The sequence below is a fragment of the Panthera uncia genome, chromosome B4 (genome assembly GCF_023721935.1).
Source record: "Panthera uncia isolate 11264 chromosome B4, Puncia_PCG_1.0, whole genome shotgun sequence".
Taxonomy (NCBI): Eukaryota; Metazoa; Chordata; class Mammalia; order Carnivora; family Felidae; genus Panthera; species Panthera uncia.
In genome coordinates, this window is record NC_064809.1 from 77,265,628 (window position 1) to 77,333,301 (window position 67,674).

At 51.4% G+C, this 67,674-nt stretch overlaps 5 protein-coding genes across 7 annotated transcripts; 3 read left to right on the plus strand and 2 right to left on the minus strand.

Moving 5' to 3' along the window:
- The first annotated feature begins 1,853 nt into the window (after positions 1-1,853).
- ESPL1 (extra spindle pole bodies like 1, separase) lies at positions 1,854-23,419 on the plus strand. Its single transcript, XM_049625578.1, has 31 exons — positions 1,854-2,472; positions 3,105-3,197; positions 3,364-4,422; positions 4,714-4,818; positions 4,979-5,099; positions 8,037-8,173; positions 9,172-9,365; positions 9,679-9,918; positions 10,143-10,287; positions 10,402-10,540; positions 10,737-10,876; positions 12,567-12,701; positions 13,760-13,879; positions 14,335-14,506; positions 14,900-15,028; positions 15,158-15,314; positions 15,830-15,939; positions 17,014-18,002; positions 18,398-18,740; positions 18,941-19,102; positions 19,529-19,742; positions 19,837-20,027; positions 20,566-20,693; positions 20,830-20,952; positions 21,419-21,574; positions 21,685-21,855; positions 21,982-22,086; positions 22,254-22,369; positions 22,529-22,612; positions 22,769-22,933; positions 23,055-23,419. Exons 2-31 carry the CDS (start codon positions 3,117-3,119, stop codon positions 23,254-23,256), a joined length of 6,333 nt encoding a protein of 2,110 aa, XP_049481535.1. The 5' UTR covers positions 1,854-2,472; positions 3,105-3,116; the 3' UTR covers positions 23,257-23,419.
- A 1,209-nt stretch (positions 23,420-24,628) lies between these two features.
- PFDN5 (prefoldin subunit 5) lies at positions 24,629-27,757 on the plus strand. Its single transcript, XM_049625584.1, has 6 exons — positions 24,629-24,734; positions 24,937-25,039; positions 25,333-25,364; positions 26,497-26,571; positions 26,688-26,793; positions 27,553-27,757. Exons 1-6 carry the CDS (start codon positions 24,663-24,665, stop codon positions 27,627-27,629), a joined length of 465 nt encoding a protein of 154 aa, XP_049481541.1. The 5' UTR covers positions 24,629-24,662; the 3' UTR covers positions 27,630-27,757.
- A 222-nt stretch (positions 27,758-27,979) lies between these two features.
- MYG1 (MYG1 exonuclease) lies at positions 27,980-34,113 on the plus strand. Its single transcript, XM_049625583.1, has 7 exons — positions 27,980-28,249; positions 28,348-28,460; positions 31,142-31,301; positions 33,032-33,184; positions 33,323-33,445; positions 33,560-33,741; positions 33,897-34,113. Exons 1-7 carry the CDS (start codon positions 28,031-28,033, stop codon positions 34,090-34,092), a joined length of 1,146 nt encoding a protein of 381 aa, XP_049481540.1. The 5' UTR covers positions 27,980-28,030; the 3' UTR covers positions 34,093-34,113.
- Positions 34,114-34,384: 271 nt separating this feature from the next.
- Positions 34,385-47,185, minus strand: AAAS (aladin WD repeat nucleoporin). Of its 3 annotated transcripts, none has more exons than XM_049625579.1 (16): positions 46,952-47,183; positions 46,180-46,307; positions 43,222-43,277; positions 42,838-42,929; positions 42,602-42,648; positions 42,245-42,343; positions 41,789-41,932; positions 36,571-36,691; positions 36,103-36,227; positions 35,852-35,912; positions 35,642-35,732; positions 35,345-35,438; positions 35,195-35,262; positions 34,972-35,053; positions 34,776-34,860; positions 34,385-34,656 (listed from the first exon to the last, which is right to left on the minus strand). In XM_049625579.1, the coding sequence occupies exons 1-16, from the start codon at positions 47,072-47,074 to the stop codon at positions 34,432-34,434; spliced, it is 1,641 nt and encodes a 546-aa protein (XP_049481536.1). In that variant the 5' UTR covers positions 47,075-47,183; the 3' UTR covers positions 34,385-34,431. The 3 variants fall into 3 exon arrangements, with proteins under 3 accessions (XP_049481536.1, XP_049481537.1, XP_049481538.1); XM_049625580.1 differs by lacking the exon at positions 46,952-47,183 and adding an exon at positions 46,829-46,926; XM_049625581.1 differs by lacking the exon at positions 34,385-34,656 and having other exon boundaries at positions 34,777-34,885; positions 46,952-47,185.
- Positions 47,186-52,420: 5,235 nt separating this feature from the next.
- SP7 (Sp7 transcription factor) lies at positions 52,421-53,822 on the minus strand. Its single transcript, XM_049625582.1, has one exon. It carries the CDS (start codon positions 53,772-53,774, stop codon positions 52,533-52,535), a length of 1,242 nt encoding a protein of 413 aa, XP_049481539.1. The 5' UTR covers positions 53,775-53,822; the 3' UTR covers positions 52,421-52,532.
- Positions 53,823-67,674: the final 13,852 nt, after the last annotated feature.

Here is a 67,674-nt window from a genome sequence, read left to right on the forward strand (position 1 = left end):
CACCAGTTGAGCATCTGACTCCTGATTTTGGCTTAGGTCATGATCCCAAGGTCATAGGATTGAGTTTTGCATCGGGCTCTGAGTTGAATGTGGAGCCTGCTTCAGATTCTCTTTCTCCCTCTGCTCCTCCCTGGCTTGTGCAGGGGTGTGAGCTTGCTCTCTCTCTCTCTCTCTCTCTCTCTCTCAAAAAAAATTTTTTTTGAAAAAAATTTTTTGAATGTTTTTATTTATTTTTGAGACAGAGAGAGACAGAACATGAGCAGGGTAGGGGAAGAGAGAGAGGGAGACACAGAATCTGAAGCAGGCTCCAGGCTCTGAGCTGTCAGCACAGAGCCCAGACGTGGGGCTTGAACTCACGGAGTGTGAGATCATGACCTGAGGTAAAGTCAGACGCTTAACTGACTGAGCCACCCCGGCGCCCCCCCCAAAAAATTTTTTTTAAAAAGAAGAGGAGGCGGCCTGGATGGCTCAGTGGGTTAAGCATCCAACTTTGGCTCAGGTAATGATCTCATGGTTTGTGAGTTCGAGCCCCACACTGGGCTTTGCACTGACAGTGCATGGAGCCTGCCTGGGATTCTCTCTCCCTCTCTCTATGCCCCTCTCTCGTGCTCTCTCTCTCAAAATAAACTTTAAAAAAGATATATAGATAGATAGATAGATAGATAGATAGATATAGATATATATATATAATTATAGATATATATAATTATATATATATATATATATATATATATAAGAATAAAAAGGACAAATTCTCTCCCCTTGAGTTTAGAATCAAGTAGATGTAACAAAACACAGGAAAATAGTTCTACAACACTTGCTACACAACATGTAAATAAATGAGTAGTGATTGCTAAGATGTAAGCAAGAGGAAATGAGCAGTATGAGAGTTGATACGTTCACTGATCATTTACAAACACCTCTGTTGGGTCCTCTACCCTACAAGAGATATGTATGTAATGTCTACAACATATACTTAGCACCTACATTAATATTATCATTCCAACACTGAGATTCTTTGGAGATGTTCTCGTTCTTGTCTTTGTTTTTAAAAATAGTCTCTGCTAGAATCTCAGCTCCTAAAAGAGGTGGATGATGATGAAGAAAGACGATGATGATAAGGGCACCTCGCTGGCTCAGTCAGAAGAAGATGCCACTCTTGATCTCAGTGTCCTGAGTTTGAACCCTGCACTGGGTGTAGAGATTACTTACATAAATAACACCTAGAAAAAGAAAGAAAGAAAGAAAGAAAGAAAGAAAGAAAGAAAGAAAGAAAGAAAGAAAGAAAGAGAAATTAAGAAAGAAAAAGAAGAAGAAAGAGAAAGGAGATAGATAAGGATGAGTTATCCAATAGAATTCATCAGGGAAAAGCTAACTGGAAGACCAGAATTTTGAACTGAATTCTTTGGTGGAGGAAGGAAAGAGAAACAGAACCAATTGAATCTGCACGTTTGGGGATGTAGTTAGTACTTAGCAAACGTTAAGCCATTAATGACTGTGAAATATCCCAGTGAAGTGAGTTTTCCTGGTTCTTCCCTTAACCCTCCCCTCTACCCTCTACACCCCATCAAGGAGCATTAGATCCTCTGTCTTCCTCATACAATCCAGTTGATGCCGTTTATGTAAAGAGCAAGGTTGGGGGCGCCTGGGTGGCTCAGTCGGTTAAGCATCCGACTTCATCTCAGGTCACGATCTCGCGGTCCGGCTCTGGGCTGATGGCTCAGAGTCTGGAGCCTGCTTCCGATTCTGTGTCTCCCTCTCTCTCTGCCCCTCCCCCGTTCATGCTCTGTCTCTCTCTGTCTCAAAAATAAATAAAACGTTTAAAAAAAAAAAAGAGCAAGGTTGGAAGGCCGAGGGAGGGAGAGAGAGAGAGAGAGAGAAAGAAAGAGAGAGAGAGGGAGGGCTGGAAGTCATGGTACTCCTGTCAGTGCCCTCAGAAAATTACATTTTTAAAGAACTCCAGGAAAGGCTACGCCCTATTTTCCCAGTAACCCAAACCGCGTGAGTTTCCAAGTAAGTTCTTTTTGTTGTCTACCCTGTTTCTCTTCTCTTGAAATTTAAACTCTGAGCGCTGAAGATAAAGGGGAGAAGGAGGCAGAGGCCTGGCTCTCCCGATAGCGACTAAGCAACGGGTAGCTAAGGATCTCCGTCTTGCCGTAAATGGGGAAACCCGCGCCCCCAAGAGGCCTTAACGCCCACAGCAGCTCGACCCCGCCGCTGGTATCACGTGATGGTGCGGCGCGGCGGGTAGACTACAACTCCCACTGTGCCGCGCGGCACGCCGGCGTTACAAAGCTCTCGCTCATTGGTCGCTGGAGATATTTGAAAGGGGGGGCTGGCGCGGAAAACGAAGGTTGAGTCTTGGGTTTTTGCAGAGCTCTTCTTCTGGCAAGTAAGTCCTGGACCTGGTGGGGAGGCGACCTCTGGGGCGATAAAGCCCAGAGGAACTCGTGAACGTGTGTACGTGCCAAGGTGAGGTGGGGTCCCGGCGCTGACTTGAGGGGAGGGGCGGCTCTGCGAAGGAAGGTTGGGAGACCTCCGGATGTCCTGGTGAGCTCCGAACTCAGTGGAGGCCTCCCGGTATGGAGCGTTGGGGTGGTGGAATGGGTAGTGAGGCTCCGGATCCCCCGAGAGGAAGGAGAAGCAGAAGCGTCCGTTTATAACGGGAGCCTGCTGTCCTGACATGGGCGTTTTTCCCGAATAGGGTTTCTTTCTTTCTGTCTGTCTGTTTTTCTTTCTTTCTCCTTCCCTTCCCTTCCCTTCCCTTCCCTTCCCTTCCCTTCCCTTCCCTTCCTTTACCTTTCCTTTACCTTTCCTTTACCTTCCCTTTACCTTCCCTTTACCTTCCCTTTACCTTCCCTTCCCTTTTCTTGTAATCTCGTAATCTACAAAGTGGAACAGGAAGTGACGACCCGGAGATCAAGAATCCCACAGCTCCAATGACTGAGCCAGCCAGGCGCCCCTCCCGATAGGATTTCTCATGGGATTCTTTGCAAACACCACCCCCCCCCCCACCGCCCCTCACTTCTGCAGCCTTCAAGCCCTTCTCCTGCCCTCCATTATGAATCTTCTCCGCCTACTCTAATCCTTCTCCTTTTCCCTAGCCCTCCAACGCCATGAGGAGCTTCAAAGGAATCAACTTTGGGACCTTGCTAAGCAGCGTGAAGGAAGCTGAAGAGTTGCTGCCTGACTTGAAGGTAGGATTGTGTCTGGCTCTGGATACACCTGGCTTTCCAAGATGAGCTGGGGGTTTTTGTCTTATATGAAGAGATAGGCTAATAGGGGATCCTCTCCTGAGAAGCCCCCTTTCTAGTTATCTTTCCCTACTTTGGTGGTCCCAATCACATCTTCCTCTCCTCTTAGGAGTTCCTGTCCAAGCTTCCAGCTGGTTCATCCAGCTGCCGATCTGATGCCGAGAGGAGACAAGCTTGTGATGCCATCTTGAGGGCTTGCAACCAGCAGCTGACTGCCAAGCTGGCTTGCCCTAGGCACCTGGAGAGCCTGCTGGAACTGGCGGAGCTGGCTTACAATGGCTACTTGATGTCTACCCCCCAGCGCCCACCCCTGTACCTGGAACGAATTCTCTTCATCTTTTTGCGGAACATTGCCACACAGGGAATCCCAGAGGCCACACTCCGATTCACAAAACCCCTTCATGCCTGTTTGGTGCATTGCTCTCGCCAAACTGCTCCCCAGGACTATGATGCTGTGGTGCGAGGCAGCTTTTCTCTGCTTTGGAAGGCAGCAGAAACCCTGGAGGAGCGGCGAGCTGCATTATCAACTCGGCTGAAGGCCTTGAGCTTTCTTGTACTCTTGGAGGATGAAAGTACCCCTTGTGAGGTTCCCCACTTTGCTTCTCCAACAGCCTGTCGAGTGGTAGCTGCCCATCAGCTATTTGATGCCACTGGGCACAGTCTGAATGAAGCCGATGCTGATTTCCTAGATGACCTGCTCTCCAGGCATGTGATCAAAGTTTTGGTGGGTGAGGGAGGGGGTTCTCCTGGTCCTCTTTCTCCCCACAGGGCCCTCTGTCTCTTGGAACTCACCCTGGAACGTTGCCGTCGCCTCTGCTGGAGTGGCCACCATGCCAAGGCCACGAGAGTAGTGGAGAAGACCCATGATTACCTAAGGAACACCAGTCTGGCCCCCAGCCTCCAGTTATGCCAACTTGGAGTTGAACTGCTACAGGCTGGGGAGGGAGGATCCCAGGCACTGGCCGAGCTTCTGATCAAGGCATCAGCTGTCCTGAACAGCAGTGTGGAGGCACCATCACCCCCATTGCGGGCATTATGTGACAGCTGCCAGTTCTTCCTCTCAGGACTGGAGCGAGGCATCAAGAGACGCTATGGACTGGATGCTGTTCTGGGCCTCTTTGCTTTTCTTGGCGGGTACTGCTCTCTCATCTGGCAGCTGCAGGATGGTGTGAGTTAAGAACCTAGAGGTAGGGTGGGAATGTGGTTCTGCAGACTATCAGGCTAAGGTCTTTGGTAAGATCTGGAAGCCCTGGCTCCCTCCTCAGTCAGCTGCTCTCTGGATTATGCCTAGTGCAGCCACCAGCAGCCTAGTCTACTCTGGGAGGGCCATGGCCCCTCCTAATGCCCTTCTTCCTACTCCCTGGGCTGAGTCAGCTCTCCAGGACTCTGGACCAGTCTTCAGTTTGGAGCTCATCCTGTATCTCTGCCTCTCAACCCAACCTTCCCCTTCCTTCCTCAGGTCTGTGGGGATTCCTCCAAGCAGCAGCAGTCTCTAGTTCAGATGCACTTTCAGGGACTTCACCTCTACACTGTGGTGGTTTATGACTTTGCGCAAAGCTGTCAGGTACAGTCTGGGAATCAAAAGACCTGGACAGGTCCTGGGGTCTGGGGTTGCTGGACTGCCCTGGTAGAGCTTTGGAGTTGCTTTGGGTTTGGGGTGGGGTAGATGTCACCTTGGACCTATTATGTCTCTTCTCACTCTCAAGACCTTCTTGTCCCTTTAGGTAGCTGATTTGGCTGACCTGGCCCAGCTGGTGGAAAGTTGCAAATCTACTGTGGTCTGGATGCTGGAGGCCTTACAGAGCCTGTCAGGCCAAGAGCTGACTGACTACCTGGGCATGACTGGTTAGTGCCCTGGGGCCCAGATGCAGGGGGGAAGGTCATCACTCACTAGGCAGACAAATAGCACTTGCTGGATGGTTCTGACCACCTTGGGGGCTCCTTATGGTTTAAGGAGGCAGTGAAAAAAATGTTCTTAAGTGACCCTCATCACTTGTACTTATAAACATTTACAGGGGTGCCTGGGTGCTCAGTTGGTTAAGCGTCCAACTTTGGCTCAGGTCATGATCTCGTGTTCATGGGTTCGAGCCCCATGTTGGGCTCTGTGCTGACAGCTCAGAACCTGGAGTCTGCTTCGTGGATTCTGTCTCCCTCTCTCTCTGCCTGCTGCCCCCCGCCCCCGCCGCTTGTACTCTGTCTCTCTGTCTCTCACAAAAATAAATAAAACATTAAAAAACATTTTTTTAAACATTTATAGGGGCGCCTGGGTGGCTCAGTTGGTTAAGCGGCCGACTTCGGCTCAGGTCATGATCTCACGGTCCGTGAGTTCGAGCTCAGAGCCTGGAGCCTGTTTCAGATTCTGTGTCTCCCTCTCTCTGACCCTCCCCCGTTCATGCTCTGTCTCTCTCTGTCTCAAAAATAAATAAAACGTTAAAAAATTAAAAAAAAAAAACATTTATAGTAGTAGAGAAGTGATAAGGCTAACTTATGATAGCAGACACAAGTTTTTTGTCATTGACTTTGAAACATGATTTGGTGTTTCTTTCATGAAAATGTTTGTACCTGATATGCAACTTTATGACCTTTTTTTTTTTAAATGTTTTTTTATTATTTATTTTTGAGAGAGAGACAGAGTGCAAGCAGGGGAGGGGCAGAGAGAGAGGGAGACACAGAATCCGAAGCAGGCTCCAGGCTCTGAGCTGTCAGCACAGAGACCAATGTGGGGCTTGAACTCACAAACCACGAGATCATGACCTGAGCCAAAGTCGGATGCTTAACCAACTGAGCCACCCAGGCGCCCCTATGACCTTTCTATAAGTTTTATTTTTTTTTAATGTTTACTTTTAATGCTTATTTTTACTTTTGAGAGAGAGAATCAGAGAAAGAGGGAGACACACAGAATCCGAAGCAGGCTCCAGGCTCTGAGCTGTCAGCACAGAGCCCGACATGGGGCTCGAACCCACGAACCATGAGATCATGACCTAAGCCGAAGTCAGACACTTAACCCACTGAGCCACCCAGGCACCCCAAGTCTTAAAGAATATTTATAACTTAAAATTTTTTTTTAGAAACCAGGTAAAAATGCTTCAACAATCAAATTGCGCATAAAGGCATGTAGTCTAAAGTCTCTCTCTCCTAATCCTGGTCACAAAGTTCCCCTCTACTGAGACAACTAATACGATCAATTTCTTACGTATCATTCTGGAGATGTACTATGTATAAATAAATTTGCATATATAGTTCTCCACACCCTTTCAGTTGAAACGTGCATACAGAAAAGTACAAAGTACAAAGTGAACATACTTTTTAACCAACGTCTAGGTCAAGTAAGAGCATGATTTAGACCTTGGGGAAACCCCTCCTTCTGCCCCCCTCCTAGTAACCCCCCTCCTCAAAGCAACCATTATCCTAACGGCATACTTTAGTTTTGTCTATTTTTGTATTTTATAATACGTTTTCCCTTCAGTTTATAAAAAAGATGGCCCCATTAAATTATACAAACCCAATGAGTTCAGTCACTGAAAAGTTTTGGAGAACTTTTTTTTTCTTTTTCTTTTTTTTATGTTTTTCTTTTATTTTTGAGACACACACACACACAGTGAGAGCAGGGGATGGGGGAGAGAGAGAGAGAGACAGAATCTGAAGCAGGCTCCAGGCTCTGAGCTGTCAGCGCAGAGCCCGACATGGGGCTTGAACTCACAGACTGCAAGATCATGACCTGAGCCGAAGTCAGATGCCCAACCAACTGAGCCACCCAGGTGCCCCAGAACTTTTCATATTTATATATTCAGTAGTTGAACCTACCCACTGAGATGAAAATATCATCAGCAGTCACAAAAATTACTAGTTTGAAAATTCTTCCCGGAATATTGAAGCCTGACTTAATTTTTTCCAGCCATCTGTGTGGATAGCCAAAAAGCTGCATAAACTAGAGTTTAGGGCAAATTTTGTTCATTCAACAAATATCTATTGAGCACCTACCATGTGCCAAGCACTATTGTGAGGACTTGGGTATATCAGTAAACGAAACAAAGATCCCTGCCCTCACGGAGCCACAGTCTGGTTAGGGGAGAATGATAATAAGCAACAGAATAATTGAATTATCAATATGTTAGAAAGTGATAAGAAATGTGGGGGTGGGGGGGAAGGAATATAGAGCAGGATAAGAAAGGGAAGTAGGAGTTCAGGGTGGGTGAGGGGGCAAGTTACCACTTAAAATAGAGTCAGGATAGGCCTGCTTGGGAGGGTGACATGAGCAAAACTTGGAGGATGTGATGAAGTTGGCCATGTAGACACCTGCGAAAGGACATCCTTGGCAGAAGAAACAGTCAAGGCCAAAGCCCTAAGGCAGGAACTATCCTGGCGTGTTCAAGAAACAGCAAGGAGGCTCCTAGTGTGGCTTTCGTGGAATGAGAGAAGGAGGAGATAAGGGATAGGCCAGAGCGTTAACCCCAAAATGCTGCCCTTCGGAGGAAGATGAAGGCAAAAATTGGCATGTGAGGAAATGGGCCCTGTGTAGGAGTGAAGACTCAGCTTGCGCTTGTAAAACAAGTGCAAAGGAGCCGCTGGTGTGGGTGTGCCTTGTAGGAATGGACGTCATGGGCTGAGTTGGAGCAGGTAGGGGAGAGCTGTCCCTATCTCATTCCCTAGCAGTAAGGCTTCCTGTCTGATCTGGAAGCTACTGAGCCGGCCACAGGTTGAGCTTCTCTCTACTGCCTCTCCAACAGGAGAGCGGCAGTGGGAACTATTTCCGCTATCAACTATTCTCTCTCTCACTTGCAGCCTCTTACACCAGTAACTTGGCCTACAGCTTCTATAGTCACAAGCTGTATGCCGAGGCCTGTGCCATCTCTGAGCCCCTCTGTCAGCACCTGGGGTTGGTGAAGCCGGACACCTATCCTGAGGTGCCTCCTGAGAAGGTATGAGGGCAGGAAGGGAGGTTATGTTGGAGGCCTGAGTAGCATGAAAGGGCCTGGCCAGGACCCTGCCCTGCAGTAGCGTGTTAAGAGCCACGTACCTGGGACGGTGTCTTCCACACCTCACTTGTACTATTACTATTTTTTTTTTTTTTTAATGGTCTCACTTTTTATATTTAGCCACGTTCAAGCTGGTGGTTCTCAACCTGGTTGCACGTTAGAATCCCCTGAATGTACTTAAAAAAATTCATTCTGATGCCTGGCCCAAGCTGATTGCATCAGAATCCCTGGTACTAGAGCCCACGTATCTGGTTATTTTAAAAGTTCCCCGAAGAGGCCCTTTAAGTAACCAGAGTGAGAACCATCGCAAGGAGACCCATGAAATGATGGGTTGGCTGGAGTGGCAGGTGAGACGGGTTGTAGAGGGCTTTGGTTTTCATCTTGAGTGAGGCAGATGAGCCTCTCAAAGGAAGGCATGACATCATCTTGGCATTTTGAGTTTCTCTGGCATCACTATGGTGAATGAACAAGATACCAGGACAACAGTGGGCACCCCCACTGCTCTTGTAGCCTGGGCCAGAAAGGGTGGGTATCTGAACTGAAGTAGCGTCTTGCGGGATGGGAAGAAGGGAATGGGTGCAAGAAGCCCAGGATTAATTTGTTAAGTGACTGGCTGTGATGGGGTGGGGGGGTGGGGTGCGGAGGGAAGGTCAAGGATGGCCTGGCATTTCGGACTGAGAAGACGCCGACTTGTGAGAGAGGGGTTACAGGAGGAGAAACGGGTTTCTAGGGCTGTGGACATAAATATGTGGGTGGGGTGGATTGAAGCCTCAGATTGAGAACCCCTGGGGTGTTTAGTGCTTTGGTGTCTTCTGCCTTGGGGCAGGCTTGGGGGCTGGCGGACCACCTGGTGGTGTATGTACCTGTGTGGCATGTACTCCCCCACTATTACGGACTCGGTGGTTCCTCTCTGCAGTTTGGTCTCTGCTTTCTATGGTCAGTTGCACAGGTGCTTCCGGCTGCATGGAGAGAGTTTGAAGAAACTGGGTAAACAGGCCCAGGGTTGTGAGATGGTGACTTTGTGGCTGACAGCCCTGCAGCCCTGTGGCCCCCAACACATGGCTGAGCCTGTCACCTTCTGGGTTCGGATCAAGATGGATGCAGCCAGAGCAGGAGACAAGGAGCTACAGCTGAGGTGAGTTGGCGGGGAGGGAGACAACCATGTTTGCTCCCTGGCTAGGGCTAGCTTTTGGTACTGGTGGTCTCATGTATCCTTCTGTCTGAAAAAAGGCACTGATTCCTCTGTTCGTTGTTATTTATCAAATGCCTACTATATGACAGTCACTGTGCTAGGTATAGGGGAGCAGTGGGGACAGGCAATGCCCTTGCTTTAACGACGGGGAAGTCAGTGACCTCTCAGCAAGCCAAGGCTGGGACTCCTTGGCACGGGGCAGAAGCTCCATGCTTCACGGACTCCCTGACATGGCGTTGGGCCTGCCTTCTCTTAGGACTCTGCGAGACAGCCTGAGTGGCTGGGACCCAGAGACCCTGGTCTTCCTGCTGAGGGAGGAGCTGCAGGCCTATAAGGCTGTGCGAGCGGACACAGGGCAGGAACGGTTCAACGTCATCTGTGACCTGCTGGAGCTGAGCCCTGAGGAGACACCGGCTGGGGCCTGGGCTCGAGCCACCCACCTGGTGGAACTGGCTCAGGTGCTCTGCTACCATGACTTTGCCCAGCAGACCAACTGGTGAGGAAGAATAGCTGGGGAGGCCACTCTTGCTTCTCACCCTAGGTCGTCTTACCCTTTTCAGAGGCCGTTTCCCTCTCCCAAGTCCCTGAGCACCCACTTCAGTTTGTGGCCATGGGCTCTCATTCAAAGGGTGGGGCCGGCTATCCTGCAGAAGGTCCTTCCCAGGGCACTATGGCAGGTACTCGTCATGGGCCCAGCTTAAGTCCATCCTCTCCCTTCAGCTCTGCCCTGGATGCTATCCAGGAAGCCCTACAGCTTCTGGAGTCTGTGAGGCCTGAGACCCAGGCCAAGGATCGGCTTCTGGATGATAAAGCACAGGCCCTCCTATGGTTCTACATTTGTACCCTGGAGACCAAAATGCAGGAAGTAAGTGTGGCTTCTGTGGGGCTCAGCAGAACTGGATTATTTCCCCCAGGCCCACAGTAAGCTGGTGCCAGCCCTGTTTTTTATCCTGATCCCCACCCCCCCACCCCCATCTAGGGTATCGAGCGGGATCGGAGAGCCCAGGCCCCTAATAACCTGGAGGAATTTGAAGTCAATGACCTGAACTATGAAGATAAACTCCAAGAAGATCGTTTCCTATACAGTAACATTGCCTTCAACCTGGCTGCAGATGCTGGTGAGGGTTGTGAATGTAGTGTGCTAGATGGGGTCTCCTCTGTGTCTTCCTAAGAGCAGAATGGGGACCCCAGGTAGGAGAAAGGAAGTAGGGTGGGAGGTGGGCACAGAGGGCAGAGGGCGTTACGAAGAAGGCTGCATTGTCCCCAGATGGCCCACACTGAGAGAATGGCCGGTCCCTTTCTTCTGACTTCTAGCTCAGTCCAAATGCCTGGACCAAGCACTGGCCCTTTGGAAGGAGGTGCTTACAAAGGCACAAGCCCCCGCTGTACGGTGTCTCCAGCAGACAGCAGCCTCACTGCAGACCCTAGCAGCCCTCTATCAGCTGGCAGCAAAGGTAATGGGGCAGGGCGTTAACACACACCAGAAGCCCACTCTTTCCTCTTCTTTGGCGGGTGTATCTGCTAAGAAGCCATGTAGCCTGTTGTGGCCTCTATCACCAGGCTTCCTAAGTTGAAATACAAGCTTCGTCCTTTATTTTAACTCACCTTGGCAAGTGACGTAACTTCCTAAGCCCAGGTTTCCTTGTGTCTAAAATGAGGACAGTAATAGCACTACCTCATGGCGTCCTTAAGTGGCATATTCAAATGTCAGATATAGTTATTATTAATTCTTAGGTAATTTGAGCTGTGTATATTCTGAAACATACATAGATGCCTATAGGTTTAATTTTACATTTTTACATGCAACATCAGGACATTTCACAGACTCCCTGAAGCTCTTCCCTGGACCCCACATTAGGAACCTCCGAAAAAGAACATGGTACATAAAAAAGATCTTTGTTGCTGTGGCCATTAGGCCATATTTCTAGCATGAGAATTGAGGGAAGCTGCCTCAGCGCTAGGTCTGAGTCTTGGCTCTCCCCCGTACTTGTGATGTGAATTTGGGCAAGCAACTTAACTTGCGTGAGTCTTAAGCCTCTTAGTCTATAGTCATCTGTAAAATTGGGGTTAGAGTCACTATGAAAGATTAAAAGAGCTGATGCACATGAACACCCTCTTTTTGACAATTTGATATTTTTATTATGACTTTTGAAGTTTCACTTCAAATTTTATTTTTCAGTAATCTCTACACACAATGTGGAGCTCAAACTCACAACTTTGTATGCCCCCCTCACTGAGCCAGCCAGGTGTTCCTTCAATTTTTTTTTTTTTTTTAGATCTATGAATTCTTTTTTTTTTTAAGTGTATTTTTATTTATTTTGAGAGAGAGAGAGAGAGCAAGCAGGGTAGGGGCAGAGAGAGAGGGAGACAGAATCCCAAGCGGGCCCCGTGCTATCAGCGCAGAACCCCATGTGGGGCTTGAACCAACTGGGTGGCTCAGTCGGTTGAGCGTCCCAACTTCCGCTCAGGTCATGATCTCACAGTTCAGGGCTTTGAGCCCCGCATCAGGCTCGTTGCTGTCAGCACAGGGCCCGCTTCAGATCCTCTGTCTCCTCTCTCTTTCTGTCCCTCTCCTGCTCAGGCTTTCTCTCTCTCAAAAGTAAGTAAACATTAAAAGGAATTGAAGTATGGTTGACACACAATATTATATTAGTTTTAGGCGTGCAACATAGTGATTTGGCAATAGCGTGCGTTACTCAGTGCTCACCATGGTGAGGGAAGTCACCATACATTATTATCACAATGTTATTGACTGTACCCTCTGTGCTGTACTTTTTCAGCCCCGCGACTTACTTATTTTATAACTGGAAGTTTGTACCTCTTGATCCTCTTGCCTGTCTCGCCCATCCCCCTGCCCTGATGTAAACCTCTCAGCACAGTGCCTGGCCCATAGTAAGCTTTTGGTAACTCCCAGCTGTCGATGCTGACTGGTACCTAAGCTTTCACGCGGGAGGCTGGATGGTGGTAGGCTCCCTCTCTGCTCTTATCTCAGGCTTCTTGAGGATGGCAGGTGGTGGCCTTGTCTGTAGCCACACCTCATCCAGGCTCTGAAGTCAGACCAAGGTCTCAAAGGGCTGAGGAGCAGAGGGTAGAAAGGGAGGTTCGAGCAGGAGCTGGGTAAACTTCCTGCTCCTGGCTGACCAGCCCCTGCAGGCTCTGGAGGTCCTCCTGCTCGTACGGATCGTCTCCCAGAGACTGGAGGACCACGCGAAGGCAGCCGGCTCCTCCTGCCACGCCAGCCAGCTGCTTCTGATGCTCGGCTGTCCCAGCTACGCCCAGGTGAGTGCCCAGCCAGCCAAGCCCGGAGCTGCGGGGGGACCTGGCTTTAGTGACCCATCTTTTCTCTGAGAAGACAAGATACTGAAGGGGCATCTTCCCTGCCTTCTACTGCCACATCCTGCTGGAGGGTCGTAAAGTGTGGAGTGGTTGGGAGGCAGCTGTGGGAAGAGGAAGCGTCTTTCCTTCTCACTGCAAAACCATTGTTTCCTAAGTCTTATAGATCCTGCACCAGAAATACACCACTAATCCTGTATTTCCCCACCATTTGCCCTAGTCGCCCTTTCTCCACTCACTTAGGACTGCTCCAACACTACCTAGCTGGTCTCCCTGCCTCCAGCAGGGAGGCCCCTTTTGTCTTCTAACATGATCTTTTAAGGCACAGATCTGATCTCATCTTTTTTCCTGCTTAAAGGATTTCATTGGTTTCTTCATTACCTGTAGGATGATACTGTCTAAACACTTTACTTGGTATTGCACACCTTCTATATCCTGGCTCATGCTTTTTCTTGCCACTCCCCACCATGGAACTTCTGTCCATCCACGCCAGTTACTTTAGAGCCTTGTATGTGCCTCCCTCCCTTTGGTTCTGTTAGCCCCTCCACCCTAAATACACCTCCTCCACCCACCTTTTTTCTACTTTCTTTTCAAGGCCTAGCTCAATTGTCCTCTCCCTCATGAAGTATTTTATACATCTTCTTCTTCAAGGGCAGAATCACCTACTTTCCCTGGGTCCCCATACCACTAATGGCATTGTGTCACGATTACACAGGTGTGTCTGCACCCCCCACTGCATTGCAAGCTATTGGATGGAAAGTCTTGCTTATTCCTTATTCAGCTATGTCTTTCTAACATAGCGGTTAACTGAAAGATATTAAATGAACATTTTAGCAAGTGATTGAATAACTCTCATGTTGTAGATTATAATATATGAAATAATTGAATACTTAGTTGGAGGTGTTCTGCATTTTACTTGCAAGTGTTTTAATCCACTTTAATTTGAAAAGTCTGGCTGCCTTTCCTCACCAGCATGTTCAGGAATCCCATGATTGTTTTCTTAGCTATACCTGGAAGAGGCAGACTCAAGCCTGAAGCTTCTGGATCACAATACTGACACGTACCTGCTCCTTTCGCTGACCTGTAACCTACTTCGAAGTCAACTCTACTGTGTTCACCAGAAGGTATTTCTCACTTTCTTAACCCCTGAAGTTCCCAGGTATTGGAAGGATTTTTAGGATTTTCGGGATATTTTTCAGGCTTCTGAGATTTCCCTGGAGCTAGGAAGAGTATTCCCGACCGTGAGAAGCAGTGCTGTTTCCCAGCCTTGTCCTTTCTATTCTTTCCCAGTTGCCTCAGTCACACTGTCCTGTGACTAGAGACTGAGATGACACTGATCCCAGGAAGGCAATGGAGCCCAAATTGGAAATCAAGTGAGATGCAGAAAACCTGAGTTTTCTCACAGCCTAACTGTGTGACTTGTCTGCGTCTTGTGCCCTCTCAGGCTGCCGTTTTCTCCACAGCTTTTATCATTCTCAAAAGCAGGGGCTGGGCCAGATGATCTTTAGGGGCATCCTAAGCTCTGAATCGCTGCTCTGACCTCACTCACCGCTCTTCTCTGGCCCTCCCTGTCTCCCAGGTGACTGAGGGTGCCTCTCTGTTGCTGTCTGTGCTTCGGGACCCTGCCCTCCAGAGATCATCCAAGGCCTGGTACTTGCTGCGTGTCCAGGCCTTGCAGGTGGTGGCATCGTACCTCAGCCTCTCATCAGACAGCCTCTCAGCCTCCCTGCGGGAGCAGCTCTGTGCCCAAGGTGAAAGAATAGGGTGGATGATGGCCCTTTGTGGTCAAATGGTGTGGATCGTCCACTCTCAGCTCTTCTCAAGCCCTTGTCCCCTCTGCTGTCCCAACTGTGTGGACTAGCCCACTGAGAGGCTGCACAGAGTAGGCCTGGGATAGCATATGAGTCTCTGTTTGTCTGCCGCCTGATTGATTGCTTAGTACCTGGCTGGAATGCTATACTAACAAGGGTTCTGAGGCCCCACGTGGTCTGAGGGAAAGAGTTCTGTGATTGATTCGCTCTGTCTGCCTTAGGCACAGAAGAACAGCGGCAGCACGTTTTGCATTTGCTATCTTAGTAGGTGAAGGTGGTGGCAGTTCTGGCGGCATCATCTCCCTTCTTGTCCCCCCGCCACTCCCTGCACAGGCTGGCAGACGCCTGAGATTGCACTCGTCGACTCCCATAAGCTCCTCCGAAGCATTATCCTCCTGCTCCTGGGCAGTGACGTGCTCTCGATTCAGAAGGCGGCTGTGGAGACCCCATTTCTGGACTATGGTGAGTCTGAGGAAGAGAGCGAGGCCCAGTGGGAATGAACAGGCCAGATGGTGGGGCTGCCAGCTTTGCCTCCAGAGGATCCAGGCTGTGACTGAGTGACGGTGGTCTCGTCTCTCTCCTTTGTACCAGGTGAAAATCTGGTACAAAAATGGCAGGTTCTGACAGAGGTGCTGAGCTGCTCAGAGAAGCTGGTCTCCCGCCTGGGCCATCTGGGTTGTGTGAGCGAAGCCAAGGCCTTTTGCTTGGATGCCCTGAAACTTACGACGAAACTGCAGCTACCACACCAGTGAGTACAGGCCAGAGGAGGCCATTCCAGAACCTGAGTGCCCACATCCTGGACTCTGGGGTCCCAAACTCTTCCACAGATTTACGTGTTATGTTTGGAGGGGTTGGGAGAACGTATCCCATGGCTCAGTAAGTAGGAAATGCCGACTTAACCAAGCTTAGACATTTTTATTTCCTGTAGGACTTCTCACATCCTTCAGTACACCAATCCACATTGTAACTCTCCAAAAGGGAGAGCTGGTGTACCATGTTTCCCTAAGTCCCTTTGCCCACAGGATCTTTTTTTTTTGGGTGGGAATGTGGTTTGGGAAATCCTGTCCTCATGCACAAAGATGACTGGGGATGAGGGAGAAGTGTAGAGAGTTTTTCCAGGGTAGACTTGAAGTCAGCTCGAGAGAGTAGAGGTCCTCCAGAGGCTAGGAGCCTGCCCCAGTGCTGCCAGTGAAAGGGACAGGAAGATGGACTCAGGAACACAAAGACTTGCACGAGTTGCTTGTCATCTCCTCTCCCAACAAGGTGTGCCCTGTTCCTGGTGCTGAAGGCGGAGCTGGAGCTGGCACGCACTGACATTGACCTCTGTGAGTCGGACCTGCAGCAGGTTCTGTTCTTACTGGAGTCTTGCACAGGTGAGCAGCCATGCCCCCACACCCACGGGCAGTGGCGGGAGTGGCACACAAACACTACGACACATCTTTGTATGTGAAAGTATGGGTTCCTTCTAAATCAGGGACCTTTTTTTTTTTTTAATTTTTTTTAATGTTTTAGAGAGAGAGAGACAGACAGAGACAGAGTGCGAGCAGGGGAGGGGCAGACAGAGAGGGAGACACAGAATCTAAAGCAGGTTCCAGGCTCTGAGCTGTCAGCACAGAGCCCAATGCAGGGCTCGAACTCACAGACCGCGAGATCATGACCTGAGCCGAAGTCGAACACTTAACCGACTGAGCCACCCAGGCGCCCCTAAATCAGGGACTTCTAACTCTTCTGCTTCAATCAGACCACTGGTGTCCCTCCTTCAGATGGCTTGACCATCTGACTAACCCAATGTGGCTCTACTTTTCAGCACTGCCTAATACATTTTGGCTATTTAAATCTAAATAAAATTTACAATTCATTCCTCAGTCACTTGCCACATTTCATGTGCTCAATAGCCACATTATGGCTTAGTGGCCACTCTATTGGACAGCACAAATGTCGTGTCCTCAGGAGGGCTTAAATTAATAATAAAATAGTGTATTTATGGTACATTTTTTCTTAACCACTTTTCCCTCTCGTATTTCATTTGACCCACACAAAACCCTGGAAAGTCAGGTGGACACGTGGATTTTTTTTCTCACTTGTAAAATGAGGAAGTTGAGAAATTCAGTGTTTTGGACCAGGATCATGGGCCTAGTTGGGGCCCAGAGCCAGGATAAAGACGTGGGCCTCCTGGTGCCCACCTGCTTTCCTGAGCTATGCAGCCGTCTCAGGTGCAGGTATGGGGGTTTTGCGGGTTGGGTTTATCTATTATGGGATGGGAAGAAACATTAGGGATTTTACTGAAAACAAAAATAAGCCATATTAATATTTAGTCCGATCAGACAGTAATCCGTACAAGCAGTAAGTAAATAACACCTATATTAAGGAGTTGGGCCCTGGGGTAGCTCAGGAAGCACTTGGTATCACTTCTCCCAGTTTTGTAATTCTGGCTCCACTCTCCCCAGAGTTTGGCGGGCTAGCCCAGCACCTGGACTCCGTGAAGAAAGTCCACCTGCAGAAGGGCAAGCAGCAGACCCGGGTCCATCGTCCTCCAGAGCTCCCTGAAGAGGAGCCCTTCCTAAGAGGGCCTGCCCTGGAGCTGGTAGCCACTGTGGCCAAGGAGCCAGGTCCTGTGGCACCTTCTACTAACTCCTCCCCTGTCCTGAAAGTGAAGCCCCAGCCCAGCCCCGGCTTCCTAACCCACCTGCCCACGTGTGACTGCTTGCTCTGTGCCAGCCCCGTGCTCTCGGCAGTCTGTCTGCGCTGGGCATTGGTCACAGCGGGGGTGAGGCTGGCTTTGGGCCATCAGGCCCAGGGTCTGGATCTGCTGCAGGTCGTGCTAAAGGGTTGCCCTGCAGCCACTGAGCGCCTCACCCAAGCTCTACAAACTACCCTGAATCACAAAGCACCTCCCTCCCCTGTCCCGAGCCTCTTGGATGAGATCTTGGCTCAGGCCTACACACAGCTGGCACTGGAGGGGCTGAGCCGGCCATCACACAAGAGTCTGGGGAAGGTCCTGGAGTCGGGGCTGAAGTTTGTGGCAGCACGAGTACCCCACCTGGAGCCCTGGCGAGCCAGCCTGCTCTTGATTCGGGCCCTTGCAAAGCTGGCCGGCCTCAACTGCTGCACTACCCAACTTTTTGCAAGCTCCTGGGGCTGGCAGCCACCATCAGTAAAACCCTCCCCAGGCTCAGAGCCCTCTAAGCCGCGAAGCCAAAAACTTTCTGGAAGGGGGCGTCAGCGGGCAGCCTCATCTACCCAGCCCCTCCATAATACCTCTCTGAAAAGTCTGGAAGGTGGAGGACTGCCCTGTACACCGAAGCCTCCAGGCCAGGTCAGGCCAGCAGGCACTCGAGTCCCTTTTACTGTGTTTGAGGAAGTTCTCCCTACAAAGAGCAAGCCTGAGGTTCCCAAGGCCCCTAGAGTACAACAGAGGGTCCAGACGCGCCTCAAGGTGAGGTGGGACTGCGGCTGGGTGGTGTTGGTGTCAGGTGGGGTGGTTCTGGAGAATTCTGCAGAATAGGTGCCTTTCCCAGGGCCTGGTGGGGCCTTCAGCTCTACTGTTAACCTGCACAGAAAGACAATTCTATCTTTGTTTCAAACAGAAGGTGCTTTCCTTAACTCTGTGGTTCCTCTTCCTTTTCATCCTTTGTCCTTTTGTTCCTCCCTTCTCTCCCTCCTTCCACACCCAAGAGTCCTGGCCCTTGATTGAGCTGCCTCAATTGGAGAGGTTAATTTTTAAATCTTCCCCCAAAGGCCTCTGAGAGTGTGCCTCTGCAGCACCACCTGCTGGCAGATGTCTTATCACTGAAGGCCCCTTGGCCCTTCTCCCTTTCCCACCCATCCCAGGTGAACTTCAGTGATGACAGTGATTTGGAAGACCCTGTCTCAATTGAGGCACAGCCTGCAGAGGGGCCCAAGAGACGGGGCACTGCTTCCCGGGGCCGGGGCCGGGGCCAGGCCAGGAAGAACCCGAGCCTGAAGACAGTTGCAGTGGCAGCCTCAAGTAGTGCCCCTGGGCTCCCAGGCCTGGGTGGTAGGAGCCGGAGGGCCAAGAAGGTGACATCAGGACACTGTGAGGAGCTGGGCTCTGAGATCATGAGGACCATCCCTGAGGAGGAAATGACTGAAAACCAGATGGAAATGAGCTTTGAGATCCTCAGGGGCTCTGACGGGGAAGACTCAGCCTCAGGTAAGATGGTAACGGTGGGAGGTAGAAGGTGCATACATCTTTGGGGGTTGGGGTTGCCCTGGGACCAAAGCACAAGAAATAACTGATGCCAAAGACAGTACAGAAATACAACTTTGTTCCTGGCTCCGGGACCGGATCCTAGAAAGAACAAAGGAGACGACAGGAGGAAGAAACTACAGAAAGTCACGTTCTCTCCCTAGGTGGGAAGGCACCAGCTCCAGGACCTGATACAGCCATAGGAGAATGTGAAGTGTTGAGACGTGATTCCAGTAAAGAGGAGCTGCCGGTCCCATGCCCAGACAAGGAGAGAGACAAGGGTCTTGGTCCTCGGCTCCGACTCTCCTCTGCCCCTGTAGCCATTGGTGAGGCTAACCACTGAGGTCTGGTCACTAGGAGAGGTTGCTTGATCTGATGACCTTGTGGCCTGCCCATGGTTCTGTCTTCGGATCCTCATCTAGATCTGGTCGCCTTTGAACCTGGGTTTGAATCCCATCACTCTCTTTACTAGATGTGTGCAAGTTACTCAGCCTCTCTGAGCCTTTATTTACTTACCTATAAAATGGGGTTAGGGGGGATGGGGTGAGTTGAGGTAAGTTGCATAGCATCCCACCTGGCACATTGCCCTGCATTAATGGTAGCTTTTTTTATCCAAGTGGGAGATGAGATAGAACCTTGGAAACTTGGAACTTTCCATAAAAGTTTTATGAAAAGTTGGGACTTTTATGGAAAGTTCCATCAGCTAAACAGTATGGGACTCATCTACAGCAAGTATCTTCACCTTCCTCTAGGTCTCTCTACCCTGGATTCCATCTGTGACTTATTGACCATTGCTTTCCGTGGGGTTAGTCATTGCCCTCCTAGTGGACTTTATGCTTACCTCTGCCGCCTCCTGGCTTTGTGCTTGGGCCACCGGGATCCCTATGCCACAGCCTGCCTTGTCACTGAGTCTGTGTCCATCACCTGTCGCCACCAGCTGCTCACCCACCTCCACAGGCAGCTCAGGTGAGTTTCCCCAAGGCCCATGCAGGGGACAGACTGGAAGGAAGGTCTAGATTTTGAAGGAGGGAGAACTCACCCCTACTTATGTTATCTGCAGCAAGGCCCAGAAGCACCGGGGATCACTCGAAATGGCAGACCAGGTGCAGAGGCTGAGCCTGCAGGACAGGCCTGGAGATGTCCCCCTGGCCCGCATCCAGCACCTCTTTTCCTTCAGGGCTTCAGGATCTGGTCAATTCCCTGAGCCTGAGAAGGAGAGTTTCCAGGAGCGCCTGGCTCTGATCCCCAGCGGTATGGCAGCAGACTTCAGCTGGCTCTCCTGTCCTTTTTTGTATCTTCTTACTAAGGAGTTAGGGGAAGGAGTTTAAGGCATTAGTTAACGTAGATTTATGACCCTATGGAAGAACATATCCTCCCTTTTCACTGATTGTCATTTTGTTACTCTCACCAAAGAGAAATACCCTAAATTTGGAAGTCTTGTGCTTTTTTTTTTAACCTCCACTCTGCATTACTAGCAGATTCAGTGTCTTTTTTCAGGGGTAGGTTCAGATGTCCAGAGTCTCCCTGCACTAACACAAAACACATTAACAGATGATTTGAGTGCCTCCCTCTGTCCAGGAACTTTTGTTAGTTTCTGTGAGGGACACATCGAAGTACAAGATGTGGTCTCTCTCCACAGGGGGCTGTTCGGGGAGAGCAGCTTGAACTCCAGTGAGCAGAGAAGATTTTTTAGAATTGTCTTGAGTGATGGGTAGGATTGAGTGCAGAAGATGGGGAAGGGAGTTCCTTGTAAGAGCTGAAATGATTCTGGGTATGCTCTGTGTGTCAGGGGTGACTGTGTGTGTGTTAGCTCTGGCCACGCTTCAGCCTGGAACCGTGGGCAACACCCTCTTGCTGACCCGGCTGGAAAAAGACAATCCCCCAGTCACTGTGCAGATCCCCACCGCCCAGAGCAAGGTAGGTTTTCTGGGCCAGCAAGCAAAGTTGGGCTGGGGTAGGCTTCTGGTCAAGCTGCTCATATCCCGCGGCTGGGGGGATGGAGAGGTGGTGATCACGTGGACAAGCAGAAAGCTCACAGTCCCATCTCCCAAAGCTTCCTCTGAGTTCGGCCCTGAAAGAGTTTGACACCATCCAGAAGGAACAGAAAGAGAACAGCAGCTGTACTGACAAGCGAGAATGGTGGACAGGACGGCTAGAACTGGACCATAGGATGGAGGTGTGTGCTCCCAAGGTGGGGTGGGGTCAGGCCTACCCTGGGAGTGACCCTGTGTGTCACTGTCCTCTCTCTCAGGAGTCCCGGCTAGTGCCGAGTTACCTCAAGTCCTTTCTGGAAGCATAGCCTAAATAGAAAATGATGTTACTTGAGAACGACTTCAAAAAAGAGCTAAAAACTTAAAGGGGTGATGCCAACAGAATGTTTGAGGATACATACAAGAAAAAAGATTTAAGCCCACGTATCAGCTTCCCAGGTTTAGCTTTCATTGCCCACCTGTTTGTATTTGTCAAGACATAGTGATATGTGATAAATCATCTTATCTGTACTCCCCCAGAGTCTCAGCAAATGAAGTCTCTAGCTTCTTGCCTTTTTAACTGGCGGGAAGATGTGTAAAACAAATATATACATTGGAAAACCCATTTCCTCAGCTCCTCTCTGACCGAACATTCTATTCTTCCTCATTCAGGCTCTCATCATTTCCCTAGAGAAGCATGTATTGGGCTGCTGGAGGGGACTGTTGCTGCCATCCAGTGAGGACCCTGGCCCTGCCCAGGAGGCCTCCCGCCTACAAAAGTTGCTGCAGGAATGTGGCTGGGAATATCCTGATGCAGCTCTGCTGAAAGTGAGTTGAGAAATCTGGGAGGGGGAAGAAGCTGGACTTAATTCTTACCCCACTGCCATTGTGAGTAGAGATGGGAGCAATGGCCCTCACTGACCACTGTTCCCCTGCAGACCATGCTCAGTAGTGCCAGTACCCTCACCCCTCAGGACATTGAGACCTTGGCCTATGGGCTGTGCCCAGCCCGGCCAGAACGAGCCCAAGAGCTTCTGAGTGAGGCAGTACGACGTCTTCAGGGTCAGACAGTACCAAGCAATAGGCATCTTGTCTTAGTGCTAGACAAGGTAAGGAGCTGGGGGCTGGAGGGACCGTATCTGGTGGGCAGTGGGCACCAGGTCACCCCTCTGCCCCCTTCTGATGCTTGTGGATGCCTGGCTGGGGATGGTAATCCCTGCGTGCTTTTTGTCCAGGACCTGCAAAAGCTGCCATGGGAGAGCATCCCCAGTCTCCGGGCACTGCCTGTCACTCGGCTGCCCTCCTTCCACTTCTTACTCAGCTATTCCATCATCAGAGAGGTGGGTTTCAGGGAGTGGGGGAATGATTAGTAATTGAGGGAGATCTGGGAAGACAGGAGAGGGTCTTAGGGATGGGATGGTTCAGTCGTGGAAAGGGGTTTGGAGTTTGTTGAAGCTTGGGCTCTCTGGCCAGACCAGGATCCTGATCACCAGTGTCTTCTCCTCAGTCAGGGGCCTCGGCAGTGCTAAGCCAAGGGGTGGATCCACGCAATACCTTCTACGTCCTGAACCCTCACAATAACCTGTCAAGCACAGAGGAGCAATTTCGAGCCAATTTTAGCAGGTCAGGGGGAGAAGAGTAAGAAAGGGGGTGGGGGAGGGTAGAAAGGGGCAACATGTCCTTTTCCCCTGAATCAAAGCTTGCAGCCCACCTTCTGCCTAGTATTCCCTCTGCCCTCTTTACCAGCTGACCCCAGTTCTTACTCCTACCTTTTCCCTGCAGTGAAGCTGGCTGGAAAGGGGTGGTTGGGGAGGTGCCGAGCCCAGAACAAGTGCAAGCAGCCTTGACAGAGCATGACTTATATATGTGAGTGCTCAGGGCAGGGAAGTGGGGAGGGGGGGTGGGTATCACCATAGTTTGTTTTGTGGCTTTCAAGCCACTGGCTGACTCAGGACGCCCCCAGAGACACGGCAGAGGCCGGCTACTGCTGGGTCAGATCCATCTCACATCCTTTTGCCTTAGCTATGCAGGGCACGGGGCGGGTGCCCGCTTCCTGGATGGACAGGCCGTCCTGCGGCTCGGCTGCCGGGCAGTGGCCCTGCTGTTTGGCTGCAGCAGCGCAGCCCTGGCTGTGCATGGAAACCTGGAGGGGGCTGGCATCGTGCTCAAGTATATCATGGCTGGCTGGTGAGTCTCGAGGGCCTAACCTAGGTCCCCACCCCAGGTTCTTTCCCAGGTCTGAACACTAAATCCTTCCTCATGTATTTTGTTTTAGAGCCCTCACTTTGTAGTTCTTTTTTTTCCCCAGTCCCCTGTTTCTGGGTAACCTCTGGGATGTGACTGACCGTGACATTGACCGCTACACGGAGGCTCTGCTGCAGGGTTGGCTTGGAGCAGGCCCAGGAGCCCCTCTTCTCTACTATGTCAACCAGGCGCGCCAGGCTCCCCGACTCAAGTATCTTATTGGGGCTGCACCTGTGGCATATGGCTTGCCTGTCTCCCTGCGGTGATCCCTTGGAGCTGTCCTATCACAGATAGAAGCCATGTGACTGTTCTACCTCCTGTTCTTAGATTTAACCCTTAGGATAAATATTTTAAATGACTTTTCCAGTGTTTTATATGAAATATTTCGTTTTTATTTAACCTTAATATAATAAAGATGTAACATTTAAACCCTGTGTTTTGTGTGGTTCATCTGAGAACATTTGAAGACAAATTATTGCTCCCTCCCACTATGTGGTACTGTAAAGAGGTGAGAATAGCTTGCAGGAGTCCCAAGTCTGAGAGTGTTAGGAAGAAAGGAAAAACCACAGGACAAAGGTGGGCTTGGCTTGGCCTCAGCAGACAAAGCTGAAGGGTATCAAAATGCTCTTAAGTTGGGGGTGCCTGAGTGGCTCAGTTGGTTGAGCATCTGACCTTTGATTTTGGCTCAGGTCATGATCCCAGGGTCATGGGTGGAGCCCCAAGTCAGGCTCCACACTGAGCATGGAATCTGCTTGTGAGTCAGTCTCTCTGTCTCTCTCTCTCTCCTTCCCCCTCCCCTCCCTCTTTCTCTCTCCTCCCACCTCCCACCTCCCCTGAAAATGCTCTAAGTGGATACAAAGGCTTCAGGAAGGATAGAGATAGACCCATTGAGAGTGTCTTGGCCAGGTCCCATCATGTCTGTCTTGTCTTCCTGTGCTCAGGTATCCTGGGAGTAACACTAGCTTTAATGCCTGAGCTGCCGTGCCCTGCTCCAACGTGGGTGCTAGAGGCTCTTGTTCTCTCCCCCACATACACCTGTTACACTTGTCAGGACCGTACACGTCAGCAGTAGATTCTCTGGAATTCTATTTACATATGTTTTTTCTCTCACCAACTAGATTGTTAAATTCCTCAGAAGCACATTATCTTACACTCTTGTGTATCCCTCACATCTAACACATGGTAAAACGTCATTTTGATTAATAAACCTTGTACTGTACTTATTGGTTGATAACGTGTCTCCTTATTCTCTCCATCACCAGACTCTTGGTGATCCCAAAGCACCGCGTTTGCGATGCTATTGACCCGCGAACTTCCCAGGCTTCTTGCTTGCCTGTCATTCACTATGTTTATACGACCCACGTGGAGTAGCATATATTGCTTTGCAATATTGTTATGAACTGGATATTTTTAAGATTTTTATAAGTTCCTTGAGGGTAGGAAGCCTGTTTGCTACAACTTTGTTATGCCAGGCGGGCGAGGTTTTGTGAAAATCACGAGACGCTCTACAATTCAAGTTAAAGACTCCAGCTCTTCCTTCTCTTCCGGGATGGAGGATCATAGAGATGTTCGGCGCAGCGAGGCCTCCAGGCGCATCCATCGAGATGCGCAGAGGGCGGCTAGAGCGTTGCTCGCCGAGGCGGCTTCCGTTTCGTTAGTCCTCCTTCCCAACATGGCGCAGTCAGTTAACATCACCGAGCTGAACCTGCCACAGCTAGAGATGCTCAAGAACCAGCTGGACCAGGTGAGGACGGGCGGCTGACACCCCTTTCCCGGCTCACATCCCTTTTGCCCACGCGTACTCCCTCGCCCCCGTTCCTCCCCGCTTTGGGATGCTTGCCTTCCCCTGCGAAACCCCCACACCATCCCAGGACGAGCCCCCTCTCCGTCAGTGCTTCCCCTCTTTCTGCAGCTCCCAGACTGACCCTGTCTACCGTCCTCCCTAGGAAGTGGAGTTCTTGTCCACGTCCATTGCCCAGCTCAAGGTGGTACAGACCAAGTATGTGGAAGCCAAGGACTGTCTGAACGTGCTGAACAAGAACAACGAGGGTATGGGGTAGGCGCGTGAAGGCGACATGGGGGATGTGGTGAGCCGGCTACTCTCGCCCCGCCTTCTAATCCAGTTGTCCTTACCTGAGAAGAGAAAGCAATCCACTACGTATTGTATGCCGCTACGTGAGCCCTTTGCATGTTGCCTGCCTAGAATTGAAATGTACAGGATATTCCTCTGCTCCTGTTGTCCCTGTTTCCGTCCTTTTCTTACTATCTCTGTGCTGTGCCGTATTGGAACTCCCTTTAACGTCTTAACCTTCCCTGCTTGTTTGTCTTAATTGCTTTCACAGGGAAAGAATTACTCGTCCCACTGACGAGTTCTGTATCCTTTCGACAGAAACTGCTACCCTGCTGTCTCTTTTTCTCTCTCACCTGTCTCTCTCGAGGAAAAAAAAAAAAAAAAAGGTGGGATTAGTTTTGATTACTGCAGAGTGTCCCCATGATTCTGAGAACACTCTTATTGTACACACTTTATACCTCTCCTAGCCTGGGGCCAATATCCAGCTAATGCTTTGTGAGCACAAAGGCATATATAGAATTGAAGTGTGATTATTTCCCTTTGCTGTTTGAGAATATCCTCTAATATGAAGACAAAACAGGTGTGTTTACACTTTTACTAATAACTTAGAAGACATAAACGATAGAAAGATAGGATATAGAAACAAGGGGGTCGGCTCTGTGTGTGAATCCTCAATTTTGGTTTAACAGTGGTTATTTCCAAACTGTTGTTACTAAGAAATCTGGATTGTTTTACTTGAATGAGTGAGTTGTGACAGTAGGGCACCTGGAAGCTGAGAACTGACAGGCTGAAAAGAAAACAACAGAAGTAGTGTCATAGGGATTGGCCACTTAGCATTAAGTCCGTCGGGAATTAGCTAGTGATTTTGTGATTGGGGCTGTTGAGGGAAAGTGGTCTGGCTATTTTTTTTTTAATGTTTTATTTTTTTTATTTTTGAGAGAGAGAGAGAGTCTGAGCAGGGGAGGGGCAGAGAGAGAGAAGGAAACAGAATCCGAAGCAGGCTCCAGGTTTGAGCTGTCAGCACAGAGTCTGACGCAGGGGCTCGAACCCATGAACTGTGAGATCAAAACCTGAGTGGAAGTTGGACCTTTAACTGACTGAACCACCCAGGTGCCCTGAGGCTGGCTTTTCACTTTTACTACTCCACAGCAGTAGGAAAACACTGTATGTAGTCCTTCTAGAGGGGCTAGTGGGAAGAATTATAAGAACTGCTTGGAGAATGGGAGGGCCAGAGAGTGTTTCCAGCATATGTCCTTTCTCCATAAGGCACCGAGTTCTCTGTCCCTCCCCATCTGGAGTGTATAGGTATAGTTCTAAGGCCTCCAGATCCTTCAGTCCTTGTGCCTTGTAGCTTTTTAGAAAAGGCCAAGCAGGTTAGCTGACAGGGAATCATGACTCCTGCTGGGCTAGTTTTCCCTTAATCCTTACTTCTCAGATGTATGTCCCGGGGAAGCTACATGATGTGGAACATGTCCTCATCGATGTGGGAACAGGCTACTATGTAGAAAAGGTGAGTGGAAGTAACCACGTGGATGCCTCTCTGAGCAGGGAAAGGAAGTTTAGGGGACGAGCTAGAGTGCAGCATGGGGTCTTTTCTTAGCCCTTCATTCACCTCTGGCCTTGCAGACAGCTGAGGATGCCAAGGACTTTTTCAAGAGGAAGATAGACTTCCTCACCAAGCAAATGGAGAAAATCCAGCCAGCTCTGCAGGAGAAGCATGCCATGAAACAGGGTAAGGTTGGCCTGGAGCATCTCTTCACTCTTTCTACCTCCATGATAAAGAACGTGGATTCCAGTGTGAACTGGGGACATCCCCTTTGCTAGACTAAAGCCATGTCTTTCTGTTTGATGTCTAGATGTGTTATTGTCTAGATTCTGTGCATTAAAGATTCACTATTTGTGGATTCCTGGGTTGGGTGCTTGAGAATTTTAGAAGAAGGAAATTATATCTTTGTTCTTGAAGAGTTCCTATCTAATGGGATGGAATGGGGGAAATGATATGTGTAAATGAACACACAGGAAAGAAATACAGCCCTAACTAAGGACTAGCCGTTGCAACCCTGGTTACACATTAGAATCACCCAGGAAGTTTAAAAAGGAAGCCCAAGTCTGATCCAAACCAGTTAAATCAACTGGAGGGTGGGGGAGTTCTGGGGGTCAGTGTTTGTTTAAAAGCTCCCCAGGTAATTCCGTTACACAGAATTGAGAAGCACTGTTCTAAAGGCAAAACTCTCGTCCACAGTATAATTTTCTGGTTATGTTTCAATCATTTAGGACTGTATTTTGTTCATTTTTATGTCCCAGTGGTTATCATATTTAGACACATTGTAGACTCTAAATTTGTGTGTGTCCCCAAGTGAATCACTGTGTTAAAAGTTTTATTAACTGTACTTGATTGTCCACCTGTCCTTAATTTTTTTCTCACTTCCTGAACTCTGGGTTCTCCCCTCTAGCTCCAGACCAGGGTCTGAACGCTTCTTTTTTTCCACAGCTGTCATGGAGATGATGAGCCAGAAGATTCAGCAGCTCACAGCCCTGGGGGCAACTCAGGCTACTGCCAAGGCCTGAGAGCTTGTATCAGAAATGGGACAGAGGGACCCTGCTTCAAGGAGCCTGGGACTTTGTGGGCGTGGCTTCCTGGGGTCAAGGAAGGGAAGGGTCTTATTCATGCTAATAAATGTGCCAGCTGGGCAGAATGTTGGTCTTTTCTTGCATTAAGCAAAGGACTGGTGGTGAGACCGGAGGGCGGTGGTCGAGACGCTGTGCCCCTCCCTAGAGCCTGCTCTGTAGGGATGGGGCGGTGCTTATCTCGGAGGCTCCACCCTGAGCCTCTCGGGGAGTTGGGGAGAAGTGCCGAGCGGACCTGGTCTTTGCGGATGGTTGCCATGGGAACCGTCCAGCGGAAATGGAACTGAGCGGGCTCTTCCTCTTCCGGGTCGGCGACCAGCCTCCCCACGGGGGGAGGCTGCATGGGCCACCGCTCCCTGCGTGGTCTTCTTCCTCTGCTGCTGCTACGGCCGCCACCCTCCCGGGCCGGGCCCCGAACGCTCAGCCTGGAGTCCGTCCCGCCGTCCAAGCGACCCCGCGGCAGCCGCATGGCACCGCCCCGGATCGGGACGCACAACGGCACTTTCCACTGCGATGAGGCCCTGGCGTGCGCCTTGCTGCGCCTCCTGCCCGAGTACCGGGTACGGTGGGCCGAACGTGCCTCCGGGGCGGGCCGCGCCCGTGCGCCCCTCCTCCCTCGCGACCCCGGCCGCCCCCTCACCTCCTGTGTCCCCTGCAGGACGCAGAGATCGTGCGGACCCGGGACCCCGAAAAACTGGCCGCCTGTGACATCGTGGTAGACGTGGGTGGCGAGTACGACCCGCAGAGACACCGATATGACCATCACCAGAGGTGAGCTCCCAGATACCATTTCTTGAACTCCTTTGACTTCGGCTCTCCTCCGCTCCGAGGCAGCCGTCCGTCGCGGTGGTCTGGCCCGCGTCAGCGAAGGGGACCGCCTCATCCTTGAAAGCCAACCCCCGAGTCCCGCGGGACGGCAGCCCGCCAGCCCTCCGCCCTCTCTGCACCCGTCCATCCTGCTTCGGGCCTCCCTTGGCTCCCGGGCCGGCCTCTGGCCCCTCGCGACCGGCTGCCTTCCTCCGCTCAGCCAGGCTTTCCTCCCACTGGCGCCGTCCTCGCCCCCGTCAGCACCCCAGCCCAGGGTCGTCCTTTCACGTGTCCGTGCCGCTTCAGACAGCTGGGCCCACGCGGTGGCGGTGGTTGGTGGCCGCTCAGACGTGTGTGGTCTTCCGCTTCGTTTATACTCTTCCACTGGGTAGTCTTTCTTTTCCGAGGCCAGCCCATCGTCCGCAGGACCGTCCCAGCCCTTTTCCCCTCTCAAGGCCCTGCCTCCTCCAGCTCCCCCGGGAAAAGCTTTCCCACTTTTCCAAGGAAATTGAGCCTCTGCGGGCACACCCTCAGATTCCCACTCCCAGGCATCCTCAGCTCCCTCCGTCCTGTTCAGGAAACTCATTCCCTTCTCTTCACCCCTTTCTAGATGTTATTACTTTTAACTCTGGGGGCTCACACCGCCATTCTCCAGAACCCCAGCCCTTCTGCTGCTTTTTGCCCACCCCTCCCCTCTCCCGCCTGGAAATCAAAGGAGTAACCGAAAAACAAAACCCTCCTTCATATACACCACACTGTTGAAAGTGGTGATCTCCGAGAGATTATGAGGATGTTTTATTTTAATTCTAAGTATTTCTCTCCCTCGCTTCCTTCCCAAGTGTACATATTACATTCATAAATGATGTGGTGTGGGAACCCTCTATTTATAGCCTCATCTCCTCCCCTCCCTTCAAACCTGTCTTCAAAAGAAGAGCGGACCCTGGCTCCACCTCCCTTCCAGTTCATTCCATTCATTCATTTAGCTGGTCCTCTCCCAATCTCTCCACTGGCAGTACTCATGGAAAGGGCACCGGTGACCTCACCACCAAACTCAGGTTGCTGGCTGAAGGTCTCACTTCAGTTGACCTCTTTGGGACATTTGACAGTTTTGACTAATTTCCTTTTTTCTTATGATTTTATGTACTTTTTAAAAAATTATGCAGCATTTGATACATAAAAGAATGTACGTTTTCGGAATATAAAACCTGTAATGAACACCTAAGAACCAATCTCCCAACCTAAGAACTAGAACATTACCATTACCTTTGCATCTGTGCCAAGTACTTCTTCCCTGTCCCATCCCCCCGTGTCCCCAGAAGTAAGCAGTATCCTTAATTTTGTGTCCATCATGCCCTTTATCTGCCGTGTGGTTCAGCACATGTCTGTTTTCCATCAACAATTTAGTTTTGCTTCTTTTTGAACTTTTATCTGAGGGAGTTACTATGTTAGTCTTTATACCTTATGGACATTTTATAAATATTTTTGTACTAATAATAACACTAAAACAAAAAATGAGCTCCCTAGGGGATTATGATAGACTGGTAGTTAGAAATTACAGCTGTGGTTGGTTTCTGTTTCCCTGAGAACTGCCGTACCTTTTCCCTATTCTCTGTGCCACTGAGAATTCAAATTTCTGCCTTCCTCACTCACCTACACCGCTGCAGGTAATCTTGCATTTTTTATTTATTTATTTATTTATTTTTTGTATGCCAGCCAGCACAGTGCTCTAACAGGCACTTATCCACTAAAGTCTCTCAGTGGCTCCCCACTACGTATACATCAAGTCCAAGCTCCAAAATACAGCGGACAGGGCCTCCCATGATTTGGCCCCTGCTGACCCTTCCAGCTTTATTTTTTGCCACTTCTCGCATCCAAGCTTGCCTTTCTTGCAGTCCATGAAAAGATCTCTTAGCCATCGTACATGTTGTTCCATCTGCCTGGAACGCCTTTTCTTCTTCACTCTTTGGCTGGCGACACCTACTGATTCATCTTTTGGCCTGAACGCACTCCCTCCCCCTTCCCTCCTTATCTTTGTTTATAACCTAGCTAGAGCATTCACTTGGTCGTTTGTGTGCTTGTCTACCTTTTTTTTTTTTTTTAATTTTTTTTAACGTTTATTTATTTTTGAGACAGAGAGGGACAGAGCATGAACGAGGGAGGGTCAGAAAGAGGGAGACACAGAATCTGAAACAGGCTCCAGGCTCTGAGCTGTCAGCACAGAGCCCGACGCGGGCTTCGAACTCACGGTCTGCGAGATCATGACCTGAGCCGAAGTCGGCCACTTAACTGACTGAGCCACCCAGGCGCCCCGCTTGTCTACCTTTAATAGATGAACTTGAAGGCAGGGACATTGTCTTAGGTCTTTTTTTTTTTTTTTTTTTGTAATCCCTAACATCTAAAACACAAAGCCTGGCATGTAGTAAGCATTCAATAAACCATTGTTGAATGCGTGTATGAATGGGGACTCCAAGCTGACGTCCATGTTGAACCCCAAGGAAAAGCTGAAGCCTTCACAGCTGGGCTTCCTCCTCCCAACTCCTGACTATTCTCCAGCGTCCTCACCCACTCGTGTGTGCACATGCACACGCACACTGTGGGTTTCCTGGGGCAGCTCTGCCTCAGCCCCACCTCCCTGTGCTCCTCAGATCTTTCACAGAGACCATGAGCTCCCTGTCTCCTGGGAAGCCGTGGCAGACCAAGCTGAGCAGTGCGGGACTCATCTATCTGCACTTCGGGCACAAGCTGCTGGCCCAGTTGCTGGGCACTAACGAAGAGGACAGCATGGTGGGCACCATCTATGACAAGGTGGGGACCCGAGGACAGAGATGACCCGTATATGCATCTCCACCAGCTGGGAGTGGGCCTCACGCAGGACTGGGCCTCAGGTCAGGATTCCTGGCCCAGAGCTAGCCGAGCACCCTCTCCCTCAAGCTCATCTTCTCACAAGGAGATGGTCAGTCTCTCTCATCTCTGTCCTGGGGCGGTTGTGAGAAGTGGATGAGGTGGTGTTTGGAGAAGGGCTTTGAAAACCGTAAAGCAGCATTTCCTGGTCCTTTTCTTGACCTGACATGCGTTAACAACTTGGTAATAGAGGTGGCTGCTTACGTTTGGAAGCATTAAGGCTTAGAGGTTCTGGCTGCCCTGAAGGGGGGTCGGGGGCAGATCTCGGATGCACGGATTGGGAAGCTCAGCTGGGAAGGGTTTGATTACGAAAACATCTGCAGGTTCCATCAGCACCCCCTGCAAGCGGCTCAACACGTTCCTGCCGTGGGGAGGGGATGGGGCCACTCACCCTGGCACACGTGTCACATCAAACAGGGATTCTGAGGACACCTACTTGACCCCACTCCTATGAAGCTCACAAGTCAAACTTCAGGAGTGCCTGGGTGGCTCAGTCGGGTGGGCGGCAGACTCTTGATTTTGGCTCAGGTCATGATCTCAATGGTTCATGAGATTGAACGCCGAGTCGAGTTCTGTGCTGAGCTTGGAGCCTGCCTGGGATTCTCTTCCTCTCTGCCCGTCCCCTACTCGTGCATGTGCACACTCTCTCTCTCAAAATAAGTACATTTAAAAACATAAGTCAAACTTCAGATTTAGTCAGCTCTGGTCGTTGCAGAGGCCGTTGAGTTCATTTCTGTCTCCGCTTGCCTGTCATCTGCCCCTGTGACACAGGAGGAGTATGATCCAAAGAAGTGAAGAAATATAAATGGTTGAACTGGAGTTTTTGGAATACTAAGGTTTTTAGACTGCTGGAGTCCGTTTTCCCTTTTGCTGAGGGGTTTCTAAGCAATTAAAGGAGGTTGTACCAAGTTTTAACTGAGCATCATGTTGGGGTCCAGACCAAGAGGTGCTGGGCACAGAGGAGTTTATCGGCTCTCCCCAAGAACAGCACTTTTCTGCAAACCGCAGACATAGTGATATTGTAGGCCTGTGTGTCGGGCAGTTTTGCTTTAAACATTAATATCGCATATCATTTCTACCCCCCAGGCTCTCGAGGCCCTGCCCTGCCATTTCTGCAGGCTCAAGAGGTACAGCACATGGCATATTCTGGGCTTCCCTGGGACCACATCCCAGCTTGTGTCTCCTCCAGCCGTCTCTCTACCTGACTCGTATTTGGCCAGACCCCTCTGTACCTCATTCACCAGGTCACTGAAGAGCCCATTCGGCCTCCCTGGAGACTCACCCACTCTCAGCCAGAGATCCATCCACTTCCACAGAGCCCCTCATGGAACTTGTTCTGAAGTCAGCAGCCCCCACCCCACACACACTGGCCTTGACTCAGGCTCCACACAGTAGTGGAGGGAGTGCTGGATTGGAAGTCAGGTGATCAGAATTCCGGCCCCAGCACTGTTAGCTTGACCTTAAGCCGCTGAACTCCCCAGTTCCCCCTTTCCTCGTCCAATGAATGCCGAGAGGCTTCACGGGACTGTCGTGAAGATTCAATGAAAGAGTGTGTGTGTGCATACTTTGAAACCTAGACAACTGTATGTGAGTGGTAGGTACCCTCAAGAGCATTTCTCCTGCTGCTGCCTTAGATGTACGAGAACTTCGTGGAGGAGGTGGATGCAGTGGACAATGGGATCTCCCAGTGGGAGGAGGGAGAGCCTAGATATGTGCTGACCACCACACTGAGCGCCCGGGTTGCTCGGCTTAATCCTACCTGGAACCAGCCCAACCAAGACACCGAGGTAAGGAGAGCCCCAGGGGAAGGGACTGTGAGGCACGTAAGTGCTTCGGGGGAGGAAATGAGAGTGGTTGCCTCTTCCAGTCTTAGCAAAGTCAAAAGTTGGGGCCGGCACCATGGTTCTGATTCCCACGATTCCCAGGCCGGTTTCAAGCGTGCAATGGATCTAGTTCGAGAGGAGTTTCTGCAGAGAGTGGGCTTCTACCAGCACAGCTGGCTGCCAGCCCGGGCCTTGGTGGAAGAGGCCCTGGCCCAGCGATTCCAGGTACAGGCCTGGGAGGAGGCACTGTGGTTCACGAATTGGTGACTACTGGTAGGCTGCCGGTCGGCAGGGGCTCCCGCTTTCATCCTGAACCTTCCAACCATGCTTTCCTTTCAGGTGGACCCAAGTGGGGAGATAGTAGAACTGGCCAAAGGTGGATGCCCCTGGAAGGAGCACCTCTACCACCTGGAATCTGGGCTGTCCCCTCCGGTGACCATCGCCTTTGTTATCTACACTGACCAGGCTGGACAGTGGCGGGTACAGTGTGTGCCCAAGGAGCCCCACTCATTCCAGAGCCGGTAAGACCCTTAGAGGACCGCCCTGCAGACCTTCAGGTCTGTTTCAGCCCTTTATCAGAGGGAGCCACTAACCTTGGCCTCTTCTGTGCTCCCTCTCTCTCTTCCTCAAGGCCTCCATTTGCTCCCACCAACTTCCTCTTTCTGCTCACTTGTAGGCTGCCCCTGCCAGAGCCATGGCGGGGACTTCGGGATGAGGCCCTGGACCAGGTCAGTGGGATTCCTGGCTGCATCTTTGTCCACACCAGCGGCTTCATTGGTGGGCACCACACCCGAGAGGGTGCCTTGAGCATGGCCCGTGCCACCCTGGCCCAGCGCCCAGTGCCGATGCGTCCCACAAGTCCCCTACCCTAATAAAATGCCATCTGTCTCATATTGATCAAGTCCTTGCTCCATTATTGCCCTGCACCCTTTTGGGAACCTGCTGAAATTTGGGAAAAGTGGAATGTTTATTATATGCCAAAGTCCATGGTAGGTACTTTCTCAGCTTTGCTTTCCAAAGCATTTGAAAACCACCCAGTTCTTGAAGTTAAATAATCTGACCCAATTCATGAAAAGTGACACAGCCATCTTAACCCAAAGTCCACACCTTCTTTTCTTCACTAAACCCCAGCGCAACTCTCTGGAAAAAAGTCTCATAACTGAGTGGAAAACAAAGAAGGGAATTTATTATTATTATTATTATTATTATTATTAGAAGTGGGAGTGAGGGGAGTGGGGCTGGGCAGGCGGTGGCCCAGGGAGAGGGTCCCATGGAGCAGAGATTGGGGATGTCTCAGTAAAGAGGGGCAGATCATGAATAGAGCCTCCGCCCCCAGCTGGGGGCTCCTGGGTTCGGCCAAACACTGGGCTGAAACGTGGGAACTGGGCATTGACAAAGTACAGAGGGATGTGGGCAATTCGGCCTGTGGACCAGCACTGCAGAGAGGGACAAAAAAAGTCTATCAGAGCCTAGGCCCAAAGAAGGCCACACAGCAGCCAAAGCCCTGGGTTCTTCCGCCCCGCTCCCGAAGAGCCCAGTAGCCTGGCCTACTCACCACACTGAGCAGAGCCCCTTTGTTGAAGGAAGGATGGAAAGCGATGAGCTGTGCCTGGGCCCCGGGCTCCCCCTGGATAACGCCACTAGGGGGAGAAGGTGAGCAGGCATCTGGAGCCGGGCAGTGGAGTAGGATGTGGGTTCGGTGTGGGAAAGCTGGTGGGAGTCCAGACCTGATGGGCCTACCTGGCACTTACCAAGGAAGCAGCTCAAACACAGGGCTGTTTCGAGTGCGAAAAAGGAGGATGACTGGTTTACCATCCTGGACGCGTGGATTTCCTGTAAGAAATGGATGTGACAGGAAGGCCCCCTATAGGCAGAATCCCGGGGCAGGGCGGAGACCTGCAGCCAGGACATGGACACCCTCCATTAATGGAAGATGGCTGTAGCTGAACAAAGTCCTTCCTCCCCAACTCTTACCTTTCATAAGCACAGCCAGACGTTCCCCACTGGGGTCCCAGACCATGGAGTGAGCCTCTCCCCCAAGTCTATGGGTCAGAACAGTAGGTTGGGAGGGCTCAGCATGGCCCCTCCACCTTTTGACTGCCCCTCCCTCACCAATCAGCTCACCTTTCCTCTCCATCTGGTGTCTGTACTGTTGTCTCAGACAGATCCGCCACAATGGTGGCTGACTTTGCACCTCCAACGCGCCCTTTTCCCTCCCCTGCAAGAAGGGCAGAGGCTCTGAAGTACAGGAAAGGGCCTCTCACTGGTCTCCTGCCTCCCACCTATTGTAAGCATCAACACCTCTCAAGTCTCCCAAGTTTTACTTCCCTTTATCCTTCAGAGTAGCATATTCCAGGGGGTTCTTGCCTTCCTCTGACTGCCCCAGATATTCTGCATCCGGAGCCATTTCCCCCGACTCACCGCAACGTTCTGGGAATGACAAGGAGTAAATGAGTGGTTCCCCCAATACAGTGAACAGCAGTCGGTTTCCATCTGGGCTCCAGCAGCCAGTCTGGGGTCAAGGAACAAAAGGTAGAGGAACACTGGTCTGTAGGGGGACACAGGGAGACAAGCTGGGACAATCTGGGGCCCACCTGCTCCCTGGCTGTCTGAATCACAGTCGCCTCTTACCTGACACCGCCCTGACAGAGTAGGCCACCTCTCGCACGTCCACATCTGGGCCTCCCAGACTCTGCACCGGAAAGAGTCAGGTCACAGCTTAGGACCTCTAGGTTCCAAAACTTGTACTTCCCTCCCTCTGCCGGTCTCAGGGCCAGGTCAGAGAATGGTCACAGAACTTCCTGCTGGAAGTTCCAGGAGCCAAGTGCCTTTCTCTGGGTCATTCCTGTCCTTACCCCTTCCCCTGCTCTCCTCCCACTCACCGAAAGACAGCTGAAGGAGTGGTAGCCAGAACTTTGCTGCCATCCGGAGACCAGAGCAGATTGGTAACCCCACCGCCACGAAACCAGGGAAGGGGAACACAGGTCTCCGTTGAAACATCCCATACCTAGGCAGAAGGAACAGGAGTGAGAGGAAACTCCAGCATCCCCAACCTGTTACGGGGGCTGCCCTTCTTCTAGGTAGAAAGACACAGAAAGGGGAGGAAGCAAGAGAGGGGCTGTTAAAACAGGAGAATAGGTTTATACGTACAGGGATAGCAAGCAGAACTTTATTTATTTTGAGACAGAGAGCAAGCAGGGGAGGGTGCAGAGAGAAAAGGAGAGAGAATCCCAAGCAGGCTCCACAATGTCAGTGGAGCCCCCAGGATATTGTCCACCACCAGAGAAGAATGCTCTTGCCTCACGTCTGAGGGGGCTCAAATGGCCAAAGGAGGGGTGGGGACCACTCACCAGGATAGCAGCATCCACAGGTGAAGCTGAGAGCAGTCGTCCCCCACTGGGTGCCCAGGCCAAGCTGGTGACAGGTGTGTGCCCAGGGTGAGAGAGCACTTGTGCACAGCCAGAAGAGGGTCTGCCGAGGGGAAACGGTATCAAGTCAGAAGGCGACAAAAGGAACGCCCCCGACTCTACTTCCTTGCCTTCCACTAAAACTTCCAAACCCAATGGCCCCTCAAATCCAAGTTAGGAGACATGAATAAGGGTCAGGGAAGTTAAGGAAGGAAGGGAAGGAAGGGAAGGAAGGGAAGGAAGTAAAGGAAGGAAGGAAGGAAGGAAGGAAGGAAGGAAGGAAGGAAGAAAGGGCAGAGTCGCCACCATGAGGTCCATGGATGAAAGTGCATGAAAGGGAGGAAGCTTGTATCATGGGCCTCCAGGAGGCAAGAACTGACCAGCAAAGCTGGATGGTGCTGAGCAGGGGAGAGGCCGCGCTCTGCCCCAGACCAGAGCCCTCTCCCCGCCACATCGCCCGGCCTGGGGCCTGGGATCATCTATGACTCTACCTCAGGGTTGCAAGTTCTCTTCCAGAAATATCTGCTGCTGCTCCCCAGAACTCATCCCGTGCTGCAAACCCTGTCTTTCTGTCTTTCCTTGTCAGAATTAGTCTTCCTGTCTGTGCTCCCGCATTGTTTTCTGCTTGTCACAAAGGTGCTGCATGTGAGGTCATCCTCCACCACGAGGCTGTGACTTCGTCAGCTCTGTACATCCAGAACCACATACTTGGCCTGGCGGGTGCAGGCTGTGACCTGAATCAATGCCATCCTCTTCCTTTTCCACCAAACTGTAACTACCTCTAGTGCCAGTGAGATCCTAGATCATAGAACACAACTTATTCTTGAACTTTACATTAAGTCAGTTATCTTTTCAGGTCCGTGCACAGAGATCCATCTCATTCTTTTCAGTGGCTCCACTGTCTCCGTTCCCCTGAACAGATAAACTGTAATTCATTCACTCATGCCTCCACCAATGGAGATTTCACAATTGTTTACAATGTAGGGTTTTTTTTAAGTTTCTTTATTTATTTTGAGAGAAAGAGAGCACACACGTGACCAGGGGAGGGGCGGAGAGAGGGAGAGAGAGAATCCCAAGCTCCATGCCGTCAGCACAGAGCCTGACACAGGGCTCAATCTCACGAACCGTGAGATCATGACCAGAGCCGAAGTCGGACGTTTAATCAACTGAGCCACCCAGGCACCCCCGGAATGTTTTATTACAAACAATGCGGAAAAAAAATTCTCTGTATCGATATCCTTATATACTCACGTTACTACGAGTTCAGAATATGGGGGTAAAAAAGGCTGGCACTTTTTAAAAAATAGGGGCGCCTGGGTGGCTTAGTCAGTTAAGTGTCCAACTCTTGGTTTCAGCTCAGGTCATGATCTCACAGTGTGTGAAATCAGGCTCCTTGCTGAGAGTGTGGAGCCTGCCTGGGATTCTCTCTCCCCTCCCCTGCTCACTCTGTCTCTCTCTCAAAAATTAACTAAGTAAATATAAATACACCAACAAATTATTTCGTGAAAAGTTTGTACAATATAGTCTTCTCACGAGAAAAAAAAAGTATCCACTTTCCTGGTCTTGCTAGTACTGGATATTATCAAACATTTTAATTTTAATAATATCATTCTGAATAAGAAATATTCTGTATTTTCTTCTAGTCCCTTATTTCTATGTTTAGTTTTTTAGTCTGCTTGGAATTTACTTGTAGATAAAGTATAAAGCAAAGACTACCTTTATGATTTCCCAAAAGGATATAGCCAGTTATCCCAACACTACTAAACTACTAAAACACACACACACACACACACAACTTCTTTATTGTAATAATAAGCCAAATTTATCACATATTCAATTTTCATATATTCTTAGATCTGTTCCGTTATTCAGTTATACTGATCTGGTTTGTTTATCCAGACAGTGGTAACTTTCCATTACTGTAACTTCATAAAATATTTTAATACTGGGTAGGGCAAGTCTCCCCTCAATATTCTTTCTTTTTTTTTTTTTAAACTCCCCTCAATATTCTTTCTTTGCAAACTTTTCTGGGCAATTCTTCCAGATTTATTCTTTAATAAAAACTCTGAATATCATTTTGCCCAGTTCAGAAAAACAAAAGCCAGAAGAATTCTGGTTACAAGTCCACTTAATTTGGTATTTTTGTGATTACACTTTCCTGTCTGGGCGTATAGTATGTCTCCCCATTTAGTCAGCTCTAGTTCAAGTTTCTTCCACAACTTTCTTCAGATCTCTGGTAGATTAAATACATTTAATAATTTATTCTTAGCGATTCAGTAAGTGTATGTACTGTAAATAGGTATTTTTTCTCCTTCAATTTCTCAATAATTTTTATAGGTATAAAAGAAAACTATTAAGTTTTTGGTTTCTTGGATCCAGTCACCTTACTACATTTAGGTGTATTAGATCAAACAGTTTTTTTAGTTGAGTCTCTTGTTTTATCTAGGTATGAAATCCTACCTTCAAAGAATAATAATTTTCCCTTCGTTTCCAAGACGTCACATTTTTTTTGTTTTAATGCATGCACTAGAATCTCCAAAAATAATGTTGATTAACAATGGTGACAATGAGGGGCGCCTGCCTGGCTCAGTCGGTAGAATGTGCGATTCTTGATCTTCAGGTTGTGAGTTTGAGTCCCAGTTTGGGTGCAGAGATTACTTCAAAGAATTAAATCTTTTTTAATGTTTGTTGTTGTTTTTTTAATGTTTCTTTATTTTGAGAGAGAGGGAGAGAGAGAATCCCAAGCAGGTTCAATGCTGTCAGTGAAGAGCCCAACACAGGGCTTGAATCCACGAACTGCAAGATCATGACCTGAGCCGAAATCAAGCGTCACACACTTAACCAACTGAGCCACCCAGGCACCTCCAAAAAATAAAATCTTTAAAAAAATAAAAAAGAAAAGAAAAATAACAGTGATAATGGTAACTGTCTTTATCTTGACATTACTGGAGAAAATATGTTTAATGTTTCCTACTTCACTGTCTAACACGAGAGCTACTGATTCTAAGTAAATACTTTTTTTTTCCCTCCTAAGTAAATTTTTATGTTAGGTCATCTCTTTGTATTCCTAGTTTACTTTCTGTTTTCACCTGGAATGTCTGCTTTTTAAGAAGAGCATTTATGGACATAAATATTTTTCTCCTTTAACTTGCTAGTGCAATAAATCATATTAATAGATTTCCTACCGATGAATAGTCTTTAATTTCTGAAAAATTCTACATGGTTAAGATTTTTTTTAATATGCTTTTGGGGGCACCTGGGTGGCTCAGTTGGTTAAGCACTTGACTCTTGGTCTTGGCTCAGGTCATCATCTTGCAGTTGGTGAGTTCAAGCCCCACATCAGGCTCTGCCCTGGCAGGGTGGAGTCTGCTGGGGCCTCTCTCTCCCCACCCCCACCCTGCCCCTCTCCCACTCACGTGCACACACTCTCTCAAAATAAATTAATAAACTTAAAAAATACATAAATAAATATGCTTTTGGACTCTATTTGCTAATATTTTCTTTAGAACTTTTAATATTTTTCTTAAATGTTTATTCATTTTTGAGAAAAAGAGAGTGTGAGCAGGGGAGGGGCAGAGAGAGAGAGGGAGACACAGAATCTGAAGCAGACCCCAGGCTCTGAGCTTTCAGCAAAGTGGGGCTCGACCTCACGAACTGTGAGATTATGACCTGAGCCAAAGTCAGACACTTAGCTGACTGAGCCACTCAGGCAGCCCTATTTAGGATTTTTGAATCTATGCTCAAATATCTTTCTTATACTACTTATTGTCAGGTTTAAGTTTTAGGATTTAGCTTCATAAAAATAAATCAGGATGAATTCTGGGACAGAAAGAGGACATCAATGGAAAAACTGGTAAAATCTGAAGAAAGTCAGAGCTTAGCTAGTCATGTACAAACATCAGTTTCTTAGTTTTGACAAAGGTAACATGGTAACATAAGATGTTAACAATGGGGGAAACTGGGTGACAGGTGTACCATGACTCTGTACTATCTGCAACTTTTCTAAACATCTAAAATTATACCAAAATAAAGTTTATTAAAAGGGGAAAAAATCAGGAGGCTTTCCAAATTTTTCGATGATCTGATCTAATTCAAAAAATATGGAAAGGTGCCTGGCTGGCTCGGTCAGTAGAGCATGAGACTCAATCTCACGGTCATGCCCCAATCTCAAAGTTCAAGCCCTATGTTGGGCATGGAGCCTACTTTAAAAATAAACAAACAACATCCAAATTATCATAGAACTCTCATAATGCCATCTCATTGGCAAAATTGCCTGGCATTTTTTTTTAATGTTGATTTATTTTTGAGAGAGAGAGAGAGAGAGAGAGAGAGAGAGAGAGAGCATGAGTGAGGGAAGGGGCAGAGAGAGGGAGACACAGATCTGAAGCAGGCTCCAGGCTCTAGGCTGTCAGCACAGAGCCCAACACGGTGCTCAAACCCACTAACCATGAGATCATGACCTAAGCCAAAGTCAGACACTCAACGGACTGAGCCACCCAGGAGCCCCGTAGCCTGGCATTTTTTTTTTTAGTGGTAGAGCTCATCTGTTTTAATTTCTTACACAATCCACTTTGGTTAAATTTTGCTAGAGAATCAAATATTTCCTTTAGATTTTCATTGGTTGGTCTAAACTTGTATATGATATTCTCTAATAGTTCTTTTATTTTCTTCCATGTCTGCTGTTATCTCTTCTTTCCCACTTTGAAGATACTATACTTTGATGTTTTCTTTTACCCTGATAAGGCTGGCCAAAAAGTTTTCTTTCTTTATTCATAATTCAAAGAATCAGTTTCTGGTTTTATATTTACTTAGTTCTCGTGGGTATTCTTCTTCAAATTTCCTTGATTTCAACTTCTGTCTACATTAATTCCCTCCCCCACTTCCTTTAAACCCTACATCAGACAGTCCTCTGAAAAAGACAAGTCTTTCCACTCCACGATCCATGGATACACACTCCCCACAATTCCTGAAGTTCCTAGTTCCGTCCCTTTCTCTAGATTATGGCATTCTCAGCACCTTGACACTGACCTTAGGTCTGCTTCTCCCACAGCCCTGCAAAGCACTGTGAAGACAAAGAACTTCTTCCAGACCTCAAAACCCACCACCACTGGCCTGGCCTCAACCCTCAGGCCAAGGTAAGACAGAGGCTGCTGGGACTCACCGGGTAGACAAAGAGGTGGGGTCCAGGGTCCAGATGAGAATGCAGGTCTGGCAGGCCACAGCCAAGACAGAGGCACTGAGGGGCTTCCAGGCCAGAGCCGCCACATTTCGCTGCAGCCGGTGCTTCAGGGAGGGGACTATAGTGCTGTGGGGAAGATTAAGGAGCTGAGTCAGAGCAGGGGCACTATAGCTCAGGGGACCGGAGTTCAGTTGAGGAGGGAAAGCCAAGAGAAGAAAGCTGATCACACGGAGCCCAGGGGTTTTGTGAGACAGAAGGCTAGGATAAAGATTAGACCCGGAAATAGGATGTGTCTAGTGTAGAGCCTCCCTGACACGATTCTGGAAGGGGTCCTGTGGACCAGGCCCAGGAACTACAGGACCCCTGGAACCAAGGCTAGCGGGGATAGGGAGATGACTCATGGACATGGAGACTGCAGAGTCGGGGCCTGCCACATACCTGCTGGCATTATACACGCGGACTGAGTCATCTAGCAGGGCCACCGCAAACTTGTTGGTGTGGGGGTGCCACGCAAAGACCCGCAGGCAGCAGCTGGACCTGGCGCAGGAGTGAGCATGAGGAAGGGGAACCTGCACCTTCCCGTCCCCCAGCCCAGAGGCTCAGATTCCTTTTCCCGGGAGGGCAGTATTGTTTTTCCCTTTTCATTTCTTTTGTCGGGAAGTAGGAGGAAGGAGAATGTGGGTAACAGTCAGGAAAGCAGTGGGAGGGGTCTCTGCTTTGACTACCCTCTCCCTCAGAGAAGTTCCAAGGTTCAGGACTTCCTTCCCGCAAAAGCCCTGGAGCTCGTACACTCACCAGTTTGTGACTTGGGCAAATTCGGCAATCAGATCTTCACTCTTGAGCTGTAAGAACAAAGAGGATAGAGGGGGTGCTGGGACACAGGGATTTTATCCCCTCAATGGGAGCTGCACTGCTCCCACCCTCTGCAGACTCCCACCCCACCCTGACCTTAAGGGATGGGAAATGGAAGGGGGCAGGAGTGAGGGAGCAATGGCTGGAGTGGGTGGGGTTGGGGGGGGAGCCAAACTTACGGACAGGTGGGGGAACAGGGACCCGTGGAGGGAGGAGGCCCATCGACAGAGTGCCAGGGCCCAGCTGGACGCCGTCTTCACCCACTCAAACACTGTGAGGTTGAGGAAGCAGCTCTGGTTAAACCATTCACAGGGCTCTCAATGCGTACCCTAAGATGAAGGATGAGCAAGGACGAGCATCCCCCAGGTCCTTCCGCCCAGCAAATGCTTGGGGTACCCACTCTGGGGGATGTGAGGTAGGCAGAGGGGAGAAAAGATGGCACGGGCACAGCAATGCGGCAGGAAAAACAGGGCTAAAGGGAAATGGGCTGGGAGAAGTTAAGAAAAATATGGAGGGGAGATGCCAACCATAAACTAGAGAAGGCTGGAGGGGAAAACACTTACCCTCTTCCTCCGAGTTCGCAATTTCATTCAGCACCCCAAAAAGGCCCATATCACGCCTGGTGAGAGAAAGCTGTGAGTCAGATTATTCTGATGCCTTCAGTCTCCCTCCACAAGTTATATTCATTCAATAAACATGCATTAAAAATAAGAGCATTCAGGGGTGCCTGGGTGGCTCAGTCGGTTGAGCGGCCGACTTCGGCTCAGGTCACGATCTCGCGGTCCGTGAGTTCGAGCCCCGCGTCGGGCTCTGTGCTGACAGACTGGAGCCTGTTTCGGATTCTGTGTCTCCCTCTCTCTGACCCTCCCCCGTTCATGCTCTGTCTCTCTCTGTCTCAAAAATAAATAAACGTTAAAAAAAAAAAAAAATTAAATAAATAAATAAATAAATAAATAAATAAGAGCATTCAGGGCACCTGGCTGGCTCAGTGAGTGGAGTGTGTGACTCCTGATCTCTCGGCTATGAGTTCGGAACCCGCATCGTGTGTAGAAATTACTTAAAAATGAAATCTTAAGGGGGCCTGGGTGGCTCAGTTGGTTAAGCATCTGACTTCAGCTCAGGTCATGACCTGGTAGTTCATGGCTTCAAGCCTCACATCAGGCTCTCTGCTGTCCGTGTGGGGGCAGCTTTGGAACCTGTCTCCCTCTCTCTCTGCCCCTCCCCCGCTTGTGCATTTGCACTCTCTCCCTTTCTCTCTGTCAAAAATAAACATTTAAAAAAATTTTTTTTAATTTTTTTAATGTTTTATTTATTCTTCTTGAGAGAGAGAGAAAGAGAGAGAGAGAGCGAGCGCATAAGCAAGGAAGGGAGACAGCGAGAGAGGGACACAGAATCCAAAGCAGACTCCAGGCTCTGAACTGTCAGCACAGAGCCCGACGTGGGGCTTGAACTCACGAGACATGAGATCATGACCTGAGCCGAAGTTGGACACTCAACCAGATGAGCCACCCAGGCGCCCCTAAAAAAATTTTTTTAATAAAATCTTTAAAAAAACAACAAAACATGCACTCACATTTTAATGAGTGCCAAGTATGTGCTAGGCACTTTATATATAATCCTTTCATTTAATTATCACATTCATCTAAATGGCAGTCTGCTCATTTTACCAACAAGACAACTAAGGCTCAGAGGTCTTTCAGGGCCTTGTAAGCAGATCGAGGGATCAAGACTTGCCCTAAGCCAGCGAATGGAAAACCAAGAAAAGATTTTTTTTTTTTTAAAGTAATCTCCACACACAACATAGGCTCGAACTCACAACCTTGAGATCAAGAGTCATGCTCTACCAACCGAGCCAGCCAGGCTCCCCACGATGGAAGGATTTTAAACAGAGGAATCAAGTGATCACATTGGCATTTTAGAAAGATCAATCTGGGGCACCTGAGTGGTTCAGTCGGTTGAGCATCCGACGCTGGCTCAGGTCATGATCTCACAGCTTATGGGTTGGAGCCCCGTGTCGGGCTCTGTGCTGACAGCTCGGAGCCAGAGCCTGCTTCAGATTCTGTGTCTCCCTCTCTCCCTCTGCCCCTCCCCCACTCATTCTCTGTCTTTCTCTCTCTTTCTCTCTCTCAAAAATAAACATAAAAGAAAGAAAGAAAGAAAGAAAGAAAGAAAGAAAGAAAGATAGGTAGATCAGTCTGGCTACAAATTAGAAGGGGACAAAAACGGAGAGAAGGAGATGGGGTAAGAGGCTATTTCACAAATCTGGAAAAAAGGCCAAAGTGCTCTGAACCAATAAGGTTGGAGAAAAGCAGACAGATTTGAGAGGCTGAAGAAGTAAAATGAACAGAATGTGAAGGCTTATAGACATTAGTAAGAGTAATAGCAAAGGAAACACCTATGTAATACTTATAGCAGCTAATACTGCTTACAGTATGCCGGGGGCTGGGCTAGATGCTTCACACGCATTATCTAATTCAGCCACCATCACAACCCTACAAAATCGGTACTGTTAACATCTGCATTTTTAGATGAGAGAACAGAAGCCTGAAAAATTAATATGGTCACAGTGACCTAGGTAGGAAGCAGTAGCATCAGGATTCAACCTGTCTGTCTGCCCCAGAGCCTACATTCGACCCACTTGCTCCTGAATGAGCAGTAAGGTCATTCCCTGAGACGAGAAACACAAGGTAGAAGCAGGTTTTGAAAAGGAAATGAAGAGATCGGCTTTGAACATGCTGAGTGTCTGAAGCCTGTGTTAGAGCCAACCGAGGGGGTTTGGCAGACAAGGCAACACCCGGTATGAAGTATCAATTTTAGGTCCAGCCCAGGACACCAATATTTAAGGGACATCAGGAAGAGGGGGCACAGAAAAAGGCGGGGAGAAGCAGCAGCTGCTCATGAGAGTACAAAGGAACACTCCCTTTGAACCCACCTATTGGATTTGTAGGAATTTATCCTACACATGACAGTGATAATAACTAACCCTTGAAGGGATTAATGTGTGTGGGCCAGGCACTGTTCTCTAAATGCTTTACATCCATTAATTCATTTCATTGTCACTACAACCTTGTAAGATAGGTTCCACTTTACAGATGAGGAAAGAGAGGGACCAAGTGATTAAGTAACTTGCCCAACATCACACACCTAAAAAGTGATACAGCCAGGAACTGAATCCAGACAGGGAGATGCACCAAATGAATGACCTAAATAGGAGATTATTTATTCACTGCAACATAATACCTACACCTAAGCTTCAGACAAAAGCTCAGAAAGTGGTAATGATGTGAAGAGGGGGCAGGGAGCAGACTCACTTAATCAAATCAGAAAGCAAGGCAAGTCACTGGAGATGAAATGAACTACTGTTGACTTAGGTTTCTCAGTAAGGGCAGCTAATTTGTTATGATGGATGATATCCAGCCCTAACCTAGAAAGAGCTTGTCAGCCCAAGGCAGAGGGACAGTGACCCCATCTTCTTCAGGATCTGCAGACCACCGCCCAGGAGACCCTTTGCCACCTCTCACCATATGTTGATGCATCTCTTCCACACCTGCTCCCGGTGGTGGATGAAGGCAGTTCTTGTGCCATGGTCCAGCCTCCCAGGGGTCTTCAGGGGATCCTTAGTCAGGTTCAGAACAGGAAGATTGATCCACTATAGGCCAGAAATAAGTGGTGTAATAATGAGTCAGTCTCCCCCTGATCTTTGCTGAACTCCCGGTCAATCTCCAAACCATGTCTGGGCTAAGAGTAAGAGGCTCCAAACACCTGTTTCCCATTCCCATACATGTAACCCTGGTGGGAAAAGGAAACTGAGCTTAGCTCCCTTATCTGGAAAACTAGAGTATTTCATAGCATTGCTGTGATTATTAAATCTTATAATATCTGTGAAGCACATCTGACTCAGAGCCTCTTTCGTACGTAGCAAATGCTCAGTAGGTGTCAGTTTCTCTCCCTTTTCCTCCCTAGGAACGCTGTGGGTAAAAAAACGCTCCAGGTTGTGCTTCCGCAGCGTAGAGAACTACCGAACTTTTCGGTAGTTCTCCTGCACCCTCACATCCCCTAAGTTCTCCCTCATTCTCTCCATCCTCTCTAGGCCTGCCCCCACAGCTCCTCGACATCCCTCACTCTCCAATCCCAGCCCTAAAATACATTCCAGCCCTTCTATTCTCAAACCTGGGCCAGGCGGTTTCCAGTTCGTCGGACTGAGGACAGCTACCCAGTCCCCGCTACGCTGCCTCCGGTTCCCCGTGCCCCGCCCCCATGTCTGTAGGTCCCCTCCCTCCTCGCCCCAGCCACCTGGCCCCGGAAGTCAGGAGGCGGACTCTCATAGCTATTGCCTGTCACCAACTCGTTATTGTGCTCGTAGAGGGTGACTTGACCCCTAGGCGGCGGCGGAGGGAACAATCCCAGGGAGCACATCTTGCCGGTCGCGAGGCCGTCCGGAATCGGTAAACTCGCGGATCCCGCTCCTCTAACTCTTAGTTCCCGGGCTAGATTCGGATCCGTACGGGTCGCCGTCTGGGACAAACAGCGTTGCAAAATTCAGCGGAAGTGAGGGGAAGAGTAAGGCAGAACACGAACGCGTGCGCAGTCCGGGGCCGACTTCCAGAACTTCCTAGCGCGCCTCCTGGCGGCGGGAGGGAGAGCGGCGCGGGCGTGTCGCGGGGCCAACCCCTAGTTAACGGTCGGAGCGGGTTTTGTGTGTGCGTGTTTGTTAGTTTGTTTTATGCGAGACTGCTGTTTTTCCCAGTTCCAGACTCCACGACAGTTTCCCACTCCCCCTCTCAGCGCTCGGAAAGCCCAAAATAAGCCACGTTCAGGGAAGTATCTAATTAAACTCTCCCAGGACTGTGGATCATCCAGAGGAAAATGCGGACTGTCTGGGGCAGCTGGCTAGAAAGCTGAGGGAAAAGCCTCTGAGAGGAGTAAAGTCAGGGGAAACCTTGGGAGGGAGAGGGAGAGGTCCGAAACCTCAGGTCCCCTGGGTTAGGCGTGGAGGGCGGAGTGAGAACAATTAGAAAACCGTGACCTTTCCTGAGCACGTATTACACAGTAAGGTGCTTGTATAATCTTTACAACAACCCCATGAGGTGGGTACTGTTCTGTCACCAAGAAGAAAGTGAGGCACAGAGAGATTGGACCTAAAAATATCAAAACCAGGCATCCTAAAAATTGAGATAGGGGCGCCTGGCCGGCTCAGTTGGTGGAGCACGCGACTCGACCTTGGGGTAGCGAGCTCGGGCCCCAAGTCGGGTGTAGAGTTTACTTAAAAAATAAAACCTTGGGACGCCTGGGTGGCCCAGTGGGTTAAATGTCCCACTTCAGCTCAGGTCATGATCTCACGGTTGGTGAGTTGGAGACCTACCTACGGCTCTGTGCTGACGACTCAGAGCCTGGAGCCTGCTTTGGATTCTGTGTCTCCCTCTGCCTCTGCCCCTCCCTCGCTCGTACTCTGCCTCTCTCTCTCTCTCTAAAATAAATAAACATTTTTTTTTAATTTAATAAGTAAATAAATAAAATCTTTTTTAAAAAGAATAAAAGTGAGATTGATTTTATTCTAATTCCAAAGGATGGAGCTAGAATGCAGAATTGGAGCTCCTCTTCTTGCAGCTGTGTGACTTTGGAAAAGTCTTTGAATTCTTTGAGCCTCAGCTTCCTCACTTTTGCACTGTCCTCATTATTTCACATGGTTGTTTGCCATACAAAATAATGGAAATGAAGCCATTTAATAATTCATAAAGTACTAAACACTTGATTAGCCATAACTCTGCCATGAACTTGGTGACCTTGGCTTTGATTTATTGATTTTTTTTTCAATGTTTATTTCTTTTGAAAGAGAGCGAGAGCGACCAGAGGAAGGGCAGAGAGAGAAGGAGAGAGAATTCCGAGCAGGCTCAGCGCTGTCTCAGCACAGAGCCCAATCTAACAGCAAGATCATGACCTGAGCGAAATCAAGAGGCGTGTGCCTGACCCACTGAGCCACCCAGGTGCCCCTGGTTTATTCATTTAACAAAGGTTAATGAGCAATTCCAAGGACCCTGTTCTGGGGACACAGAAATGTAGAAGGCATAGTCACTGCTCCTAAGAGTTGCCAGTCAAGTTGGAGAAACTAGGGGGCGTTCTAAGTTTAGCATTCGTGGACTCTGTCTGCCCCTTCCTTCTACATGAAAAGTTGCCCCCAAGAGAGTTATTCCAGGGTCAGAAAACAAGAAGTCTCCTCTGAAAATGCCCTTAACAAGGAGAAAGCCATGGGTCTCCTCCACTCTAGTATTTTCCAAATGTTAGTGAACATAGACCCACCAGAGAATCCTGCTAAAAACGCAGATTCTGCGGTGGAGCTTTTAAGCTGTATTTCCAAAACGCCTCCCACGTAATACTGCACAGACCAAATTTTAAATAGCCTCAGTTTAATTTGCTAGGTTAGTTCACCGTCACCTGGAATGTTACAGAAAACTTAAAGGATGTAGAGAAAAGCCGAGGGTAGTTGGGGAAACTGGCTGGAAAAGCTCTCCTTGAGAAGGGGAAGCAGTACAGGCTTTGGAGGAAAAGAGGGAGTCAATGACTCTGACAGTTAGTGGGGAGCACTAAGAACCCGCCGACAAAGTTTTTGCTTGAACCTCAATCATGGCACCATCCAACCCATACATATCCCCCAAGAAATCACTGCGGACTAGGCCTGCAACTTCCACCTCCTTTTGGTGAAGCCTGAGTTTCACCAACAGGTTGTGTTGTAATTACGGGTTAGGGGCCTTCCTCTCACCCTGTAATGTGAACTGGGGAGGAGGAACAGTGCGCCGTGTATTCACATCGGACCCCCGCCTGCCCCGTGTTTAAGGTTTGTCCAGTGTTTTTCACGAGTTGCGGATTCTTGGGAGGCCAACCTCCAGGCCTAGCGCACTTCCCACTAACTTCACCAGGGGGCGCGGCGGCCCCGGCAACACAGAGACTGTGACCCACCGCCCCCATGAACTCCGAGAGCTCAGCGGGCGGTCTCCAAATGGGGGGGGGGGGGGGCTTCCCTACGACCTGGGCGGGAAACCGAGGCAGCGGCCCTGCCCGAGGCTTTTAAAGGGGCCCTCGACTTTGGGAGGCGGGAGGCGCCGCTGGAGCCTGCGTGCCCGGAGATCGGCCCGCAGAGGCCCGGCGCCCCGGCTCAGGGCCGGTAACCAGGCGCACATGGCCCGCCGGGCCCTGTTTGTCCTGGCAGCGCGCCGCCGCTATTTGAGGCGGTTTTTATCTCCCAGAAACCAGCAAAACCCCAAGCGGAGTCTAGGGAAGATGAAAGGGGCCGAGGGGCCGGGAGGGAAGGACCGCGAGGCCGCGGCGGGTGGGGGCTGGCACCGGACAGGCGGGGACAGGGAGGCGAGAGGGCCAGGCCCTGGGGGGTCCCGGGGAGCCTGCCCGGCGGGATGGGGGCGGGAGCCCGGGACCCCTTCCCCCACCCCGCGTCTCTTCCGCCGCGGCCCCCAACCCCAGTCCGCGGGAGGAGCCCTGGAACGCGGCCCTCTTCAAAGCCCCTTTGAAGCGGCGCGCCCCGCCTGAGGGCAGGAGGGTTCGCACCTGGACGGGGCGGCCGCGGCGGCCGGCTGAGGAGGGGGCTGGCGGTCCGAGCCCGCCCGCAGCGCCTCCCGAGCCGGCGGGAGTGTGTGGGGGGGGGGGTGACGGTCGCCGGGGGCGCCGCCCGTGCGCCCCCTCAGCCCAGCGGGGGAGCCCGGGGGCGGGGGCCGCACAAAGCCCTATTGTGGCTCCGGGCTGGCCGCCACAGAGTGGCTTTTGTTCGTCCGCTAACTCGGCGGCGGGCACGGCTGATTGCAGGCCCGGGGCAGGGGGCGGTTACGTGCCAGGCCGGGGCCGCCCGCCGGGACCGGTTCGGGGCGGCGCAGTAGTCAGCGCGGGGATCGCGGGGCCGGCGCGCCGGCCGGCTCCCTGCCCTGGCCGGAGTCCGGAGGTAGAAGCAGGAAAGAGCCGGGGAGGAAACCTCCCCGCCTTCCCGACTCGACACGGAGAGCTCTGGGCGCTCGAATACTGACCTCCGCCCGAGGGCCTGGCTGCCGCGGGCACAGTGTGCCAACGGGCACGATAGGATGCCCGTGGGGAGTGCCCAGTTTGCCAAGGAAAAATCCTGTGGTTCACTCTTCTTCCTTCCTCTTTTTCTTTTCTCACCAGGACAAAAGTTAAAATCGAATTTTTTATTAAATAATAATAATAATTAAAAAAAAAAAAGACTCCATGAGGGCATGATCCTTTCCCTTCCCCAATATTACCCTCTCCCCAAGCTCCAGAGGCTTTAACCCTTTAACTTGGGGCCTTGAGGAAGCAGGAGACAGAAAAGGAGGATCCAAAGTCACAGGAAAGGCATTCAAAGGCACGAAGCGGCTTTAAAAGTCACCAGAGGTGGAGTTGGGAGCATTGGAAGTCCCAGGTTGAGGGCCCTGTGGACGCAACCCCAAATCAGCTTGGGGACCTCTGTCCTCCTAGCTCTATAAATTCTTTCTCATGGCTTTTAGGCACCGGCCTAGTAGTGCCTTGTACAGAATAGGCACTCAATAAATACTCGATTTACTTGAATCTGATCCCAGAGAAAGCCTTCCCCACCTATTCTTTAGGAGAGGCACATCCAAACCATTGTGCTCCTCCTGTTAGGTGGGCTTCCACAAAAAAGCGTGTCCGGGATGGCAGCTGCAAGCTCTCCATAACCATGGCAACAAGGGATTAGCCTGCCGGGGTCATGGTGTCAGGGGAGGGGCAGTGGAAGAACCTGCTCTGGGGTCAAGGAAGCTGGGGTACATTCCAGTCCTCCCCTCCATAGGGCTTGAGGTTTCACAGCTTCTGGCTGGGGCTGGGAATACTAGGGATCCCTAATTGAGAGACACCCCCCCCATCAACTCTTTAACAGAGATCTAGCTAACCAACCCTATTAGCAGAGATTCCATTAAAAGAGAAACCCCATTAACTGAGACCCTGATGATAGAAATTCTATTAACAAGATCTCCACTAACACTTTTTCTAAACAGAGATACATTTAGCTAAAATTTCCATAGCAGAAATGGACCTCCTTCCCTCCCCAGCTCACTCTACCTGACCTGTCATCATAACTTAGATAAATAGAATTATTATTATTAGTATTCATTTCTCTTGGAACATAGGGGTTAAATATACAGGCCTTGGGGCAGCCTCCCTGACCCTGGGGTCACCCCATCTCTGGGATCAGATCCCCACTGGTCTGCCCCACTTTTGGCACCCTGCTCCCTGCCAGGTCACTAACCCCAATCCCCCTAACTCTGGTCCCTAATGAAGAGGCCACCCGGGGGGCAATAAATTATCATCATCATCATCATGTGTTTGTAAAAAAAAAACAAAAACAAAAACAAAAAACAAACAAACAAAAAAGAACGCTCTGGAGCATGGAAAGCTAGTGGAATAAGAAATTGGGAAGACTGGAGCCTGGAAGCTAAGTGATAGTGGGAAATCAGCCTGGGAAGCTGATCTTGACAAAGGATTTTGTTAAGGAGTTAGTGAGATGGAGAAATAAAGCGTTGAGAGCCCAGATGGAAGGAAAATGAGATGATGCTGTGAAAGCAGAGGAGAGGGAAGCCGTGAGCAGAAGCGAGGGAAGAACTTAGGAAGCCAGAGTGCAGAAATCAGGCACGAGGTGAGGGCCTGAGATGAGAGTTTGCACTACAGGCTCGAGGCATTGGGAGGGGTGAGCTGAGGAGGCATGCTGGGAGACCCCCAGGCCCAGAATGGCCAGGGGGGAGCCGGCAAGAGCCCCAAGGGCAGCATGCAAGGGGCAAAAGGGGGTGAGGGACAAGCAGTGGTCCACGAAGCCAGAAGAGGCTGGCGAGGCAGCCCTGGGGCTGGAGACCCTCCACCCAGCTCAGATCTCCAGCAGGTTGCTCTGCTCTGGGCTGCCTTCAGGGGCTTTCTCTGGGGGGGCCGGCGAAGCCGAAGGTCGGGGCGTCTGACTGGCCTCCTCTTCCCCGGCACTGCGGCCCTCCCCCAGTTCCTTGGGGCCGCTGGGAGGGGGCCCTGGGCCGGGCTCGCCGTGGGTACGCTGGTGCTTGCTCAGGTGGTCGCTTCGGGTAAAGCGCTTGGAGCAGAGCAGGCAGGTGAACTTCTTCTCCCGGGTGTGGGTGCGCACGTGGCGCTCCAGCTCGTCCGAACGGGTGAACCTCTTGCCGCAGAAGAGCCAGTTGCAGACGAAGGGCCTCTCGCCCGTGTGCCAGCGCAAGTGGGCCTTCAGGTGTGAGGCCTTGCCGTACACCTTGCCACAACCGGGGATGTGGCAGCTGTGGATGGGCTTCTTCCTCAGCCCAGCTGCCGCTGCCCCCAGGCGCTCTAGCTCCTGGCAGTTGGGGCAGTCGCAGGAGGAGCGCCCTGTTCCGCTGCCTCCGTATCCGCCACTGCCCCCTGTGCCTGCGCCCCGAGGGGGTTTGGCCCCACTGCTCCCCTCCAGCTGCCCGCTGTTGCTCACTGCTTTGGGTTTATAGACATCTTGGGGCAAGACGTGCTGGGGCCCTGGTTGCAGGAGGTGGGGAGCTGGGTAGGGAGCTGGATTAAGGGGGGCAAAGTCGGATGGGTAGGTGGGCAGCTGGGGGTTCAGTGGGGGCTGAGCAGGGCCTGTGGGCAGTGTCCCTTGCAGCCCATCACCCTGACCCTGCCCACCACCTAGCCAATTGCCCCCAGGATGCATGTCCCACCAAGGAGTAGGAGCGTTGCCTGGGCCCGGTGAGATGCCTGCATGGATGCCTGCCTTGTACCAGGAGCCATAGGGGTGTGCCATGTCCAGAGAGGTGTAGACACTGGGCAGGCAGTCAGAAGAGCTGTGGCCCTTGGGAACTAGCAGCCCAGGGTCCTGGGTGCCCGTGGGCCCAGGGAATGAGTGGGAAAAGGGAGGGTAGTCATTGGCATAGCCCGAGGTGGGTGCCGGAGGACTGCCTGCAGGTGAGAGGAGCCCATTGGTGCTTGAAAAGGGGGCTGGGTAGGCATCCCCCATGGTTTTGGGGGCTGAAAGGTCACTGCCCACAGAGTATGGCTTCTTTGCGCCTGCTTTGCCCAGTGTCGTTGAGTCCCGCAGAGGGCTGGTGCCACCAAATTTGCTGCACGCCGCTGTCAGCATGGCCAGGGGACTGGAGCCATAGTGAGCTTCCTCCTGTGGACAGAGGGAAGCGCTGCTTAGGGAGAGACGAGAAAGTGTAGAAGGAAGAGCAAAACCCTGGGGTGAGGCCCGGAGGCCTGGAGAGCAGAACCAAGGGGGTTCCAGGAAGAGTTGAAGAGGATGGGAGGTGGAGGGGCCAGCCAAGAGCCCTGGGCCTCAGGGCAGAGCTCAGATGGTTTCACAGAAGGAGAGAGAGGTCCAGACTGCAGCCTAACAGCCTGACCCAGGAGGCAGGAGGCCGAGCTCACTGTGGAGTTCCTGGGGGGTGCCAGGGACTCAGAGGAACAGGAGACACTTCTTAAATAGCAACGAGAAGAGCCTGGGATGGACGCCGCACCTGGGTGAGGTGAGAATTAGGGGTCCTGCCCCTGGAAGTGGGTTCAGAGTAGAGGTCATGGTCCGAGACTTGGAGAGGAAAGATAAGTCTCAAAGAGACACATGGGGAGAAAGAGCAGTATTAGGGGACTGCAGTCACCCCCCCCCCCCCCCCCCAGGTTTTCTCAGCTTTACCCCCATATTCCACTTCCTGTCTCTGCTTCAGCTCTTGATGAAGGCAGCGAGTGCCCCGGTCTCCCTGAGGCCACAGCCTCATGTAAGGAATAAGGAATCTCTTGGCAGGGACTCTGGAGCTGGGGAGCAAGAGGAAGCGACACGGAGACACTGGGACATTGAGAGGGAACAGGGCTGCCGCCAAGCCAGGACTGTGGCTGAGGCAAGAATGTCTTTCAAGCGGGCAGTGGGCACCCTCCTGCTTTGTGGAGCCAGCTGGTACCCCTTTGGGAAGGCTGGAGGAGCCCGAAGTCCTCACACTCCTCTGGGGCTGGGAATTGGGATGGCTAAGATATTGGCTCATGGCCATGCCCCTGCATGTCCAGTGTCCCCTAACATGTAGCCCTCATGTAGCTGATCTCTCGACACCCTTCCAGCCCCGTGAGTGAAGGAAGATATATAGATGTGAGGCACGGGGCTCTTTTCCAAGCACAAGATGCCCTTAATACCCATCATGCTACTGCTACCTGGCCAAACCACCCTGAGATTCCCATCCCTCGGGAGCTCATGGTACCCCTCCCTGGGTCAACCTCAGGACACCCCAGGAGGAGAAGATCCCCTCCAGAATCTCTGACTGGTACAGACATCCATACTGAGAACCCCACCCAAAAAGATGCCCTCAAAAGCTGGCCCTGTACAGTTCCCCGACTGGGGTCCTCAAAAGCTGATGTACCCGGTGCTTTCCCAGGAAAGCTAAAAAAGAACCCAAGCATCTAAGTAAGACCTGCCCGGTCCCTCCAAGCATGCGGTTTGTGTGTGTGACACCAATCCTACAGGTAGGTCTGGGGTTTTAAGGTTGCAGTGAGGGGTGTGTGCAGTCATCACCCCTGTGCTGCTCCCCAAGTGCAAACCTGAGGCCCCCGCCCTGCCCAGTTACCTCTCTCTGAAGTCCTGTTGACCCCACGGACTCCTCCCAAATTTGAGCCACCAAAACCTTCCTCAAATCTGGCTACGGGAAAAGCCCTGGGTCCTCCCCAGCCAAAGTTTCCCTGGAGTCTTCCAAGCAGAGGGTAGGCTGAGGCAGGGAAGCCGGCAGGAGTCAAATCCTAGCAGAACGAAGAGGGAAAAACATGCAGTGCCAAGGGGAGAGGCAGAGACCCAGAGCCGAGAGGAGCAAAGGACCCTGCACAGGGTGAGGCACAGACATAAAAGCCACGGGGGGTGGAGGAAGGGGAGGCAGAGGGGAAAACTGGCATCAAGGGGCAGAAATGGGCAGAAACCCAAAAGAGCAGGAAGGTGAAAAGACAAAGGGCAGGGAGAGAGAGGAAAGGAGAATAAACAAAGAGGTGATGGAGAGAGACTGGGCTCGGAAGGCAGGAAGGCGGAGGAAAACAGAGGGAAAGAAAGGAGGAAGAAAAAATAAAGTGGAAGGGGGAGGAGGAGGAGGAGGAGGAGGACAGATCTCCTACCTAAGAGAAAACCACCATGATGCTGGGCCCCAGAAAACCCCCAGACCAGGCCACTCCTCCCTCCTTCTCCCCCTGACCGCTTCTCCCCCTCGGCCCAGCCCGGCTCCGTTGGTTTCCCTGCGGTCGGTTTATTTTTAAAAACGCCGACGCCGTCCCCCCCGCCCGGCCCTCACACTGTGGCCACAGGGGCCTCAGCCAAGCCCAGGGACCCCACCCAGCTGGGGAGAAGGAAGGAGGGGTGAAAGAAGGCTAGCAGCCCCAGGCCAACAGGAGACCCCAGCCCTGGAGTGGTGGCCCCCAGGGCCCCTGAGGGCAGAGAAGGGGGAGCAAGGCACCAGACCCACTCGGAAGGTTCTGGAGGCCAAGAGCCGGGCACCTGGCTAGGTTCATCAGAGCCTCAGTTTCCCTTCTGCGGCCACTTGCGTGCTCCTGAGGAGGTCCTACATATGCACCCCCATACCTGATAAAATGTATCACCTTCCTGGGCGCCCAGGGGTCCCACCTTCCGGTTGTTTTTCTTCCGACCTCTGCCCCCCCACCTTCCGCTAAAACAATAAAAGCAGGCTTCAAGTACTGAAAAGGAGTCTCCAGAGAAAGAACAAGGAGCTGTCCCAGCTCTCTCACTCCTACATGCAGCCAGGGAAGGGGGCCCCCTTTTTCCGGGGAGCTCACAGTGCCGGGCTGACCTACTGCTGAAGCTCACGCTACATCTGAGGACCAGCTGGCCATCCACTCTGGGCACACACGGTCCTGGGTTCCAGTTCTCCATTTCAGCCACCGCCATGTTGTCTGGTTCTCCCCACTTGCAATTCTCCCTGCCCACCTAGCCCGCACCCCCATTCCTCCCTCTGGCCTCTTCCCCTGCAGTTCATTCAGCCCAGGTGATCCTCTCATCAGACAGCAGCCGTTTCCCTCTCTGAACCTCCAAGTTCTTCCCACCACCAGACAGCCCACCTATACCAGGCAGAGGGCTTCCTGGGTGGGGGAAGGGGACAATTGAGGGCCCCCGTGCCCCAAGAGTAGGAGAAACAGACAGAAGGACTGGAGTGCCTTTGTGTTGGGGGCATCTCCAGCTCACGAGGAGTGAGGGACATGAAAAGCCCAGAAGTGCTACCCCGATCCTGTGTCTTTCCAACAGGCCTCTGGGCCAGCCCCTCCCCCCAGGCACCAGTGCCACGCTGGCAACCTGGCATGGTGCCCACGCCCACTGACACTGCCCCTGCCCTGGATGGACCCAGGATCCCCACACACCTTGGTCCCGGAACTTCCTCAAGACCAACCGCAGTGTTTCAATGACGGCTCAATATAGAGTCCAGTGGGAAAATGGCAGGGTCAGCGATCTGCCCTCGTTGCAGCAGGAAGTAGAGCACGACACCTGGGGACCCCGACTGGATACGGAGCCGTGACGAGAGACATCGTGTCCACACCACTGGCTTGCATGCCATTCCCTCAAACTCAGTCACAAACTCACCATTCCCGGTCTTACACACACACACACACACACACACACACACACACGATTCTTCACTTGGACGACCAGATGCTCAGATGGCCCAGCTGATACACATACACACACACCTGTGCTCGCACGGAGCCAGCCATGCATATGCAGGCACGCTGGTTTCCATCCTAGCACTTCCGCCCAGGCCAGTGAACACAGGTGTTAAAAAAGATTTTCGCTCGGGTCTCACACACATCTCTCCTGGAGGCTGAATGAATCCGCTTCCTGGTCAGCCCATCACCCCTGGGACCTGAGCTAGGGCACTGAGAGCAGAAATGGGGGCTTCTGAGGGGCCTGAGAATATGGAAAGTTCAAGGCTACTGAAGGTGGCTGACCTGAAGGGTGGGCTGTCGGCCCCAAACTCCTGTGGAGGGACCCAGAAAACAGGACAGAGATGATGACAGAGGAACAGAGTCAGAGACACAGAAGCCAGGAGAACTCAGGACATTCTCAGTGGCTTTGAGTGGCTATGAGTCCTTCCTTTCCAACTATGCACCTGGAGTCTCCCCCTGCCCCCCGCTGGTAGAGTCCGTGATTTCTCAAGACCCCCAAACCTGACCTCCATGGTACCCTAGCGCCCTCCAACCCCAGTGCCGAAGGCAAGGGATGCCGGGGTCCCAGCCTGTAGGGGAAGTGGCCCAGTCCGCCCTGGAGCCTCCCACTCCCAAAATAGAGCTGAGTTTGTCTTTGGCTGAAAGCTAAATATTTGTGAGCCGGGCAGGCGGCCTCAGACCCTGGCCCTCCTCCTTGCTTCCCTCTCAGGCCCAGGCCCAGTTCCTCTGGTCAGCCCCCCCACATGCACAGGGCTGCCCTTCTCCCTTCTCTCATAACTCACCTCTTCCCCTACGCACCCGGGCCCCGAGGCCCAGCCCCTGCCCACCTACAAACCAGACAAGCTGCGGCCCAGGCTCAGGCCAGGAGCTCCCGGATATGGGACCCCCAAGGCACTAATACCAAGTGTAGTGCCTGGTGCCCACCACACCAGCCCTCTCACTCTCTCCCCCTGTCTGTGAGGGCTGACTCATCTCCTACCCCTCCTCTTCCTCCTTTCTCCATCCCTGTCCACTCCTCGGGGTTGGCGTGTGCTGTGGACCTCAGAGGTCCATGCCTTCTTCTGACCTGGCCCCTCTCATCTTCCTTTGACAGCTCTCTGACCCCTGGCCCCTCTCTCTCCAGCCCTTCCTCCTGCCCTCTGCTCCCCCCTCTGAGCCCTGTCCTCTCTCCTCATCAGAGGGACCCTGGAAGCGACAAGCACCACAGCCACTGTCTGTGTGAGTTGGGAGGCAGGGGGCGGGGAGGGATTAGGACCATTAGGACCGTTGCTGGTGTCCTGGGGGGAGGAGGGGGCAGTTACCTCAAGCAGGGAGGACGCCATCCTGAGGCTGGGGAACGGGTCCCAAGGAGCTAGGCAGATGGAGAGAGCCAGCCGAGCCGGAGAGAGAGGGAGAGGGAGAGGGAGGGAGAATGGGAGAATGGGAGAGAAGAGATCTAAAGTTAGAAGGGACTGGGGGGGGGGGGGGGGGGCTGCTCTCTGTCTGTAGGGATCCACCCTCTAATTACAGCTTTCCCAGCGGAGAAGGCTCCAGATCCAATGAGCAGGGCGAGAGAGGGAGGCAGAGGGTCCAAATTTCCTGCTCCATTTGCTGAGCTCCCCAAAGAAGGGTTCTGGGCGGGAGAGGACAAACAGGGCTCCAGGGAAGGGGTGGAAGCAGGAGGAGGGTAGGACCCTGGGCAAGTTGTCAAGTGTCTGTCCTGAGGGGGGGGGAGGGTTGCTGAAGGGGAAGGGTGGAAGGGACGGTGGGCCTAGGTGTCCCACACCCTGCCCCCAGCAATCCCATAGACCTCCGCGGGAACCCCTCCCAGGGCTGCCCAGTGTCATGTACCTGGGGGCTCTGGGGCTGGGTGTCCTGGGTGTCTCCTCCTTGGAGGTCTGGCAGTGGGAGTGCAGGCAAGGGGTGGCCTGAGGGCCCCAGGAGGGCTCCGCTCCTCTCCCAGGCCAGCTCCACTCCTGCTCCCACTCGGGCTGCGATCCTACAATCCTACTCTGACTCCAGAGTCCTGGCTGCTGCTGCTGCCGCCGCTTCTGCTGCCGCCTCTCCTACTGCTGCTGAGGCCGCCGCGCCGCTGAGGGAAGGAACAGGAGGGAAAAGGAACAAACCCCAAACCACTAATTAGAGATCCAGGGGGGGGATGGGGGATTGGGGACGACACTCACACAGAGAGACTGGAACACATTGACATACGCACTCACAGACAAACACAGGATGATACATGCACACGTCCGCACACACAGCACTGCCCACACGGCCACAGCCGCTGTCATGAATGAACACAGGCACACTCACACTCAAATGAGCCCAGGGACATGGCTGGAGGTGCACACACCACACATACACCCGAGCTGACCACAGAGATGCTTGCGTCCCCCGTCACCCACCTCTAGATCAGGAGAACAGTGTGTGTACGAGCGTGTTGTGAGAGACAGGAGGGGGGCTGTGCTCTGGGTGGAGGCTTCAGCTGCCCAAACTTTTAGGGTCACTGAGGCAGGTTCCAGAGCAAGGCCAGGAGGAAGGGGTGAAGAGTGAGAGGAGGGCTTGGCACAGGCTCAGGGGTTCCCCAATCTTCTTCCCAATGCCTCAGTTTCACTCCTAAGAAAGTATCACCTAGGCCTACCTCACTTTGTGGGGCAGAACCTGGATCTTCCGATTCTAAGACAATTTCAGGTGGGAAGGAGTGAGGGCGGAGGTAGAAGTTCATTGGATCAACTCATCCATACTCGAACCTTGCCCCTTTGGATTAGCTCCCGAAAAGATAAGCCCTAGCCTTCATCATTCCTTGCCAGTTACCATCCCTAAGCTCCTCTTGGCCACACGTCAAATCTCTATGCTTTGCTGGATAGTTCTTCTGAGTGATCATGCTCTCCTGGGAGGGAGCTCCCAGTTCTCTGTCTCACTGCCATGCATCGGTTCCCTCTGCAGCAGGCAGACTTGAAGTTAGAGCTTCGGCAGGACTTCCCAACTACGACTTCTCATCACAAAGGGAAGAAAAGAAGGAAGGTCAACTAGGTTGGGTGAGGGAAACCCAAAAAGTCTTAATAATTGAAACCTGGGCCCTAAGGTAAGTTTATGAGAGAGAAGGGACTGGGAAGCCAATCGGTAGCATCTCTCCCACAGCGGGTTCCATGTCCATCAGTGAAAAGGACCACCCCCCCCAAACTCCCCAACCCAGTTCTCTCACTTTCTCCCCTGAGTGCCCACTGCCTAGCTTCTTTTGCTCCCACTGAGGAAAAGGTGGGGAAGAGGGAGAAGCAGACTGGAGGTTCAGGGAGGGTTAAGTGCAGTTTAATTAGCAGGCAGAATCAAAATTCAGGACCAGGACCAGGCATTTGGATTCCAGCCCCTTGATATGAATTACCCCAAGCAACCCTGGGGGCTCAGCATTTGGAGAAAGGGTTTAGGGAAACAGAGTGTCTGGCAGACAAAAGAGAAAGAAACAAGAAAACAAGAAAGAAAGAGAAAGAAAGAGAGGGAGGAAGGAAGGAAGGAAGGAAGGAAGGAAGGAAGGAAGAGCGAGTGAGCAGAAAGACCTAGAGATACACAAAACAAATAAAACAATCCAAGAGAATCAGAAGAGACGCTGTGGGACATAAAAGAGAAAGAGACAAGAGGGAAACAGAAGGCCAGGTGCTTGGCTTTAAAAAAACAGAGAACAGAAAAAAAGAAAAAGGAAAAGAAACAGGCTCAGAGGAACAAAGATAGAGACAATGGCTTGGAAGGACAGGACAGAAAAAATAGCTGGAGGCATGGCCAGGTCTGGAGGAGGCAGAGGGTTAAGCGGCCAGGCAGGTGGGGGGCGGGGAGGGAGTATAAATAGCGCATAATTGTGTCCGATGATTACACATGGGCCACCCCACCCGTCTGCCCAAGAGGAAGTGCCCGTGGTGGGGTGTCCCCTTGACCTCCCAGTCTCCCCCTGGTGGGGGCATCCGAGGCTGAGGTGCCAGATGGACTTCTGGGGCCCCCCACTCAGAAGCTGGGAATAAGAAGGGGAAGCTTTGGAGAAATTACTGCACAGCCAGTAGAAAAGCCTGAGACTAGTTAGATCAGGCAGGCAACTGAGGCAGAGGAGAAAAGTGTAGACTCCAGAACCGAGAAGAGCTGTGGCAGGTAAGAGAAGAGGTTGGGTCTCAGCCTACATTGGGGAAGAAAGGAAAGGACTGAACAAGGAAGGATGAATAGAGCTGCAGGGTTGGGGAGAGGAGATGGGGGCAGAGGTCAACCTTCTCCACTTCCCTTGGGGGCTTTATCCCTAATTGTACCTGGGGAGGGACTGGAGTGCTAGGGAAGGAAAAGGAAGGAGCAAGTTTCCCAGAAATATGTCAGTCAGGGTCCCTGATGCATCACCCCCAGTAGGATAGCGCCTGGACACAGAGCCCCCTCCCAAAGGCCGGTGCCAAAGCCAGGTAGAGGGGTTGCCTGAAGCCCCAGCTGCCTCCCTTGGGACCCTGGGTTCTGACTTTTTCCATACTCATTTAAAAGATAGTCCTACTGCCCAGCCGGGGCCCTGGTATTCCTGGGTCCAGACCCCTAACCCCCTTCCCAGTGCCCCCAGGGGGTAGGGGCAGCGACTGGGAGCCCTGACCAAGGACCTGCCTCCACCCTTGCAGGCCTCCCTCAGCCCAGCCTCCCAGGGGGTGGGGCAGCCCAGGCAGAGGCGCCATGTGGCAGGGGCGGGTAGAGGCTGCGGCTCTGGTCCTTCCAGTATAAACCCCCTAGGCATCTGGTTTCTATCCACCACCCCCCACCACCCTGGGGGCCCCTCAGCCTCCGCCCATGGCCACCCAGATGCTGAGCTCTGAGATGGACGCCCCTGAAGGAAGGGGTGGGATGGTGCCTTTCTGATCTCTCAACCCCAGGACTGGGCTGAACCACAGGACCGCTCCCTTCCCTCCCTCCCCTGGAAGAATCAGGGTGGGATTTCTAGGTTAGAAGGGTTGAATCCGGAACCTGCCTCAGTTCTCTCTAATGGTTTGGGATCTTTTGGAAAGACTGGGAGGTGGGATGGGGTGAGGTGGAGAGAGAGTGAAAACTGGGCAGAGTGGAAGACTGCTTATCCCCCTACTCCTTAAGGAAGCTGCCTCCTTCCACACCCACTGCCCGCTGCTCACCCTCCTAGACCGGGCTCCCTTTGACAGCCGTAAGCCAAAGGGACTCCTAACCCTTTCCTGTTGTTGTTATAGAAGGTTTGGCTACCCTAGAATCACCCATGAACAGCTAACAGAGCCCCTGGAATACATCCACATACCCTAATACATACCTAATGAGTGACACACTTTTAGATACATGCTCACACACATGCTGAGTTATGAACATATACTGACCCTTGAACAATGCAAGGGTTGGAGGTGCCAACCCTCTCACAGTCGAAAACCAGCATATAACTTTTGATTCCCCCCAAACTTAACTACCGATAGCCTACTGTGGAACCGGAAGACTTACCCATAACATAAAGTCAGTCAACACAGATTTTGTATGTTATATGTATTATAGACTTGTATGTATTCTTACAATAAAGTAATCTAGGTAAAGAAAATGTTATTAAGAAAGTCATAAGGAGGGGCGCCTGGGTGGCTCAGTCGGTTGAGCGTCCGACTTCGGCTCAGGTCATGATCTCGCGGTCCATGAGTTCGAGCCCCACGTCGGGCTCTGTGCTGACCGCTCAGAGCCTGGAGCCCGTTTCAGATTCTGTGTCTCCCTCTCTCTCTGCCCCTCCCCTACTCATGCTCTGCCTCTCTTTCTGTCAAAAATAAATATTAGAAAAATTTTTTAAAAAAAAGTCATAAGGAAGAGAAAACATACTTTTGTACTGGGCTGTAAGAAAAATGGGTGTATAAATGGACCCACACACAGTGCAAACCCATGTTGTTCAAGGGTCCACTGACTACCCCATAGGCACCCACACTGATACACACCTATATATCTAGCTCTATATAGATGATGTTTGTACCAAGACACCTACCCTAACCCCCAATCACGAGAATGCGCACACCAGCGTACATACATAGGGACAGACTCACAGTCACCTAGAACACCTTCCCAACTGGGGACTCCCACCCACTCCCATCAGTACACACATTTACATATATGGCAGGCGTCATACACATACACACAGGCGCATCACCACAGCTGTACAGCTCTAAAGGTCCCTGAAGTCTCCTTGGGAGGATTTAGGAACCCCCCTTCCCGGAGGAATCTGAGAATAAGGGTGATGAGGAGGGCGCTGCCAGTCCTATAAACTGCTGTCTGCAGCTCCTACTAGTGTAGCCACCTCTAGTGAACCTTTTGGGGAACCAGAGCTCCTTGACTCCCCATATCCTCCAGAGATGAGAGACGGAGATGCCCCAGCGAACTCCCTGGCCCTGGGGAACCCCGGCATCCCCCCCCCCCCCCCCCCCCCCCCCCCCCTGCTCTGCGGGCCCGCTGACTCATCTCTCCCTCTGTGGAGCTCCCCAACCACAGGGGCCTGGAAGAGAAGCTTGGAAAGTTGCGCTCATGTCCCGGGCCCCTGGTCTGGCCGCTACCCCCACCCCCATGCACCCAGGCCCAGCCCTTGTCTCCAGGAGAGACACCAGCGACAGAGAACACAGAGGGGATGGGAAAGAAAAAGGCACCTAGAGACAGGAAAACAGGAAGATGAATGGAGAGAAACAGGGGAAAACAGAGACGGTGGGGCTAGAGATAAAAGGCCCTGAGGGACAGCTGCTAATCTGGTAGGGTCCTCCAAAAGCAATGGAGCTGGTGACCAGGAAAACTTGCTCCTTGGGTTGAGGAACAATCCGCTCAGGACTTCTGGATGTGAGCACTTACCTGTGCTTTGATGGAGCATTCTGAGCCTAGGCTCAGGGCCCTTGGTAAAAGGATCCAATTCTGGGAGCCAAAGCTGAGAACACAGGGCAAAAGGGAAGCTTTTAAGAAGCCAGAAACCTCTGTATAGGAGAGCTTGGAAATGAGGCTCCCCTCACCAGCCCATAGGTATCCACACTTACATGTTATATGTATAGCCCAACTCCCTCACTCTCTGCTGGGTCTCCCCATTCCTTCTTCCGGCATCAGGGCTGCAAGGCAGGACTCCTGGTGCTGGCCCTTGCTCCCCTCTGCTCTGAGCCTTGGCTTCTTTAGTGGACATTGGAGTCCTGAGATAATATAGTAATTCCAGGAGAGGCTGATCAGAATCAGAAAGAGAAGTCCTGGGGCACCTGTCTGGCTCAGTTGGAAGAGCATGCAACTCTTGATCTCAGGGTCATGAGTTCAAGCCCCATGTTGGGTGTAGAGATTAAATAAATAAAACAAAAAAAATATTTTTAAATAAAGAGAAGTGCTATGAAAAGGGAAGGAGCAAGGATGGCAGGGGACAAAAGGAAAATGGAGGAAAAGACTGAGGCCTGATCCTGGAATAAGGGAACCTGCCATGGGTGTCTCGCATGGGTCAGCACTGGATTAAGACTCTATTCATGCCCAGGAAGTGCCTCTTTGTAAAAATATATGCCCTGGAGTCTGATATATGAAATATATTAGTGTTTTTATTATTTTTAAAAAAATTTTTAACATTTATTCATTTTTGAGAGACGGAGTGTGAGTCAGGGAGGGGCAGAAAGAGAGGGAGACACAGAATCCCAAGCAGGCTCCAGGCTCTGAGCTGTCAGCACAGAGCCCAATGCGGGGCTCTAACTCATGAACCACGAGATCATGACCTGAGCTGAAGTTGGATGCTCAACCGACTGAGCCACCCAGGCTCCCCTGTATTAGTGTCTTTAAACAAGATAACTTGGAATTATGGGGCCCTGATCCCATCTTCTATCCTTAGGAGTGAACAACGCAAGGGAACGGTTCTTCAAAACCCTAGACACACATTTCCCTCACTATCTCTGACCTGCTCCACTTCTTCTTGGAAGCACAGTTTTTGTTTTTGAGATGTAGACTGGACCGGGGGAACATTCTTTCATGCAGTAAATGCTCAATGAGCACCTAGCACAGCGACCTAGACTCAGGCGTGCAACCTGAACAACAGTCCTAGCCCTTTCCCTCACAAACCAGCAACTAACATAAAGAGTAGGAAGTATCTGGAGAGAGAAATTACTAGATGTTACTGAAGACAAGAGTGAAGATAATCCTGTGTTTGGGGAATCAAGGAAGGCTTCCTGAAAGAAGCAATGACTAGGTAAAGAAAATGAAGAATAAATAGCCAGGTGAAGAGAGGAAGAGCATTTACAGGCAAGGGGGAGAGTGTATGCAAAGGTCCAGAGGTGTGAGAGATTAACAACAGTTTTTTTTTTTTTTAATGTTTATTTATTTTTGAAAGAGAGAGACAGAGTGCAAGTGGGGGAGGGGCAGAGAGAGAGGGAGACACCATCCAAAGCAGGCTCCAGGCTCTGAGCCCTCAGCACAGAGCCCAATGCCACCCGAACCCACAAACCATGAGATCATGACCTGATCTAAAATCGCAGGTTAACCGCCTGAGCCACCCAGGCGCCCCAACACTTTCGAAATGCTCAACGTTGAGTGTGACTGAGCACAGAGTAGAGGCTGATGTAGAAGTTCTAACCAACTGCGCAAGGGCTCTGAACCTGGTCCTAAGGGCAACATACGGGAATATTCATATATTAGAAAGATAGTCCCCGCAGCAGCAGAGAGTAGATTGGAATAGGGGCTTAGAGCCAGGAAGTTCTGGGTAAGTCAGCCATTTACTATGGTGTAAGCTTGGCCAGGCGATATAACCTTTGATGCCTTAGATTCTTCTACTTCAGAATGGGGAAACATAATACAGCAACCTCCCAGGGTTGTTATAAGGATTAGGAATAATACATGTGGAACTCTTACCACAGTGTCTGGCACTTAGTAGTTGTTGCATAAATGGCGCTTATGAGTATTGTCAGAGTTTGAAGGAGGGCAAAATTAAGAGACACGGGGACCAGAGTGTGGCAGCAGTCCAGGTAAGAGGTGAGATGTGGCCTGTAGCAGCAGAGGGGATGCCTAGAAGTGAAGGGAAGGGTGGTGTGGAGGAGGCGGTGCAGGCAGGACTTAGTGCCTGACCGGATGTGAGAAGGGAGGTGGGGGAAGCAGTCAAGAGGGACTTCCCTTGACGTGTGTGTGTGTGTGTGTGTGTGTGCATACGCACACAGGACACGCAGGCATTTTACCTATTCAGTTCTGAGAACGGCCCTTGACAGCCACTGGATCTGGTCAACAGAAGGAAGGCACCATGCTGTGTCAGAGGACCTGGCTTCCAGTCTGGCAGGAGGACTCCCCTCCCCCGCCCCGTCCCCAACACAATGCCCTAATCCCTCCTTAACTATTTCCTTTCCCGTTTGACACCCATTCCTGCCTCTCCCCACCGACCCTCCCCTCCCCCTACGAAGGAACTCTCTAAATTCACAGTCAGCCTAGGCCACCCTTCTCCATCCTTCCTTTTTCCAGGGCCCGGGTTAATGCGATTCCTTGGGACTCAGCCATCACCACTACCACCTCCTTTCTACACACCCTCAATCGGGCGCCCCCCTTTGGATCTCAAAGCACTGCTCGACCTTTTGGGCGTGGAGGTTTGAGGCCCGGCGAGCGGTCCAGCGAAGGCGGGACTGGGGGCGGGGGGTCTCAGCCCCAGTTCCAGCTGCTTCGGGGATAGGTGTCCCCCCCCTCCCCCACCAGACGGACGGATCGTGAGGTCTGGGGACGTGGGGAGAGGGCTCTCAAGTCTAAACCCGGCCGTCACCGGCCAGGCGTGCCTCAGTGTCCCCGCGCGGCCGGAGGCAGAGGGGCGGGCCGGTCGGGGGGCGGGGCGCGGGCGGGGTCGGCCGGGCCGGGCGCCCGGGCAGGAGGCAGCTGCATATCTGCGGTCCCAACCACAATTGCTGGGAGTCGCGTCCCGGAGACTGGCGGCGCTGACTCTGCCCGCTGCGGCCGCCGCGCCGATTAGAGCCCGAGAGGGAGCGCCAACCGGGGGGAGGGGGGTAGGCGGCGGCGGCGGCGGCGCTCTGAGTGCCCCTGTCCCCTCCGCCCCAGCCAGCGCCCCCAGCGGCCCCGCCCAATGCTTTCTCTGCGGCCTGAACCCAGCATGGGAGTCCTGCCTCACCAGCCCAGGCTGTCTCGAGACCTGGATCCCAGGCGTCCTCCTCTGGACCCTAAGTGCCTGAGGTTCCGACGGTACTAACGCGCCGTCGACCCTAGGCTGCCAGCCTCTGGTGCCGGTCTCCTTCTCACCCCCATATCCCCGCAAAGAGGAGTCTGAATCTCGGGGCTCCCCGTTTCCTTATCCCCCGCTCCCCATAAGCACTCTCTAAGCAAAAGTAGTTCCCAGCGAAGAAGGGGTCCCACTCGAGAGGACAAGCATCCAGGGGCCAGAGCACCCC

What these genes read in the sequence shown, in the direction of transcription:
- ESPL1 (XM_049625578.1), top strand. Translation starts at nt 3,117, where the DNA reads ATGAGGAGCTTCAAAGGAATCAACTTTGGGACCTTGCTAAGCAGCGTG. An exon ending in TCTATCAGCTGGCAGCAAAG is followed by an intron (nt 10,877 to 12,566) that starts GTAATGGGGCAG and finishes CTGGCTGACCAG; the next exon opens with CCCCTGCAGGCTCTGGAGGT. An exon ending in AACTGGACCATAGGATGGAG is followed by an intron (nt 20,953 to 21,418) that starts GTGTGTGCTCCC and finishes TTCCTCATTCAG; the next exon opens with GCTCTCATCATTTCCCTAGA.
- PFDN5 (XM_049625584.1), top strand. Translation starts at nt 24,663, where the DNA reads ATGGCGCAGTCAGTTAACATCACCGAGCTGAACCTGCCACAGCTAGAG. An exon ending in GCTGAACAAGAACAACGAGG is followed by an intron (nt 25,040 to 25,332) that starts GTATGGGGTAGG and finishes TTGCTTTCACAG; the next exon opens with GGAAAGAATTACTCGTCCCA. An exon ending in TCGTCCCACTGACGAGTTCT is followed by an intron (nt 25,365 to 26,496) that starts GTATCCTTTCGA and finishes CTTACTTCTCAG; the next exon opens with ATGTATGTCCCGGGGAAGCT.
- MYG1 (XM_049625583.1), top strand. Translation starts at nt 28,031, where the DNA reads ATGGGCCACCGCTCCCTGCGTGGTCTTCTTCCTCTGCTGCTGCTACGG. An exon ending in GCCTCCTGCCCGAGTACCGG is followed by an intron (nt 28,250 to 28,347) that starts GTACGGTGGGCC and finishes TGTCCCCTGCAG; the next exon opens with GACGCAGAGATCGTGCGGAC. An exon ending in CCCCACTCATTCCAGAGCCG is followed by an intron (nt 33,742 to 33,896) that starts GTAAGACCCTTA and finishes GCTCACTTGTAG; the next exon opens with GCTGCCCCTGCCAGAGCCAT.
- AAAS (XM_049625579.1), bottom strand. Translation starts at nt 47,074, where the DNA reads ATGTGCTCCCTGGGATTGTTCCCTCCGCCGCCGCCTAGGGGTCAAGTC. An exon ending in AAGAGATGCATCAACATATG is followed by an intron (nt 43,278 to 46,179) that starts GTGAGAGGTGGC and finishes TTCTCTCACCAG; the next exon opens with GCGTGATATGGGCCTTTTTG. An exon ending in CCCTGTTCCCCCACCTGTCC is followed by an intron (nt 42,649 to 42,837) that starts GTAAGTTTGGCT and finishes TTGTTCTTACAG; the next exon opens with CTCAAGAGTGAAGATCTGAT.
- SP7 (XM_049625582.1), bottom strand. Translation starts at nt 53,774, where the DNA reads ATGCTGACAGCGGCGTGCAGCAAATTTGGTGGCACCAGCCCTCTGCGG.